A 72,089-nucleotide genomic window follows, 5' to 3' on the forward strand; every position below is an offset into this window, starting at 1 on the left:
GGTAAAGTTAGAAAGACATTCACAGATTTGAAGTTGACGGCTCAATAAATCTTAAGAGAAACGTAGAAAAACAAACAAACACTAGTTTCTAACCTCAGGAAGGTAACGTGTGATCATATCCGGTTGTTAAGTGTGACGTAACACATCATGTGATTTTCACCTTCCGGCTCCAAACAAAAAAGGCGCGCTGTCATTAACATTGAGAACTGCACTGAGACGATCTGATCAGGCTGCACTTACACCGTTGCACACGGACAAACAGCATTAACATCACAACATAAAACTCTTTGTATATTGTGCCTAAAACTCTCCTGGATATATTAACTGGGTTTTTAGACGTTGTCACTGTGTTTGTTTTATGTAAAAATGACAGACATTCAGGTTGTTTCTTATTTTCAGTGGGAGTTGCTGTGAGCTGCGATCACTTCCTGTTTATGTCGTTCAGGGAGAAAGTGAAGTTTGCACTTTAACGTCCTGTTTATTGTAATAAATAATTTTTTATTAACAAACAGACATGTATATTTTACCTGTGCATAATAAAATATGTAAACTAAAAGAAAAAAAAGTTTATTAAGTGTTCTGACCATAGAACCAGACGAATCCGGTTAACCGAGGTGGAGGCGGAGAAGGGAGGGACAGAGGTTTGCGCACAATGTAAACACAAACTAAACTTAAACTGTAAATCCTTAAAAGGATCAAACAGACGTAACTTTAATTATAAACTTGGAGGTCTTTGGACCTGGAAACAGATTTATCACGTGATGCGTTACGTCAGCGCTTAACAACCGGATACTGTTGCTGACGTCACCTAGGTCACACCTACTGGCGTGACTTTGTTGGTATAAGACTCGACCTCTGCGCATGCATGCATGGAATAATCCAGGTGCTAAAGCACCCACCCTCTGGCGGTCAGGAGGAATTAAATAGAACACTAGTTCCCTCCCCAGGAAGGTAAACAACAAGCTACAACCTGAATTTTTATCTATATGAGCTGTCCTCTGAGCTGGAAAAATAATATTGATCTGAAGGAGCGGAGAGCTGAGAAACGGAAGTTTAGGGACCACCTGCAAAGTGTAAAAATGAAAAGCGACACCAAAAAAATATCAATATATTCTGGTGTGATGTCACCAATTCATTGAACACATTAGTGGTCTCCTGTTAGATATACGACAGCACTCAGTTTGGAAAAATGTCATTGTGAAAAAACTTTGGAGAATTTTTCATTGATTAAATTTCAATAGCATCAATGTTATATGGTGTAGTGACACAAACTTTAGTGCACACACTAGTGTGGGCAGTGTTTAGATAAACATCATGGCAGAGTTTGTTTTGCTGACGGACGGTAATTTGAAGGAGCTAATTGACGTCATAAATCTTCTAACACACACAAAAAACAAATCCATGATGCTGTAAGCTGTCTGGAGGCATGAAGAGCTGTTAGGATGAAGAGGATGAAAAGCTGGACAAACTTCTGTGATTTTTTATTTATTTATTTTTTTTGCTGGAGTGATTTTCTGGAAAATCAATACAGGCTACACAGAAGCACTGCTGGTATCTGTGCTTGCGTTCAGTGAGTACTGGCAAAGTCAGAATGAAGCTGATCATTAACTTGGTGAGTGTAAGCAAAAACATAAAATTGAAATAAATAAATCAAAACAAACATCACAAGAAACAGCACCATTAATTCAACATCACTGACCACTTTATCACAAGTTTATTAAATATAAAACTCAAAATCCATTATCTCAGCAAGATCATTTAAACAATTTCCAACTCAGATATAATAATATATATTCACATTGAAATGAGGCAGTATTAATCTCGGGGTGTCTGGATCTTCCATTAATGATTAATCTGTTATTCTCATTCACCAATCAATCATTTAGGGCCAGATTTACTAAACCAAGCAAAATACCTTGAGGCTGCAAAATAACATGATGATAATAATAATAATAATAATAATAAATGTCTGCTCATTTTAATGACAATACAGTGTCCCCAAAAAAGCATCACATCAAAACTGTACAAGTCTCTGGAAGCAAAGTTCAGTGGTGGGTGTAGTACTGAAGATATACTCAAGTAAAAGTACAATTACTACCATAAAAAGTAACAAGTGAAAAAGTCCCCACTTGAGGGACCTATTCAAAAGTTTAAAAAAGTACTCAGAAAATTCCATAGTAAGCATTAGCTCATGTACGTATGTTGACTGACTCTGGTCAGTGATACATGTGCACCGTTTGCATTTTGTAAAATAATGCACTGCAATTTATACTTGTGCAGAATATTAATTATAACGGAAACAAGGGTTGTGGTTATTGGCTGAGCTGAAGTAACGGCTCTGCAGCTTTGTGCAACTACAGGGTCCTAGTCTGCATATTGGTTTCCTGTCTATGGGCCCTCCTTGTGCTCCAGGGCCAGACAGATTTTGTCGGAAGAGCGTTGCTGGGGTTTTTTTGAGGGAGGTGTGGGGCTGCTCCTACACTTGTGGGTTAGCCTTCCTCTAGTTGCTCCCACCAAATATCCCATGCCCTCTCTATACAATACAGGTTAGAAATATGCACATACGGTTTTGCAGAATGAATGCGTCCTGGCCTCCTGCATCACAGTTTTACAGGGTAAACCAAAAAACAGAACCCATAAAAAAATGTAATAAATTCCTAAATTGCTGGATTTAACTTCAGTCTGTGTACAATCATTCTCCAAAGTTTCAGTCATCTTGCATAAAAGTCACATTCTCCCAGAATTATGCTCCAATGCTATGATTTGTTGGCGAAATAAGCCTCCAGGCAATATGTCTTTTTCTTGGTTGACCAAGACATGTTGGGGAAGATAAATGAAACAACACTACTATCATTCTGACTTTGTTTGTTGGTCATAATCTGTAGTCTGCTTGTTGCTTTTTTGCCTCACCTCACTGTCCTTGTTGGCATCTGTTGTTGTTGTCATGGGCACCATCTTTATTGGTGCATTTTGCTGCCGCAGTTGTTGCTGTTTGATGGTGCCATTTTGTGTCGTGTATTAATTATATATTCTGTCGTGTATTAATTATATATTCTTGGTAATAGGCTAAGTGTGCACCTTATTTTACAGTCAAATCAAAAAGAAATTCTCTTCTGATTATTGATTGAACATTATCAGCAAATCTCAATTATTACATGACGGCTAATATACACTTTATAGAAAACATTTCACTCATAAATAACATCTTAGTGGGTGACCACACTCAATATGCCTCAAATCATTGATATGATTGTGTATTTAAATAATATAGCTGTCCATTTGGTTTTTAATTGAACATTATCATTAGGTACAGCCAACAGGCCTACGGATTGTTACGTGTACAGATATATGTTTTAGACAAAAAAAAAGTAAACCTGTAATTGTTGTAATTTATGTAATTGTTATTATTTATGTTATTATTATCATCATCACTATCATTTACTAACGGCCCCTTCACACATAGTGTGAATATGTACAACACAGGGCAACTCCCGGCGGAACAGCATGTATGAGCGCACCATGAAACATCGCACCGATGGGGAGGCATGCCCAATGCCGGGGCAATGGCTTGTGCACGCGGGAACACAGTGCCAGCAGCTGCGCGATGTGTGACTAAAATTACATTGAATCGGTGTGTAACTTTGCAAAAAACAATGTCGGACTCTGTTGTTTTTCTCTGGGCCCCTCCCCAATCAGACCGGGAGTGACATGTTTAGCCCGCATGTTCTCCTTGAATTGCTGGCTGTCTGAGTGGTGTCCAAAAAATGAGGTGGGCTTCATTGATAATTGGCAAAGCTTCTGGGGAAAACCTGGTCTTGTTAGGAGAGACGGCATCCATCCCACTTTAGAGGGCGCAGCTCTCATTTCTAGAAATCTGGCCAATTTTTTGGGATCCCCCAAACTGTGACTGTCTAGCGTTGGGACCAGGAGGCAGAGCTGTGGTCTTATACACCTCTCTGCAGCTTCTCTCCCCCTGCCATCCCCCTATTACCCTATCCCCGTAGAGACGGTGCCTGCTCCCAGACCACCAATAACTAGCAAAAATCTATTTAAGCATAAAAATTCAAAAAGAAAAAATAATATAGCACCTTCAATTGCACCACAGACTAAAACAGTTAAATGTGGTCTATTAAACATTAGGTCTCTTTCTTCTAAGTCCCTGTTGGTAAATGATATAATAATTGATCAACGTATTGATTTATTCTGCCTAACAGAAAACTTGGTTACAGCAGGATGAATATGTTAGTTTAAATGAGTCAACACCCCCGAGTCACACTAACTGTCAGAATGCTCGTAGCACGGGCCGGGGCGGAGGATTAGCAGCAATCTTCCATTCCAGCTTATTAATTAATCAAAAACCTAGACAGAGCTTTAATTCATTTGAAAGTTTGTCTCTTAGTCTTGTCCATCCAAATTGGAAGTCCCAAAAACCAGTTTTATTTGTTATTATCTATCGTCCACCTGGTCGTTACTGTGAGTTTCTCTGTGAATTTTCAGACCTTTTGTCTGACTTAGTGCTTAGCTCAGATAAGATAATTATAGTGGGCGATTTTAACATCACACAGATGCTGAGAATGACAGCCTCAACACTGCATTTAATCTATTATTAGACTCTATCGGCTTTGCTCAAAAAGTAAATGAGTCCACCCATCACTTTAATCATATTTTAGATCTTGTTCTGACTTATGGTATGGAAATAGAAGACTTAACAGTATTCCCTGAAAACTCCCTTTTGTCTGATCATTTTTTAAATAACATTTACATTACCCTGATGGACTACCCTGCAGTGGGGAATAAGTTTCATTACACTAGACGTCTTTCAGAAAGCGCTGTAACTAGGTTTAAGGATATGATTCCTTCTTTATGTTCTCTAATGTCATATACCAACACAGAGCAGAGTAGCTGCCTAGACTCTGTAAGGGAGTTAGAGTATCTTGTCAATAGTTTTACATCCTCATTGAAGACAACTTTGGATGCTGTAGCTCCTCTGAAAAAGAGAGCTTTAAATCAGAAGTGTCTGACTCCGTGGTATAACTCACAAACTCGTAGCTTAAAGCAGATAACCCGTAAGTTGGAGAGGAAATGGCGTCTCACTAATTTAGAAGATCTTCACTTAGCCTGGAAAAAGAGTTTGTTGCTCTATAAGAAAGCCCTTCGTGAAGCTAGGACATCTTTCTACTCATCACTAATTGAAGAAAATAAGAACAACCCCAGGTTTCTTTGTCAGCACTGTAGCCAGGCTGACAAAGAGTCAGAGCTCTATTGAGCTGAGTATTCCATTAACTTTAACTAGTAATGACTTCATGACTTTCTTGCTAACAAAATTTTGACTATTAGAGAAAAAATTACTTCATAACCATCCCAAAGATGTATCGTATCTTTGGCTGCTTTCAGTGATGCCGGTATTTGGTTAGACTCTTTCTCTCCGATTGTTCTGTCTGAGTTATTTTCATTAGTTACTTCATCCAAAACCATCAACATGCTTATTAGACCCCATTCCTGCCAGGCTGCTCAAGGAAGTCCTACCATTATTTAATGCTTCAATCTTAAATATGATCAATCTATCTTTGTTAGTTGGTTATGTACCACAGGCCTTTAAGGTGGCAGTAATTAAACCATTACTTAAAAAGCCATCACTTGACCCAGCTATCTTAGCTAATTATAGGCCAATCTCCAACCTTCCTTTTCTCTCAAGATTCTTGAGAGGGTAGTTGTAAAACAGCTAACTGATCACCTGCAGAGGAATGGTCTATTTGAAGAGTTTCAGTCAGGTTTTAGAATTCATCATAGTACAGAAACAGCATTAGTGAAGGTTACAAATGATCTTCTTATGGCTTCGGACAGTGGACTTATCTCTGTGCTTGTTCTGTTGGACCTCAGTGCTGCTTTTGATACTGTTGACCATAAAATTTTATTACAGAGATTAGAGCATGTCATAGGTATTAAAGGCATTGCGCTGCGGTGGTTTTGAATCATATTTGTCTAATAGATTACAGTTTGTTCATGTAAATGGGGAATCTTCTTCACAGACTAAAGTTAATTATGGAGTTCCACAAGGTTCTGTGCTAGGACCAATTTTATTCACTTATACATGCTTCCCTTGGGCAGTATTATTAGACGGTATTGCTTAAATTTTCATTGTTACGCAGATGATACCCAGCTTTATCTATCCATGAAGCCAGAGGATACGCATCAATTAGCTAAACTGCAGGATTGTCTTACAGACATAAAGACATGGATGACCTCTAATTTCCTGCTTTTAAACTCAGATAAAACTGAAGTTATTGTACTTGGCCCCACAAATCTTAGAAGCATGGTGTCTAACCAGATCGTTACTCTGGATGGCATTTCCCTGATCTCTAGTAATACTGTGAGAAATCTTGGAGTTATTTTTGATCAGGATATGTCATTCAAAGCGCATATTAAACAAATATGTAGGACTGCCTTTTTGCATTTACGCAATATCTCTAAAATCAGAAAGGTCTTGTCTCAGAGTGATGCTGAAAAACTAATTCATGCATTTATTTCCTCTAGGCTGGACTATTGTAATTCATTATTATCAGGTTGTCCTAAAAGTTCCCTAAAAAGCCTTCAGTTGGTTCAGAATGCTGCAGCTAGAGTACTGACGGGGACTAGCAGGAGAGAGCATATCTCACCCGTGTTGGCCTCCCTTCATTGGCTTCCGGTTAATGCTAGAATAGAATTTAAAATTCTTCTTCTTACTTATAAGGTTTTGAATAATCAGGTCCCATCTTATCTTAGGGACCTCGTAGTACCATATTACCCCATTAGAGCGCTTCGCTCTCAGACTGCGGGCTTACTTGTAGTTCCTAGGGTTTGTAAGAGTAGAATGGGAGGCAGAGCCTTCAGCTTTCAGGCTCCTCTCCTGTGGAACCAGCTCCCAATTCAGATCAGGGAGACAGATACCCTCTCTACTTTTAAGATTAGGCTTAAAACTTTCCTTTTCACTAAGGCTTATAGTTAGGGCTGGATCGGGTGACCCTGGACCATCCCTTGGTTATGTTGCTTTAGACGTAGACTGTGTTTCATAATTATTGTATGGCCTTGCCTTGCAATGTGGAGCGCCTTGGGGCAACTGTTTGTTGTGATTTGGCGCTATACAAGAAAAAAGTTGATTGATTGATTGATTGAAGAAAAAAAATACACATTGCAATGGTTTCGTGCATGTGGGAACACAGTGTGAGCAGCAATGCGAGTAAAAAAAAAATGTCACCCACAGGATTCGAACCCGCACCTTCCAAAAGCTATGATTGCCAGTCACAAAGTTTATCACGGAGCTACCATTGCTGGCCTGTGAAAGGTGCAGGAAACTGCCTGATATCAGGAAGGACATGGACATATTAAAAAACAATTACACGCAATATAAAAACACCACACTTTACTGAATCCCTCTTATCAAGCGGGCAATACAAATATGATCCCTCTGTTCCTCTGTAGATGACCCATGGTCACAGATGTACAGTCATGAAATGACATGAATGAGAAGCAGTGTGCTCATCTCAACATGTCCACATCTTCTGGCACGTCCAGCTGGCCCTGCGCATATGTCTTTCCCGAAACAAGTGTCTTGTGGATGGCGCGCCTCAGGACTGACACTGCGTCATGTGGAACAGAGCTCACGTGGTGACGTGATGTTCAGATCGCCCACTGCGTTATGATCCGACGGTCCGTTTCAAACCTGGGGGCAGCCTGTCAATGGACTGCAGTGCACGCACGTGCTCGCTGCAGCCGTCACCACAGCGAAATCTGTTTTTATTATGTCCACGTGATGACAGCAAGCAGACACACACGCGCGTCACAGTGGGCAGTTGTTGGTACATGTCCGTCCAAAGAAGTATGTGTTGTCCAGCTGGATGTCCAGAACGACAGATCTCCACAGCCGCTTTCTGCCGGCAGCCACACCTCCTGTCAGTTCAGTGCTCAGACCAAAGGCACATTCATGGGGCACTTAAACATACTTCACTGCCAGCTCGACAATGATCGTCTGCTGACTGTTTCGTGTTAATAGTGTGAATGGCCACACACTTTCTAAGTGCCATGGGAGCGGTGTTAGATGTGCATGCATGTCACCCTGGAATTTGGCCGACTCCTGCCGCGAGAGGGTTTGATGGGTTCACACAGCGCACACTCTGTCTTCAGCTGCTGATGTGTGCAAGTGTATGAGGCGTTAGAAGAAGCTACGATTCCTGCTTCATGCGCACTTTATGCGCAAATCGACCAAATTCGCACTATGTGTGAAGGGGCCCCTAAAGCATTGTATAGTGTATATAACATGATTCCTTTGTAGGTGTAGTCATTTATAAGCTCTGCTTCAGACTATTCATTTCAGGATTACCCTCCATTTATAGCCAATCTTCATTTTTTTGCGTGAATCTGAATAAAATGAGTGAATTGATTTGGAAAACTGAACTGAATTGTCTACTGAACAGAGGCCGCACGATATCATAATGTTTCATAGTTTAAAATTTTTCTGTGATATTACTTTGTAAACAATTATTTTGCCATTTTAGGGACAAACAGTTGACTCCTGATTTTTTTTCAGTGATATTCCCTAGATCTTTACAACTGGGCATTTGATAAATTTCTGATAAAATATATTAATTATAATATGTAAATATTTCTCCTGCTTTATCGTCAGTTCTGATTCTAAGTATTCCACACATTGCCAATAGGCATATATGCCTAACGTGCGTATGTTTACATGTATGTTTCTCTTACTCAGGTGTGGCTTTAGCATGGCAGAATAAATAGTATAATCAACAAAGAAGTGCGTGAGCTCTTGATTAGTTGAATATATTTTGGGAAATGTATGCATTTTCTACCTTTTTCTTGTGGTTTGCGCCATTAGTGATCAAAATTAATTTATAGTGACACGAAATATCCAGTCATGAAAAAATTCACATTTTGCGAGATGTGTGTTCACGTTTCATCAGATATTTTTTTACGTATTCATGTTTTGCAGTTCAGGGTTTGTGGATACTTCAAGGTCTGCAGCAGATTCACGTTTTGGGGGTTAACACTGTGGCTTCAGCATTTAGTGACAACTCATGTTAAAGCTAATATGACGACAATGATGTGCACATGTGCATGTCTTCTTTGGGTCCATTCAGGTGATTAAATGAAATAATCAGGGCAAAGTATAAATAAATCACGATACAGATGTCAGTAACTTCATGGTTATTTTAGTTACTGCTTTCTGTAAAGCACCCCCCCGCCCTACAAACACCACCCACAGGACACTGATTACCCCAAAGTTTATGCAATAAAGAAAAGTACACTGAGAGCAACCACACAAGTACACAAGTAGATAAATAATTACACAATTTGGCAAATGACAGAACACTGAATGTCATCTATTTTGTATTTACCCTCTCATGTCCCAGAAAAACTGACTCTGTGACAGTTCACAGTGTTGTCATCCATCTGGCATGCCCGTATATAGAGGGGGTTCAGGGGGGTTCAACCGACCACCCCCCCGAGAATTCTGATGATTTTTTTTCTGCTGATTTTTTTCTGATCTGGATATCAACGTTATGTATTTTCTTTTCATTGATAATAAGCAACAAGCACTAACTGTTACACAGCTATTATCACACACCCTCAAGTTTCAATTTCCTCTGCCAGAGTAATCCCTTAAGTGATGAAAGGGGAACTATTAGATAAACTTTTCCCATGGGGGTGAGAATTTTTGCTCCTGGTCCCTATCCTCCTCTGATATCAAACGATTAGTAGGCTTGTAAATACCCATGTAGACACACAATTAACTTGTCTGGTTTGTAAAAACATGTTTGTATGTATAAGCTGAGAAATAAAGGGAGCTTCTCCTTCCTGTTGCAAATACTGTAAAGGTGCAAATATTCGCGTGGGATTATTATGCGAATTGTCGTGAGTTAAACAAGGTCGCCAAATTAATACCTCTATTTTAATACATAACGTACATATACGTACATATTCATAATGTAAACGCGAATATTAATACCGCTAAATATGAGGTCTGTTAGAAAGCTATCCGACCTTTTTATTTTTTGCAAAAACTATATGGATTTGAATCATGTGCGCTTGCATCAGCCAAGCTTGAACCTTCGTGCGCATAGCGTGAGTTTTTTCACACCTGTCGGTTGCGTCATTCGCAACCGACAGGCAGGTGTAAAGTTTGCATTAATGTTATCTTGGTTCTTCCTGGGTGGTTCTTATGGCAACTGATCCAATCCCAAGCAAGGACTATTTGTATATAAAAATGTATTTCCTAAAATGATACATTTTGGGTTTCAAATGAAATTTATGTAGCTTTTTACCCCTCAAAATCCTCAAAAAGCTTCTGCTTCGGGGGGCCCCACCAGGGGCCCTGCGGCCCACTGGACCCCACAACTCAAGGATTTGAACCCCCCTTTCATATTCCTATATACGGCCCTGCCTGGTGCGGCTGGACTCTACATTCACCAACTGTGATGCATCCAAAAAGTGAAATGCTAAATACCAATATGATCGCTATGAGTTCGGACTCGCCCCAGAAGAGCACGATGGTGCTGCAGCTCTACGGAGGGGGTAAAAAAGTATGAGCAATTTTTTTTTTTTTGAGTAACATTTATTTTCGTCATATGGCCCCCCCCACCCCGTTCCAATTTTTTAAGCTTTATTCTCACAATAGCATTTTTATTTTCAAATCTTTTTTTCATAATAACTGTACTATTCTACTGCATGCATTTACTGACATTTTTCTGATTTAACACAAAACTAAATTTTGTCAAAGGAGTGACACCTGAATCAATGCAGCATTCCTGAAACAGTGCTTAACCCTGTGGGGTCCAAGGGGTAGTTTCTAGATTTTAGCATTCTTTCAATGATTCCCTTTTTAATGTACCTAAAGAAAAAAACAAAAAAAAACAACAAAAAAAAAACGCCCAATACCTTTTCTGACTTAATACTTTAAAACTTGGTTATCATGTGAATGCCAGGAAATGACAGCAGCAGAGAGATGATGTCTACAGTGAACGCTTGCCACAGTTCCGTACTCATGTGTTGAGCTTGAATTAAGCTTTTCCAGTAGTACATACCGTTTCTTTTGCGCTTCTCCAGGCTACTACGGAGACGGGTCTATTTTTTAACATCAGAGGAAACTCGACCAATGCAATGCGAGTCTGGCATTGTGGTGATAGAGAGAGATGTAGACAATGCATAAGATTCCACCGGACAATGGCGTCAGGTAAAAGTGATGCAGGGCGGCTCAAATATGGTAAATTTGATAACGTTTAGTAAAATCACTGAGTGCAAACAGGGAAGACACATCCTCACTTGAAAATTAGTATGACGGTTGCCCCACCATTGTTCCGCTGCTTGGGGAGAGTCCTGAATCATGAGCATTTGGCAGAGAAGGTGGCTGAAGACGTAAGAGGATAAAATTGAGCTGAGATGATTTGTGCGTGAATTCAGTTCTTAAAATATCTTTTTGCATCATCTCACTTGGTAAGATCAACTACAGGTGACTGTAAAAGAGAGGAGGAGGAGGAGGAGGCTCAGTGCAGCTTGTTGCTGTGCAGACGACTTTAGTTCCACTTCCACAGGATAATGGTCACTGACATCCCTCGCCTGAACAAAAACCAAAAGAAGAAAACAAACCAATCATCAAAATGGAACTAAAAGTGATTTTCTGTCAGCATGTTTTACTCTCTTTTCATTTAGTCTTTTAAAACATATTCAGCTTTAAAAGTAAAGTCCTTCGGTTGCTCTCTTGTTTTCACTCAGGGTCACCACAGCAGATCCAAGGTGCATCTGCAGGTTGATCTGGCACAAGTTTCACACCGGATACCTTTCCTGATGCAACTCCACATTACATGTTCTGATCCAATTCAGAAGAATGGTATCAGAGCCAATGAAGAAATTTATCAGGTTCATAAATCCAGATACTTTTGCAATTCCAGTTGTTGTAAAAAACAAATGTAAAAATTAATGCACCAACTGAAACAAGAGGAGCCTTGTGGCCACCAGACCTACAGTAAGTTAAGGAAATGAACCCCCCCCCAAAAAAACAAAAAAATCACACACACAGACACATAAAAAGAGACCGACAGAGAAGGAAGATGTACGAGGTCTATTAGAAAAGTATCCGACCTTATTATTTTTTCAAAAACCATATGGATTTGAATCACATGTGATTGTGTCAGACAAGCTGAACACTCATGCGCATGCGTGAGTTTTTCCACGCCTGTCGGTTGCGTCATTCGCCTGTGAGCAGGCTTTGAGTGAGGAGTGGTCCAGCCCCCTCGTCGAATTTTCATTGTCAGGAAATGGCGGAATGATTTGGGCTTTTTTTCCATCAGAATTTTTTCAGAAACTGTTGGAGACTGGCAGCTGGAAACCATTAGAAAAATTTATCTGGCTTTCGGTGAAAATGTTACGGGCTTGGTAGAGAATAAGGAGTGTTACTGTCGCTTTAAGGACGGCCCCCAGTGGCTGTGGGGCGCGCAGGGCTCCGAAGCCGCCATCGACAGGCTGAACGACCATTTCATTTCTAAACCGATGGCTGTCTGGATCCGTGACCATCGTGTGCCATTTCTCTGGTTATCACAAGAGCTGGACATCAACCTTTTTTCCGGCAGATTTCACTTTTAACAAGAGATTTTGTCATGGAAAGCCGAGCGGAGGCTTCGCGTGTCACGATGGATTCGCTACTGGAGCGAGACAAAACCACCTCCGTTTTGGTCTCACAGGACGGCTTTGAGATGGCGTTCAGACAGCTGTCGGAGGTTTTTCCATCGAGTGATTATCCAAGAAATTGTGGATGTGCCTGGACATGCCAGAACATGTCCCGTGAGGCTTCATCACGGCGTTGCTGTGCGCCATGCAGCACCGCCGCGACGCGCGAAGCCTCCGCTCCTCTTTCCATGACAAAACTCCTGTAACAGTGGAATGTGCCGTTCATTTCCAAACTGGACGCTGTGTTTTATCCGGGACGTCGTCTGACTAGCACAGGAATTGTGAAAAGACGTGGACATCAGCATTTTTTCGGCACATTGAGACAGACGTGCGGAGGAATTGTGTGGACGTTGTGTGGACGTGTGACTATTTGACTTTTAGAAGATAACTGCTGATAATCCTTCAGAAAATAATCAATTTCTCTGATGTGGTGCATTTCTGAACTGACCTGGTGTCTCTCTCATGGATCAAATTCACTGCATACCTCACCTGACCATTGTACCCCGCTCTCTTTTTGTTTCATGATGAAATTCATGGAAAATCCTTTCAGCAGCTTTGTGTGGTGGTAGGACTGTGTTATACAAGTTTAGAGCATGTATCATGGTCATGTGCGTACACACACACACACACACACACACACACACACACACACACAAAATATATTACCTGTTCCTCTGTGAGTTTATATTCCTTTTGGAAGTTAAAAGGGTTTGGCTGAAAAGGCCACAGTTGCTCTGAGTAACCTTTGTCCATTTACAACAATCCTAAAAACAAAGAAAACAAAAGATTTTTAGAAAAATTGTTATGCTGCGTTTACACATAACGATGATGTCACAAATGCCACGAAGTACACATTCTTGGCTGCTGATCACGAATGTGATAATTTCGGGCAGAGGTGTCAGGTGTCCTCAGGAACTGCTGCAACCTGTTACCACGCGTTACAATTAATGGCACGTGTTGGTGGCGAATTGTCTGGAACCATTACAAACGGTCAAGAATAATGTTCTGCGCTGTTGCACACTATTCCGCGCTATTGTGTGGAACAGCGCATCGTTACATTCTGTCATGTTGTGAATGAGGCGAATTGTCTCCACACACACACATACGAGGGCTGTCAATAAAGTAACGGTCCTTTTTATTTTTTTCAAAAACTATATGGATTTCATTCATATGTTTTTACGTCAGACATGCTTGAACCCTCGTGCGCATGCGTGAGTTTTTCCAAGCCTGTCGGTGACGTCATTCGCCTGTGAGCACTCCTTGTGGGAGGAGTCGTCCAGCCCCTCGTCGGAATTCCTTTGTCTGAGAAGTTGCTGAGAGACTGGCGCGTTGTTTGATCAAAATTTTTCTAAACCTGTGAGACACATCGAAGTGGACACGGTTCGAAAAATTAAGATGGTTTTCAGTGAAAATTTTAACGGCTGATGAGAGATTTTGAGGTGATTCTGTCGCTTTAAGGACTTCCCACGGTGCGAGACGTCGCTCAGCGCTCTCAGCCGCCGTCGTCAGCCTGTTTAAGCTGAAAACCTCCACATTTCAGGCTCTATTGATCCAGGACGTCGTGAGAGAACAGAGAAGTTTCAGAAGAAGTCGGTTTCAGCATTTTATCCGGATATTCCACTGTTAAAGGAAAAACACCTCCGTGTTGATAACCATTTGTAAAATCCAGGCGGCTTTTGATGGCTTTCAGTGGAGTGAGTATATGAGAAATTGTTTAACAGGCAGGACATGTTCCAACTTGTCCTTAAGGCTTTCAACAGAGGTGTTTTTCCTGTGGCGGAGCGTCGCGGCGGCTGCGTCTTTCATTAAAAAAATCTCCTTTAACAGTGGAATATCCGGATAAAATGCTGAAACCAACTTCTTCTGAAACTTCTCTGTTCTCTCACGACGTCCTGGATCAATAGAGCCTGAAATGTGGAGGTTTTCAGCTTGAACAGGCTGACGACGGCGGCTGAGAGCGCTGAGCGACATCTCGCACCGTGGGAAGTCCTTAAAGTGACAGTATCACCTCAAAATCTCTCATCAGCCGTTAAAATTTTCACTGAAAACCAGCTTAATTTTTCGAACCGTGTCCACTTCGATGTGTCTCACAGGTTTAGAAAAAATTTTGATCAAACAACGCGCCAGTCTCTCAGCAACTTCTCAGACAAAGGAATTCCGACGAGGGGCTGGACGACTCCTCCCACAAGGAGTGCTCACAGGCGAATGACGTCACCGACAGGCGTGGAAAAAACTCACGCATGCGCACGAGGGTTCAAGCATGTCTGACGTAAAAACATATGAATGAAATCCATATAGTTTTTGAAAAAAAATAAAAAGGACCGTTACTTTATTGACAGCCCTCGTATATTCATCCTACCGTCAGCTGTTGAGCAATTCAGATCGCTCCAGTTTCTTCTCAAATCTAGATTAATCCACAGCAGAAGAACTTTGTGACTGCATGCTTGTTGGGCTCTGTGCCATAGAGTGGTGCAGAGAGGAGGAGGAGACAGAGAGAGGCAAATGTGTGGCTCCATGTGGCTCTCGCCTCGCTCGTTTTCCCAAACATCAGGCACAGCAGCAGCAGCGCACTGAGAAGCATTGGAACAAGACTTTTAGCTGACTTGGCGTCGCTGTCCTTCTTCATCATACTGCAGCAATGAAACTGAATGCAGTTCAACAGGGTTTAATTGTGCGCATGTCAGAGAAGAACGCTGTCACCGCTCTATTAGGGATCACCACTAATCAAGACAGATCAATATGCTCAGTTGTGACGTCCACAACATGAGGCAAAATAAGGGTGGTGCGTGACATTCGTGGAAGATTTTTTGACATCCAACACATGTTCCACGAAAATCACACACCAACACACACTATTAAGAAACCTATTCAGATGTGTTAAGTCACATTAAGAATGTCAGGAATGTGCCAAGAATGACACAAATATGACATTCGTAAGGCGTCCTGCCTATGTGTAAATGCAGCATTAGGACTGGCAATGTAGTATTTTTCAACTATATACGCTGAAAGTTGTTGCACTGATTGCACAGACATTTGGGTAATGTTGTGTTTCACCATTTTGGCGTGGTCACAGAGGCATACTTTTCCCAGTAAAGTGTACTTCAAGTGGTCATGACACCAGATGCATTCAGCTTCCACTTGTCCGAGAAATATTCTCTGAGCACATCCTTTTCCTCCAGCCATGACATTTAAATTTGTGTTTGATGCTATCAGTCAGCGCAATGTTACCATGCTGTTACCGTATGGACAAGGTCGAAATCTCACTTTTGTTTAAAAAGCCGGTGTCGTAACATTTCATCCTACCTATGAAAACACAGCAACACTTCAAAATATGAGTCCAAACACTAAAACCATGTGAAAACGCAGTAGTATTTGACGCTGTAACGCTTACACAAAAAAACAAATGAAAAAACGGAGAAGACGTGTAGCATGTGCAGAACTGGTGTTGTGCCAAATCTGTCTCACTGTGATATTTGTCCCACTGGTCTAAAGTGCTCCCAAGTGTAGGACCAACCTACCGCGTGCTGGGTAATCGGGAGAGTCGGGAGATTTCCCGGTGGGCTGGTCCAACCTGGGGCCGTTGTGAGGGGGTGTTAATATATGCATACATATATATGACCATCACTAACTGTTAGGCTACACAGCAGACATTTGGGCTGCTGTATCTTAAAGAGAAGACATTAAGTGTTATAAATGTTTTACAATCACGAAAATAACTTAAGACTGCTTCTTTGCAACGCTGTTATCTTTTCCAAAGCCTAAGGCAGGGACATACCATTACACGTTTAACACCCCTATGCATTCATTACAGTTAGTTCAGTCCAATCAAGCCCTGTGTGCCCAGATGGGACTTGCGCTGCTAGCAAGTATAGGAGAAGTGGCCCGTGAGTGAAAAGGTGGACAGAAAAAAATCCGGGTGGAGCTGAAAAAAGCTAGATTAAGAAAAAGAAAAGCTTTGGAGGAAGATGCTGCCAAGTGTGCAAAGCTCACAGATTTGTTCAAGAAGACAGAGCGAGAGGGAAATGGTAAAATAGGGCCAGCTGTTTCAACATTTGTAGTACAGTACCATCTCTTCCAGCTACTTACAGACTTCACTGACTTAAGCTGGGCAGACCCTGTACGATATTTTCAATCGTTGTACTTGGCTTCCAGCTCAAACTGTGCAACAAAACCGCAGGGTTTAAAAGTTCAGAGCGCACGATTCATGTTCTCACACTGTACGGCCCGATGCTCTGATGCGATCTGACTGCTCGGACTGGTGTTTCCAAAAGCAAAACGTAACAGAAGCTTTTTTTTTCTTTCTTTTTTTATTTATTTCATGCCTATCAGCGTGCACAGTGAGTGAAATCAGGTGGGGGAGACTGCAACATACGAGGTCCTGTGAGAAAGTATCGGACCATTTTATTTTTTTCAAAAACTAATATGGATTTGAATCACGTGCGATTACAACAGACAAGCTTGAACCCTCGTGGGCATGCAAGAGTTGTTTCACGCCTGTCGGTTACGTCATTCGCCTGTGGGCAGGCTTTGAGTGAGGAGTGGTCCACCCCTCCCGTCGGAATTCCTTTGTCTAACAACTTGCTGAGAGACTGGCGCTTTGCTTTAGCAAACTTTTTTCAGAACCTGTGAGGCAGATCGAAGTGGACACCATTCGAGAAATTCAGCTGGTTTTCGGTGAAAGTTTTAACAGCTGATGAGAGATTATGGAGTGTTTCTGTTGCTTTAAGGGACTTCCCATGGAGCGGGACGTTGTGCCGTGCTCTGAGGCGCTGTCGTCAGCCTGTTTCGAGCTGAAAACCTCCAAATTTAAGCCTCTGTTGACCCAGGACATCGTGAGAGAACAGAGAAGTTTCAGAAGAGCTCGGGATCAGCAGTTTATCCGGACATTCCACTGTTAAAGGAGATTTTGTAATGAAAGACGTGCGGACGGATTGGCGCGTCGGCAAGCAACCGGCACGGTGTGCCGCCACAGAAAAACACCTCCATTGGAGCCTTAAGGACAAGTTGGAACATGTCCTGCCTGTTAAAACAATTTCTCAGATACTCACTCTACTGAAAGCCATCAAAAGCCGCCTGGTTTTTACAAATGGTTATCAACACGGAGGTGTTTTTCCTGAGTCCACATTTCAAATTGTTTTGGGAAAATCATGGACGACATGTCCTCCGGACCAAAAGAGGAAAAAAAACATCCAGATTCTTACCAGCACAAAGTTCAAAAGCCAGCATCTGTGATGGTTGGGGGTGTGTTAGTGCCCATGGCATCTGTGATGGCACCATCAATGCAAATAGGTATATCCAGGTTTTGGAGCAACACATGCTGCCATCCAAGCAACATCTTTTTCAGTGATGTCCTGCTTATTTCAGCAAGGACAGCGCCAAGCCACATTCTGCACGTTACAATACCGTGGCTTCGCAGTAAAAGAGTGCGGGTACTAGACTGGTCTGCCTGCAGTCCAGACCTGTCACCCATTGAAAATGTGTGGCGCATTATGAAATGCAAAATACAACAACGGAGACCCCGGACTGTTGAACAACTGAAGTCGTACATCAAGCAAGAATGGGAAGAATTCCACCTACAAAGCTTCAACAATTTGTGTCCTCAGTTCCCAAATGCTTCTTGAGTGTTGTTAGAAGGAAAGGTGATGTAACACAGTGGTAACATACCACTGTCCAGCTTTTTTGAAATGTGTGCAGGCATCCATTTCAAATGAGCAAATATTTGCACAAAAACAATAAAGTTTATCATTTGAACATTAAATATCTTGTCTTTGTGGTGTATTCAACTGAATATAGGTGAGAGGATTTGCAAATCATTGTTTTCTGTTTTCATTTACATTTTACACAATGTCCCAACTTCATTGGAATTGGGGTTGTATTAAAGAATCAAAACAAGGAACTCGTGGCTTGAATGAGGTGTCCGATATTTAAATGTTGCTGATGAATACCCTGTATGCTCTACACACCATGATATAAATGTACAAGTAAATATACATATATTTAATGGTGTTTTTCACTATTTATGACTATATTCTTTCATCTGAGAACTATTTGATCAGATGTTTTGGACTCACAAATCTTTCCAGCCTGACTATTGTGTACGTCCAACTTGTGTCAGTTCACCTGTCGTAGGCACAGTTGGTTGATGACAGCACAGTGGTGTCTGCATTTTCTAGAATAAGCCAAGTAAGGCTTGAATCAGTGATCAGGCGCACGTGCTTCCTGTTCTTCTAGGGAGGTAGCCACAGTCAGCATTGAAGTCCCCGAGAAGCATCACATCCTGGAGGAAAAGACTTGTGAGATGATGCTCAGAAAACTCTGACTTCACTTTTAATCCACTGTGGACATTTGTGCAAATTCATTTTCTACCTCCGTTTTCCACATCTTCTTGACATCTTGCAAAACGTCATAAAGTGAATCGAGCTCCTTCGTGGTGTTGGTTGGAGTGGTGTGCTGAGCTATCAGGACAAACTCCTTTATAGCTGAAGACAGGCAGATGCAGAAAAAAGAGACATGGATACACGCATCCAGATTTTTAAATATCACTTCAGTAAGTTTTTCCGTTATCACAAAGGTTATTCTGACTGTCAGTGAACGTACCCGTCGCTGGAGCTTTGATGCGGACAATAAACGGCTCTCTGGAGAAAGCATCGACGTCTCCAGGACGAATATCAGGGTACTGATATGTCCCAGTGATTTTACTGATTTAGTTCTACAAGTTACAGAAAATAAAAGTAAAATCAGAGTGAAACAGAGCACACTCTGGTATACACAGTGGCACCAAATTAAATGACCTGGCTGAAAAAAAAAATGACAAACATAACAGATGCAGATACTTCAAAACAGCTGTACAACATGAGAAAATCAAATCGTTAACATTCCTTTGTAGAGAGCAGATGAGTGTGACCGTTAATGTCCATCACTACAAAACTTCACAAAAAAAAAGAGCTTATGAAAACTGGTGTTTCAGGACTGTAAGAGAAAATAAATTAATTAAATGTCGGTGAACACAACATTAGTGAGAGATAGAAATGTCACCAAGGAGGTGACCAAGTGATTTCTGTCAGTGGAAACTGGCCACCAGGGGGCGGTAAGAACATATCTTGAAATTAATACCTTTCTCTTTCTTTACTTCCTGTATGTGTGTGTGTGTGTGTGGTGTGTGTAAGTGACCAGAACGATTTTCCGTAATGCACCTCTTCACATGGTGATTCCTTATTACTATGTTTCCTCTGTGTAGGTTGGGTTTTTTTCATCCCAAACTAAATGCATCCCCCCCCCCCATTTAACCAAATGCTGAGTGCTGACATACTAAGCAACAAATTTAGCCAATCACTGCTGTACACCTACATTGGACTGATGATGCCTTCGAGGCACGCTGAAATGTTCAGTTTGTCTTATTGAGCTTTCTGTGTTCACTTTTCTAATAGAAAGGAGAGATGCAGCATGAACATTTACAGAAATTAGGGATAGTAACACATTTGTGTACTTTTCACTGTGTCATCACAGAGAAATGATCTACAGCTGACGTTTGTATGCATCTGTGGTGGAGAATGTATTTGGAATCCTGTCTCAAAGGTAATTAATATTTATATTGTAATACAACCCCAATTCCAATGAAGTTGGGACGTTGTGTAAAATGTAAATAAAAACAGTTCACGCAGTTGCTGATAAAGTTGTGATCCTTGCCCCATCTTTGCTTGTACACGGGTGAGCCTTTGGGGATGCTCCTTTTATACCAAATCATGACACTCACCTGTTTCCAATTAGGTGTTCTTTGAGCATTCATGAACTTTCCCAGTCTTTTGTTGCCCCTGTCCCAACTTTTTTGAAATGTGTTGGAGGCATCCATTTCAAAATGAGCAAATATTTGCACAAAAACAATAAAGTTTATCAGTTTGAACATTAATATCTTGTCTTTGTGGTGTATTCAACTGAATATAGGTTGAAGAAATTTGCAAATCATTGTATTCTGTTTTTAATTTACATTTTACACAACGTCCCAACTTCATGAGAATTGGGGTTGTAGATTCATAAAACAGGTCCACTGTCATTCCTATGAGTTAGATAATGTATTCGCCCTATTGACGTATCCCATAATCCCTTGCGTGCCAGAGAGTCACTGCAGTCAAACAACATATAGAGAATCAACACGATGACAGTTGTAAATGAATATTATACTACAAAATGACATTTTTTTCTGCTTTCATCACATTAATAAGAGACTGCTGCATGATACCCTGAAAACTTGCTAAAACAATTATAACAAATAATCCGTGTATGTTACGTTTAATCTGCGTGGAATTTAATAAACGAAAACCGAATTCAGACATACGAGGTCTATCAGTAAAATATCCTTTTATTTTTTTAAAAAAACTATATGGATTTGAATGACGTGCGATTACACCAATCATGCTTGAACCCTCGTGCGCATGCGTGAGTTTTTTCACGCGTGTCGGTGACATCATTTCCCTGTGGGCAGGCCTTGAGTGAGATGTGGTCCAGCCCTCTCGGCTGAATTCCTTTGTTTCACACGCTGCTCGAGACGGCGCGCGTTGCTTTATCAAAATTTTTTCTGGACCTGTGAGGAATATCCGAGTGGACACTATTCGAGAAATTAAGCTGGTTTTCGGTGAAAAGTTTAACGGCTGATGAGAGATTATGGGGTGTTTCTGTCGGTGTAAGGACTTCCCACGGAGCGCGACATCGCGCAGTGCTTCCAGGCGCTGTCGTCGGCCTGTTTCGACCTGAAAACATCCTAATTTAAGGCTTAATTCACCCAGGACGTCGTGAGAGAACAGAGAAGATTCAGAAGAGGCCGGCATGAGGACTTATGCGGACATTCCACTGTTTAAGGACATTTTTAATGAAAGACGTGCGCGCAAATTCGCCGAGTCGTCACGGAAACGACTCGGCGAATTTGCGAATCTGTGTGCGCCGCGACAGGAAAAACACCTCCGTGTTGAAAAACCATTTGTAAAATTCAGGCGGCTTTTGATGGCTTTCAACAAGTGAGTAACTGAGAAATTGTTTAACAGCTTGGGCATGTTCCAACTTGCCGTTAAGGTTTCCAACGGAGGTGTTTTCCTGGAGGCTCATCCAGGAATCATAGACGGTCATCCCACTCCCCCCTAGGGGTACTTGGCAGTATTGCAAGGTGGTATGTGAGCATTCTGACATTTGAGTATAATTAATAAAAAGGCAAAGTAATGAATAGGCTGTTGGAGTTGTGAAATTAGGTAGTGCATCTCCTCTTGACACTTAAAAAAAAAAAAAAAAAAAAAAAAAAAAAAAAAAAAAATCTGTGATTTTATCAAGAATAAAGGAATGTGGATGCAGATAGTTTTCCTCAGTTTGATGCCTTCCTCACCAGTGAAGCTATGGAGAGAAAACACTGAAAAACTGTCCTGAATGGACACATAACAAATATGATTTCACATCATAGTTCCTTGAAGAAGGAAGCCTGAGCTACTGAACAGGATCCCCAGAAAAACTGTGGCATATTACCGTGGGAGGAGCGATTGTATTTGTCAATTAGTTTTGAAAACTGTTCTGGGACAGAGTTTTGGGGGTGAGAGGACACCACCCGGAGCTCGAAGAACAAGGCTGTGGAATGTCTGCTTCCATGTGACTTTCCGTGCTTCTGTTACACTTCATTTTCCAGCAATGACCTAAATCAAAAAGAAACTAAGAAGCAGACTTGCTTTGAAAAAAAGTTTGATAACAGCAGTAGCTTCTCTGACACCAGGAATGCCAAAGACCTTGAAAACAACAGGATCATATCTCCAATTGAAAGGAATAGACAAAGCGACACAAATGCACTACATCTGAATATTGATTGTTTATAGTTGAAACACACTGAAACAAAAGTGGAGTAGCAGCATAGTTACTGAGAGGACTGCTGTGGAGAGGGATTATTATTGTAGCTGATTATTAGGAACTTTTAGAAGCATCGTGGTTCTGCTTTTACCAAAATGACAAAAAGTGGACTTTCATGAAGCTAAAGTACTGACTGTTTATAGTTGAAACGCAAAAAATGGGACTATCAAAAAAAAAAAAAAAACCTTTTTTAATGCTTATGACCTTAAAATCCTAACATCATGTGTACTCATGTGACTATGTTGGTTGTAAAATAAAGCATGGTCAGGCTCAGAGCTGACCACGAAAAATTCAGTATATCACTGTTAAAGAGAGTTGCGCTCAGACGCGCCTTACATAAGCGGGTTCACATCACACATTCATTCTTCTTGCCTGCACATATGTTACCAGTCACCTATATAGTATATTAGCAAGGCCACATATTATGGCTAAAGCAGAGGGGAAAATAGCAGGAGGAAGGAATTTTTTAATTCTTTATTTTTTTTTACGAGTCAATTCTCTTTCTTTTTCTCTCATGAGCCTGTCACACCTTGATGATTTAGCCGGCGTATGCCGACTTATGAAAAACGTGGTGAATACACTGGCTACGTTGAATAATTTATGCAGCTGGCACACCATGACAATTTAGACAGCATATGCCGGTGTATCAAATATGCTGCCAATTTGCCATTATGCAATAGCTGACATGTTCAGTAAATTCTGTGGTCGTACAGAACACATCAAATACATCTACATGCGTCAATACGCATTGGAGACAGTTTGATATAAGTTACACATAGTTCAAAAAAGTTACTCACAGGTTAGAAATAAGTTTAGCATACACTAGACATTATCTTAACGTATTCAACTTATGAGTAACGTGTCAACAATTGCATAACTTAGCTACGAGTTATGGCCCGCATATGCAAGACGTATGAGCCATATGCTGATGTACGTTGAAATATTGTGCATGCACAAAATTTTACGTTTTATTCATTGACAGACAGACTACCATGCGCATGCTGAATGAACACAGTAAATCCAATGTCTATAGACCCAGCGCCCGGTGTTGCACTTATTTCCTGCTGTTTAAATAGCAATGTGCATTTAGACATGCCCACAGAGATTTGCAACATCTGCACAGCCCGTTATAGCATCCACAATCAAGATCAGACTCATACTGTGACTCACACCAGCAGCTGACTGTGTGTGTGTTTCCAAATAGAAAATGTGCTGTTCTTGTTAATCAGAAGCTTGCTGTGGTTCACTGACCTCTGCTGAATTGTATCAACACCAATAGATGTCAAAATGTCAAAAAGAAACCTCACCTATAGACAAACACGTATTGTTCCTGGTAGACCTCAGACCTTCCCAGTCTGTCACTGGACACAGCTTCATACTGATGCTGAGTATCATACCTGAAAAAACACAATAATTCAACATATAATATGACCCTTACTGCAGTCGCATGTGTAATTTGAAGTTACTACTTTAGGGAAAAAAACACAAAAGGTTCAAAGTACATAATGTAAAGTGTTAACACCATTTCCAGCCATGTGTAAAGTTTAACCATTCCTTAATGTTTAATAATGCATTAAGGAACCAACAGGCCTTGTTTTTAGTCACCAAGAAAGCCAGGGATCCTGCACATGATTAGTTTCACATGGGGAGGTGAGGTAACGCAATTGCTACTGCAGTATTTCAATGATTTTAGTCCTGTCCAGTCATCTTTATGGAGTGCACATTCGCATGCATGACAACAAAGATTAAGACTTTTACCTTCTGTAAAATGATCTGTAAAAATTACTTTATTTTATGCTGATCTTGTGTAAATACGCACTGCAGTAAATATTCTGTCATGTCTTGTGTGAAAAGAGTTTTCTGGAAGACAGTCACACCTGACAATAGCAGAGATTTGACATTCACACTTAGGTTTATTTCTCTATAAATCTGGACACACACACACACACACACACACACACACACACACACACACATTATGGCGACAGTCTCTGGAATCATGTGATCATGTTCGTGTCAGTACCTCTGTGCGTTCCCTAACTGTGCATTTTCTGTAGCATGTACAATAAAGCGGTACATTAAATGAACAGTCAGGGGGTTGAGACACATTTGTTTCGTGCATGAGAGGTGTTCAGAGCACCTCCACACACACACACAGCACAGACCACTTAAGGAGGGAGGATTGTAGTGTATCTGGTAATTGTGTGTTGATGGCAAATGGTTTACATCAAGAGTCAGGTAGTAGGGCCTCTTAGAGGAATTTTGCTTAGGGTCCGAGAGATGCTTACTATTCATGCGACTCATTAATAGTACCATGTTTATGTTCTTGTTGTATCTTTTATCTTCTAAGAGGGGCACAGAGAATACGGGATGATCCATCCTATGTCCTTTACTTTGAGTACAAGCTTTTACCTTCTGGTAAGAGATAAAGAGCATCAAAATGCAGACTAAGCCATTTTAAAACTCATTTGTACCCTCCTCTATCAGCATACCGACTAAACAACAGTTACAGACATATAAAGTTTTTATGTCTTGTTTTTTTAATGTGGAATATACTGTTAATTTCCCCATTACAATCTGGTTACATAGTGCAACCTACCTTATGGAAGTGTGAAATGTGAGAACCTGTGTAATAGTGTCTGGAGTGCAATAGGAGGGTCTGTGCAATACAGTGGTAAGTGCAATATGTGGCCACATGCAATACTGACAGTTGTGCAATATGTCTTTGCTTTTCTCTTCTTTCTTCTATTTATCTATTTATTAACTGTGATACATATATGTAGTTCTTTTTATTGATTGTGATGTATGCAGCAACACTGAGTCCAAAACAAATTTCAAATTACAAATTGTTGTAGTTTTGGACACCAGGGTGTTTTGAGTGAAGCAGAGCCAAAATGCGGGGGCCTTATCGTACACCGTGTGCAAAGCCCAACACGAGTGTCATCACTAACTTCCTGCCCACACAGTTGATATTTTCATATGTAGAGCACCTGGTTCTCTTGATATCAAAATACCACTGGTCTTGTGGGTGTGTTAATTTTTAAATAGGGTGTGGCTGGGTGCACACGTGGCATGTTCTTATCATCCATCAGCAGAAAGGGTTTGCACTTAAACCAGCATATATAAGGGTGAACATCCAGTGCTCACTGAGTTGGGGTGACTGTGGTGGGTTTGTTTGGGTTTGTGTGTCACAGGTTTGTCACCTGTTAAGCCGTTCAAGCAGCCGTGGTAAAGCTGTTTGTCTTTTGTCTCGCACTTCCTGAAGTAGACACACATCATAGCGGGCAATAATCTGGAACGAACAACAAAACATGAAATTAATTGCAGAGTCCAACGTCCAAAGTCCAACCACTGAAGTCATCAGATTTTACCTTACCATGACCAGAATGCTCATAACCATTGGCTTGTCAGCTTTGGAGTCTCCAAAACTATGGAGATTGAAAGCGCAGATTTTAAAACTTGAAGCTGCCTGGACAAGGCACACCCCCACGAGGAGGAGGAGGAAGGAGGAATTTCTCATGGTTCAGGACTGTAACAGACAACAAAACAACTGTGATGTGGCATGGCTAACAACAATGATCCAAGTCCTACAGGGAGCAGTTCATCTCATCAATTTGCTACAATTCCACTTGCTACCTTAAAACCAATTAAGTGTCCCTGTGAGCACAAACCACAACTGTGAGAGACGGGTCTGCCTGCAATACAACCACACTGCATCACTTGTACGCTCTGACACGGAGGCTTTGCAATGAGTTATCTTTAACTAACCCTAACCTTATCCCTACTCTGCAAAAAGGAAGTGATTCCACAGTTTCATTCCCATTGTGGAGAACATCTTGCCGCCTCCTGCAGCAGGGACAGATAGCAAGAGGGGGATGAAGGCAGGGGAGGAAAGAGGGACCAAGCCCACTGAAAAAACTGGGTACTGTAGTCTTGTTTGAGGGTGGGCGATAAAGGTGTTAAATGAAAGAGCATAGGACACAAAAACTGTACTTCACGGGACAGCCCCATTATCACTGTTCACATTAAATCTCGATAAAACTTACTGACATGACCTCCCCCATTTGTCTCTTCTGCGAACCAAAAAAAAAAAAAAAAAAAAAACCTGCACTTTTCGCGACTGCTTCAGTGATTTCAGCCAAAAAAAAAACAGTAAACCATCTTTCCATGTGAAATGATGCTGTATTTGTGTTGCACACTGGCAGGCTGTCCCCGGAAGTGGTAAAATCCCACGATATCACGCAAGGGTTCAAATGAGACTGCCTTACCCCATTTATAGTCTTGTGGGGACACAGTAAAACATGCTGCACATTGGAGCCATTTCTAAACTACTGAAGATTCCAAAATCATCAGTTCAAACAAGTGCACATAAATACAAGTTAGTTAGTTAGATAGATGTGTCACGATTTTGCCACGGTCTGGAAGAAGACCCAAACTATCACCCTCGGATGAGAGGAAATTGGTTACGATATTCAGGAACAACCCAGGAACTACCAAGGCTGAACTGTAAACTGCTGGAACACCAGCGTCACTGTCCACGGCGACGTTTTATGTCACGATGGAACGAGAGGGTGCCGACCAAGAAAGAAGACCCTGCACCAAAATCAGCACCTTCAGGCTATATTGATATTTGCAGCTGACCACATGGACAAGCCGTATGCTCTCTGGAGAAAGGTTGTATGGTCAGAGAAGACAAAGATTGAGCTATTGGCCACAATGACAAGAGGTATGGTGGAGGAGTAAAGGTGAGGCTTTCAAACCTAAGAACAACTGTACCAACTGTCAAGCATGGTTGTGGTACCATCATCCTCTGGGGCTGTTTGCTGCCAGTGGTACTGGTGATGGCACAAAGTGTGTGAAATAATGAGAAGGAGGACTACCTCAAAAATTTTCAATGTCACCTCAAATGATTGGGTGTTCCAACAGGACAATGAACCCAAACATACATATCAAAACTGGTTGTGAGTTAGACAAAGCAGGCTAACATTAAGCTTCTGGAATGGCCTTCTCAAAGCCCTAACCTCAACCCCAAAATTTGTGGACTTATGCTGTGTTTACACATAGGCGGGACGTGTTACAAATGTCATATTTGCGTCATTCTTGTCACATTCCTGAGATTGTTAACGTGATTTAACGCATCTGAATAGGTTTCTTAATAGTGTGTTTTGGTGTGTGATATTTGTGATTTTCACGAAGCATGTTTTTGCTGTCAAAAAATCTTCCACGAATGTCACACACCACCCTCATTTCGCCTCATGCCATGGAGGTTGCAACTAAGCGTGTGATCCACCTTGATAAGTGGTGCTCCTTAATAAAGTGTGACAGCGTTCTTCTCTGATGTGTGCACAATTACACCCTGCAGCACCACATTCAGTTTTCATTGCTGCAGTATGCTGAAGAAGGACAGTGATGCCATGTTGGCTAAAAGTCTTATTCCAATGCTCACCAGCACACTCCTGCAGGTGTTCAACCTGCTGCTGCTGTGCCTGATGTTGGGGAAAACGAGCAAAGACGAGAGCTGGCGTGAAGCCACACATCTGGCTCTCTCCATCTCCTCCTCCTCTCTGCGCCACTCCATGGCACAGAGGCCAACTAAGCATGTAGTCACAAAGTTCTTCTGCTGTGGATTTTGAGGAACAAACTGGAGCAATCCGAACTGTTCAGCAGCTGATGGATGAATATAGGTGTGTGTGTGTGTGGAGACAATTCACCTCATTCACAACGTGACAATGCACTGTCTGTGCAATATTCTTGACTGTGCATAATGCTTCCTGATAATTCACCAGCAACACGTGCTATTAATCGTAACGCGTGGTAACAGATTGCAGCAGTTTCCTGAGGACATCTGATGCCTCTGCCAAATCATCACATTTGTGATCAGCAGCCAAGAATGTATACTTTGTAGTGACTTGTCGGTGAATGTGTAAACGCAAGCATTAACTTAAAAGCTGGACCCGTGCCAGGAAATCAACCAATTTAAGGGTGATTCTTAGACTACGGGCACTTATTATGTCCTTTGATCATATTGTATGAAAAACAGAAAAAAGGGGACGTTTCACACTTTATAGTTATCTTACAATGAAAGTGTGTTAAGAAATTTGTTCTAGTAGTCTATGATGACTTTTTCACCTTTTTTCAGCATCATTATATGCAAATATTGCCGTTTTGTGCTTGTCCCCACACCCAGACTTTTGATCTTCAATGATAAAAAATGAATGGTAAAGAAACATTTTTTCTAATGTTTTAAAACATCTCTGAATAAAATATCAGTAAAATAATCCAAAACATAATTGGGGTATTCAATGTCATACAACTGTTGTGATTTTTTTAAACAAAATGTAGTTGTCCCACACTATTGCCGTAATTTCCACCACAACACTGTAATGTCCCTAAACAGTTTGTATGAAAGATTGTTTGGGTAGTTTCTATGGAGATAAATAGTGACATCAGAGCACATGTATATAGCGCCAAATCACAACAAATAGTTGCCCCAAGGCGCTTTATATGTAAGGCAATGGTGTGTGGAAATTACATTTACAAGGCCAATAGTGCCCGTAGTTAAAGAATCACTCTTAAATGAACTTTACTCACTCTGCCAAGAAAAGTGGTCAAATATCCAGCCTGAATTATGCCAAAAGCTTGTGGATGGCTACCAGAAGTGTCTGGTCAAGCCGCAGCTTGCTAAGGGACATTTAGCCAAATATTAGTGGGGCTATATGTATACATTTGAGCCTGTATGTATAATTTTGACCCTGTGTTGATTCAAGGAGATCTATGGATTCATGCTTTCATGTTGTTCAGGTGAATTCTGACCCTATTTTCTAAGTGTTTCTTCTTTTTCAGACCATTCTCTGTAGACCCTATGAATAAACTGTGTATGAAAATATCACCATAACAGTTTATTTGGAACCACCCCTTCTGGCACTGGGCCATTCTCAAATTCAGTTAAATTAGCGTTTCTTGTTCAATCTGGTGCTTAGTTTAAACTTCACCAAATTCTTCTGTCCATGTCTACATGCTGAAGACACTGAGTTTCTGCCACATGATTGGCTGTTTAGACATTTACTTTTGAACAGGTATATGAAAAAAGTGGCCAGTAATTCTAGGGTAGAGAAACTTGAATCTTCGACTGGACCGGGTTGCTTGACGCGAGGACATTTCGCTTCAAATCGCAGAAGCTTCCTCAGCTAAATTCTTGCTCTGGTAGTCTGACTTATGTCTGACCCCTGTAGAGAAGATTGTTCTTCCAGTCCAGTCGAAGATTCAAGCTTCTCTACTATGGAAACCACCTGGACAACTGAGAGCCTACACAGAAATAATTCTATGGTGCAAAAGTCAGTTATTTCGGCTTCTCCCTTTTACTTGGGGTCCTCTACCAGATCTGCATGTTGATTTGGTCAGTTTTACACTCTGACCAAATCAGAGGGTGTCTGGGTGTCTTTCTCACTCTCTCCTTCTTGCACAGTCACTCAGTTTTTGAGAACTATCTACTCCATGCAGATTTACCACAGAGTGCAATATTGTTTGTATTTCTTTGTAACTGATGTAAATAAAGTCTAAGACATATTCAGTGGCAGCTTTACCATCAGAGAGCCTCGTCCACAACTACCACAAAAGACTCCAAGCTGTCACTGATGTTAAAGGGGCAATACACAGTATTAAGAACAGGGGTATGTAAACTTTTGATCAGGGTCATTTGGGTAGTTTCGTTGTCATTATGATTTAAAAAGAGTAAACACAGTTGTCTGACAATAAATGGCTTCACTCAACCACTAACCAAGAGTAAAAAAAAAAGGTTTTTGTGTGATCATTCATATTCTTTGAAAAATGGCCAAAAAAAACAAAACAAAACTCTGCCAGAGTATGTAAACATTTGAGCACAACTGTAGATGCGACAGACTGGCGCCCCGCCTCACACCCTCTGACTGCTGGGATAGGCTCCAGCCCCTCGCAACGCGAGCTTAGATAAGCGATTGAATATGAGTGTGAGTGTGTGTGTGTGTGTGTGCAGTCGGTATGGTAGTGAGCCTTCTCTCCCTATACACCCGGAGTTCAACAAACATGAGTCCTTGTTGGTTGTCAGAGAATTTTGAAATAAATTTTGAGAAATTTTCATGTCTTTTTCTTGTGAAGTCCATCACCCTCATATTTTGGTTTTCATTAAAAAACAAACAAACAAACAAACAAAAAAACAGAAGCATGAACTTGATATCTTGTCTTTCCTGCCTAAATACCTCAAGACCTTAAACTATCCCCATACTCAAGATTTGGGAATTATAGCATCAAGTTTTAGTGTGAGACTGACTGAAATGCCTCAGACCAGACGTCCTCAGAGGGAGTTTTTCCTCACCACTGGTCGCCTGTGTGCTTGCTCTGGGGTTGGTTAGGTTAGTTAGACCTACTTGTGTAAAGCACCATGAGGCAACTTTGTTGTGATTTGGTGCTATATAAATGAAAACAAATTGAAAATTGAAATCAACTCCTTCCAAATGTAACGTCCATCACGATGGAATGTGCACATTCTTTTAAGGGTGATTCTTTAACTATGGGCACTATTGGCCTTGTAAATGTAATTTCCACCACACCATTGCCTTACAATATAAAGCGCCTTGGGGCAACTGTTTGTTGTGATTTGGCGCTATATACATGTGCTCTGATGTCACTGTTTATCTCCATAGAAACTACCCAAACAATCTTTCATAAAAAACTGTTTTAAAGGGACATTACAGTGTTGTGGTGGAAATTACGGCAATAGTGTGGGACAACTATATTTGTTTAAAAAAATCACAACAGTTGTATGACACTGAATACCCCAATTATGTTTTGATTATTTTACTGATATTTTATTCAGAGATATTTTAAAACATTAGAAAAAAACGTTTCTTTACCATTCATTTTTAATCATTGAAGATCAAAAGTCTGGGTGTGGGACAAGCACAAAACGGCAATATTTGCATATATGATGCTGAAAAAAGGTGAAAAAGTCATCATAGACTACTAGAACAAATTTCTTAACACACTTTCATTGTAAAGATAACTATAAAAGTGTGAAATTTCCCCTTTTTTCTGTTTTTCATACAATATGATCAAAGGACATAATAAGTGCCCGTAGTCTAAGAATCACCCTTAAATGCTGTTCCACTTCTCTTTGACATTACACATGAATATGCTTCCTTAGTGTTTCCTTTGCAGGGTCATCACCACGGCCACCGTGTTCTTTGTGTGAATCTGTTTTAGAGGACTTATGAGTAGCTACGTTGACATGGACAGTATATTCTTTTCTTAATCTGATTAAAACACTGCCATGTAAACACCATGTTTTGATTACCTTAACCCAAATAAAGCATAATCATATTAAGCAATCATCTCATGTATTCTGAGTTTAGTCTGGTTGCTACTAGAATGTGTTGTAGACATGTAAACATTTTGCAACACATAAGAAGACATAATGCAGCAGCGTTCTGTACCGTAAACAAAAGAAATACTTTTTAAACAACTCATAATCTAAACATGGTCTCATTCAGAATACAGTCAATAATCTGATTACTGCAGTCCATGTAAACAGAACTAAAACTTTCACAGACTTGTCATGTTGGGTTTGAAAACACTTCCAGTCCGCTTTGAGAGCCGTTTCTGTTTCTGTTTCTGTCTCTGTCTCGCACGCTGACATGTCGAGTAACATTCCTCTCACCGGCACAATAAGAGCAAACTAAACTCTTACCTGTTTGTTGTGAGTCGTTTGCTTCTTTGAAGTTCCCCTCTCGTCATAATGTCATAAACTGTCATAAACTGAAAGCAATTAGCCCCGCCCACCGACTTCCGGTGGGAGGAGCCTTTTAGCAGCGGTACACATTTCACATTCTTTACATGTGTTGATTGTAGATAAATGTCAGCTTTGAATGTCAACACTCAGGGGTGAGAATAACGAGGAAAATAAATAAAATATATAGTTTGTATGAAAATTATTTTCAAAAAAATATTTCAATCTTATGTGGACCTTCCAGTCTTTCATATACATACATACATACATACCCACACATACTCAGTGTACTTTTCTTTGTAGCTTTTCTTAAATAGTTATGCGCTAATGGATTAAATCTATGCAAAAATGAAATGATGAAAGTCCATTTATTCACAACAAACCTTTGGGGGGTTTGTACCACTTAAAGTGAAGGCTTCTACCGATTAAAAGGGACAATCAGTATTAAATAACAGTGACTGAGCCAAATCCAGTCACTCCAGTCAGGTTATATGATTGAATCTGATGAACACTGTCATTGTAGAAACTCTACATGGTGTATGTAAGATTTGTATTTTATGCACACTGCATCATTTTTGTTAATTATACCGTGATTGGAAAAGTCATGAATATTATGCTTTTAATGTGTACAATATCTCAGATGGAGGAATTTATAAAACCAATTTATCTGAAGTGACCTATTAACTTCAGCTTGCACCAAAAATTTATGTAAGTAGGTGATGCTGAACAAAACCTCCAACACAACCACCATTATGAACATATTCTAAAAAGCAAGGTTCATACTTTCAAATGTGTGATTCTGGATACACAAAAACCAAACACTGATTGAGTGGCGTACTTTGGGCTGCAGTCACAGCACACAGGTATCCAAGAGTAGTTTGGTGAGGACATTCATGTTACTTGTCATTTTTTTTTTTAAAATCACATCAACTCAACTCAGGAACACTGACATGGAGTGCTCCTGACAATCCAACAAAATGACCGCACTTTCCGTACACAATTATACCATTGTAGTGGACATAATTCACCATACCGAGTGTGTTCCCTGCTTAGTATGAGGTAACACGCCCAGACGTGGAGTGCAGACAGTGTGTCCTGTGTTCTCAGAGTGTTTCGGCCCAACCAGCAATGCTCATTTCGGTCTCGTCAATGTGTATTCTATGCATATAAAGCCTCTCGCCCCCTTTGATGTTTAATACTGTCTTGACTCCTGCCTGGGCAGACTGCAATGCTCATTTCCTGCTATGTGTGCATATGACAAAGCTGTTTCACCATATTCTCTCGAGCACCACTAGCTTAGCTTATAGCAAGCTAAAAGTGGGCACTCTCGTTTTGGCCGAACAACTAACCAGTTTCTGGGTATTCTGTGTTAGTATGTGCCCGTGGCCAACGTGCTTGATGAATTCCTGTGCAAAAAGTAGTTCCCAGACCTGTGATGACAGTGCGTTTTCTTGGGTAACAAACACATCAGGAGTATATTTGGCACAAGAACTTGTGTATCTCGTGTGTTTTTACGCCTAAATGATCACAAGATAATACTCACACTCATCCAACAGCATCTTCTCCCATCGGCAAATTCAGCACTGGGTCACTGGGTAGTCCGGCGAGCTATCCCACAATGCCAAAATAGCAGAGATGTTGCTCCAACGAGAGTGGCACGCTGAGCAGGGTGCTGTTTCACACACTTGCATTTCCAAAATATGGAAATTGTATCTCCATCCATCACATTTTCTACACCATCATCTGTGACAAGACAGTTGTTCATTTTCTATACCCGCTTACTCCAATCAAGGGATGGGGCCTATCCCTGTAGTCATAAGATATGAGGCAGGGTCCACCCTGGACAGGATACTAGTCTAGTGCAGGGCCATACAGACAGACAAGCACATTCACACTCGCACGCCAATTTAGTCACAATTCATCTCACCTGCATCCCCACAGTATAGTGCTCCCACCACATTACACCGAGGGGACGGTGTTCTTTGGGTTATACACACATGGACAAAATTATTGGTACCCTTACGTTGAAGAAAGAAAAACCCACAATGGTCACTGAAATAACTTGGAACTGGACAAAAATGATGGTACCCCTAGAAATGTTTGAAAATAATTTGACCCTATGGACATGTTAAACTGCGGTGTGTCCTGTAAATAGCATCACAGGTGTCTTCAAACATGTAATTGGACTGCCTATTTACGGGGTGAAAAGTAGTCACTGTGCTGTTTGGTATCATGGTGTGGACCACACTGAACACTGACCACAGAGAGCTAAGAAGTTGTCTCAGGAGATTAGAAAGTTTTGACAAGCATGTTAAAGGTAAAGGCTACAAGACCATCACCAAGCAGCTTGATGTTCCTGTGACTCTAGTTGCACATTATTCAGATGTTTAAGGTCCACTGGACTGTAGCCAACCTCCTTGGACATGGTCGCAAGAGGAAAATTGATGACAAATTGAAGACACGGATCATACGAATGGTAACCAAAGAGCCCAGAACAACTTTCAGAGAGCTTCAAGTTGAACTCCAAGGTCAAGGTACATTAGTGTCAGACTGCACCATCCATCGCTATTTGAGCCAAAGTGGACGGCCGAAGAGGGCACCACTGTTGAAAGCAAATCATAAATGAGAGTGGAATTTGCCAAAATGCACATTGATGAGCCACAAAGCTTCTGGGAGAATGTCCTTTAGACAAAATTGGAGCTTTTTGGCAGGTCAGCTCATGTTCACAGATGTAAAAATGAAGCATACAAAGAAAAGAACACTGAACGTACTGTGGAACATGGAGGAGGCTCACTTACAGTAGTGTTCAGAATAATAGTAGTGCTATGTGACTAAAAAGATTAATCCAGGTTTTGAGTATATTTCTTATTGTTACATAGGAAACAAGGTACCAGTAGATTCAGTAGATTCTCACAAATCCAACAAGACCAAGCATTCATGATATGCACACTCTTAAGGCTATGAAATTGGGCTATTAGTAAAAAAAGTAGAAAAGGGCGTGTTCACAATAATAGTAGTGTGGCATTCAGTCAGTGAGTTCGTTTGTGGAACAAACAGGTGTGAATCAGGTGTCCCCTATTTAAGGATGAAGCCAGCACCTGTTGAACATGCTTTTCTCTTTGAAAGCCTGAGGAAAATGGGACGTTCAAGACATTGTTCAGAAGAACAGCGTAATTTGATTAAAAAGTTGATTGGAGAGGGGAAAACTTATACGCAGGTGCAAAACATTATAGGCTGTTCATCTACAATGATCTCCAATGCTTTAAACGGAAAAGGGGGGGAAAAAAAAAAGAGACGCGTGGAAGAAAACGGAAACAACCATCAAAATGGAGAGAATAATAACCAGAATGGCAAAGGCTCACCCACTGATCAGCTCCAGGATGATCAAAGACAGTCTGGAGTTACCTGTAAGTGCTGTGACAGTTAGAAGACGCCTGTGTGAAGCTAATTTATTTGCAAGAATCCCCCGCAAAGTCCCTCTGTTAAATAAAAGACGTGTGCAGCAGAGGTTACAATTTGCCAAAGAACACATCAACTGGCCTAAAGAGAAATGGAGGAATATTCTGTGGACTGATGAGAGTAAAATTGTTCTTTTTGGGTCCAAGGGCCGCAGACAGTTTGTGAGACGACCCCCAAACTCTGAATTCAAGCCACAGTTCACAGTGAAGACAGTGAAGCATGGTGGTGCAAGCATCATGATATGGACATGTTTCTCCAACTATGGTGTTGGGCCTATATATCGCATACCAGGTATCATGGATCAGTTTGGATATGTCAAAATACTTGAAGAGGTCATGTTGCCTTATGCTGAAGAGGACATGCCCTTGAAATGGGTGTTTCAACAAGACAATGACCCCAAGCACACTAGTAAATGAGCAAAATCTTGGTTCCAAACCAACAAAATTAATGCCTCGCAGATGTGAAGAAATCATGAAAAACTGTGGTTATACAACTAAATACTAGTTTAGTGATTCACAGGATTGTTAAAAAAGCAGTTTGAACATAGTTTTGAGTTTGTAGCGTCAACAGCAGATGCTACTATTATTGTGAACACCCCCTTTACTTTTTTTTTACTAATAGCCCAATTTCATAGCCTTAAGAGTGTGCATATCATGAATGCTTGGTCTTGTTGGATTTGTGAGAATCTACTGAATCTACTGGTACCTTGTTTCCCATGTAACAATAAGAAATATACTCAAAACCTGGATTAATCTTTTTAGTCACATAGCACTACTATTATTCTGAACACTATGTTCTGGGGCTGCTTTGCTGCATTTGGCACAGGGTGTCAGCGTACAATGAAACTTCAAGACTATCGAGGCACTCTGGAGTTAAACGTCCTGCCCACAGTCAAAGCTTGGTCTGTTGCAGATCACGGATTCTCCAACATGATGACGATCTAAAACAGCTATAAACACCCAAGAATGGCTAAGAACACCACAATGGACTATTCTGAAGTGTTCTATGAGCCATGATCTAAATCCTATTGTTGAACATCTGTGGAAGGACCTCAAACATGCAGTCTAGAGAAGGCACTCTTCAAACCTGAGACAGCCGGAGCAGTGGGCAAAAATAGCTGTTGACAGCCACACAAGTCTTGTCGAGAGTTACAAGACTCGCTTGAGTGCAGCGATTGCTTCAAAAGGTTGTGTAGCAAACCATTAAGGGTGCTATCATTGTCCAGGACAGTTTAATTATTGTCAAACTACAACTCAAAGCAACGTCTAAATTTCATGAGTTAATTGTCAATGTTTTTAATATTTTTGTCAGTTTCAAATTATTACAGTGATCATTTTGCGTTTTTCTTTTTACAGAAATGTAGGAACAATTTGTGCACCTCTTCTCCAAACATAAGCAATGTCTCTATGGACAAAGAGTTGCAGCTTTTTCCTCATCTGACCAAAGGACACACTTCTTGCATACATCTTTTTCCAGGTTGTCCTTAGCATTCTCTGGATTGGTGTCCCTTCTGCATATGTGGAGCATTTCTTGTGTGGCTCATTTTCTTGCCATTTCTCACTCGTTTGTGACAGATGGAAATGCTTTGACGACGACGACTCCTGCTTTGTCAGCAGCAGCAATTCTTTTCTCAAGTATAAACATCTTTTGTTTTTGGCAGGATGCCTTCTCAAGTGACAGCTCAAACCCTTACTGTCAGGGTCAAAACACAATATAATAATACACAAAAAACAATATAAGTTGCGCTGGTGATAATACAATGATATTATGATTATATTGTGATGTTATACAGTCAGGTGCATAATTTCTCTAACACTTACTGATGTTTTTATCTGGTGGGTACATTGGAAAATAACCCTGGTTGATTTAGTTTAGAAATGCTGTGTTGAAAGGTCCTAACATGGTAAAAAAAAAGCACAGGAAAATTGTGAATGTAAAATTTCATGGGGAGCAGGAGCACTAATGCATTTGCTCTCATTTGTATTTGTGTGTGTATACACACACACATACACACACAGTGTACATTCATCAGCAATAGGGTCCCAGTCTTTTTTGAACCCTACCATACCAGCTTAATTTATAAAGCACCTTAAGACGGCCAGCACTGACACAAAGTGCTGTACACTAAAAACAAAAAAGTTAAAATACAATAAAATGAAGTACCACTAAAACGCAACCTAAAACATTATCAAACTAAGCCTCATTTGTGTCAGAAGCCAAGGAATAAAATAGGTTTTTAAACAAACTAAAAATGGCCAATGAGGGTGTCTCCCTAACACCCAGAGACAAGATGTTCCACAGTTTGGGAGAAATGACAGAGAAAGCCCTGTCCCCTCTGAGCTTTCTCTTCGACCTAGCAGGAACAGCTGGTCAGCCAACCTGAGAGACCGACTAGGTGCGTAAGGCTGAAGAAGCCCAGAGACGTACAACGGAGCTAGACCATGTAGAGACTTAAAAATGAGCATAAGAATCTTAAAATGGACCCTAAAATGAACCAGCAACCAATGAAGTGCGGCCAAGACGTATGATCCCCCCTCCACGCCTGTCAGAAGCCGCACCGCAGCATTCTGGACCAACTGCAGACGGGAGAGAAGTGTCTGATTTACTCCCACATAAAACAAATTGCAGTAATCCAGACAAGATGATACAAAAGCGTGAATGACCATCTCAAAATGTTGCCTGGAAATAAAAGGTTTCAATGTTGTCAAATGCCGCAAGTGATAAAAACCAGATTTCACCACTGCTGCAATTTGACTGTCCAATTTAAGATCACGATCCATCTTAAAACCAAGATTAAGAATAACTGATTTAAAATATACCACCAGGGGTCCCAAAACGACAGAGGACTATAACATGACTGAAATTCTTCCAAAATTCCATTATCATTCAAAAAAAATTGCTTAGTTGACATTGAGCAATTTTTTCTAAAACTTTAGACAAAGCAGTTTAGAAATGGGCCTGTAATTGGCCAAAAAAAGAGTGATCAAGACTGGGTTTTTTCAGCAAAGGCTGGACCACTGCATGTTTGAATTTTGCTGGAACCACCCCAGAAGACAAACTACGATTTACAATTGCCAGCACTGGCTGCCCAATGCACCACAAAATTTCTTTAAAAGGCGTGGGGAGACAGGATCGTAAAAAACAGATTTGATGTGCCCTACTACACCTTCTAAAAATGAAAAGGTCAAAGGTTCAAAGTGAGTAAAAGTGACAGGACAAGAAACCAAGGCTGGAGGGTCAGATGTAGGAACTAAGAAGCCCTAATACTTGTATTATCCACTTTTTCCATAAAAAAGATGATATTGTGATATCTTTTTTTTTTAATGGAAAAAAATTATATTGTGGCATTTGATCACTTATGTGGACAGCTGCTCTGGTGTACTATTTTTGGCTGCAAACACCGAAGCAGCTGCAAAAAGTGCAGGGTTTTTTTTCGGTTCCCAGTGGAGAAGGGAAACGAGGCCCGCAGTAACATATTTGCTCTTTGACTTTACAAGGAAAGCAAGTTATTAGTTTACTGCCCAGAGCAAACAATGTCTCAGATGAGTGCATTTCTATTTTTACTTAACCAATGTCAATTATTGCAGATGTCTGCAAAAATGACACTAGCAACTTAAGTATAAATAATGTAAATGTGTGACACAAAAACTAAATATTGTGTTAATACAGTAGTAAATAAACAGCATTTGTAATATTACTGTCTTATCAGTAAGTTATTGTACAAGCCTCTAAGCAAAAGAATCCCACCGACCTTGCATGTAAGTAAATCATTTTGTTCGATTTATAGCTCATAATTTTCTAATATGTCCTGAATGCAGCATCATCTAATGAAAAAGCAGGTGTTGTGAGATTTGCACGAAGCACTGATGAAACATGCAATGAGCAGAAAGAGACCCGTCAACACCCTTTTGTAATCAAACCCACTTTATTGGCGCTGTACTGTGGTCACAGAAACCCTGCAGCAATTCTAGTTAGCATGAAGAGCCTTCCAGCGGGCCAGAGGGCCTCTGCTTGGGATGTACTTCACCCCACAGCCGTCTGGAATCAGACGCTTCTCAGCCATCATCTGATCAAAATCACAGGCATTGAACTTGGTGAAGCCATATTTCTTAGAGATGTGGATCTAAAGGGAAACAGAAACAGGTCAAGTTTAGACTGAGGACAGCTGACAAACCAAAAAATAAAACCACAATTTATACACTCAAACATGCCAACACACACAAAAAAGGTGCTTGAAACAATCAATGACAATTACGCAGTACAATGACCAATGGCTGTGAGATGGTATCCCTGAGACGGTTACTGAAGAATCCAGGGACACATCACGTAATCCCTGGGATTCTGAGCCTTTTGTTTATTTTCTGGGCGTGCGTTTATCCGCAGCAGACACACATTTCCCACAATCCACTGAGTGACCAAAATCCAATATGGCGGGTATGCAATCCCGCTATTGCATCACTACTTTTTTTTTGGTAACAATATAACCACTTTAATAATTGTCTTATTTGTACAAGAACTGAATCTGGACTGATTTCATTGTAAAGGATAAAACCTGGATGAAAATCTTTCCGAATCATCGTTTTTCACACTTTCCTGTTTCACTAAGTGCGGCTGTGCGCTGGAGACTGATTGTTCATGATTATTAAATAGCTGCTTTAGCAACTACGGAGCACAAAAGTCCACTGTTCACACAAATGATCATGTGATCGACTGTGAAAGAGTAAACAGTTGCAATGAAAACTATTTGCTTTTGTTTTCATATTAGAATGAGTGAACCCTCCTCTATCTCCCACTCATGCTCTCACCCCCATCTCTCTCTCTCTACCTCCCTCCCTCCATACCACACATGTCTTTGCTGTGCTCTTCTCCACTGAGCAAACTTGGGGCTTTTCAGAAACATGAAGCCTTTAAACTGTAAAATAAGCAATTAATTTCTGAATGTACCAGCAGCTATGGACACAGGAGGAGCTCTGATTATTTAACAAAGGAGTTATTGGAGTTTTTCTTCTTTCACTCAGGCAAACAGAGATGCTGTTATCAGCTGTGCTCTGTTCTGCCGTTACAAAGTGTTGTGGCCTCGTGGAACACTGAAGTCACTGACTGGGTATCTATTTTTTAAAAATGTACGTGAGAATGAGGAACTTGCCGACCAGCGGGACGCTATATGCAGTGCTGCAAAAATAAAATGTCATAGTGGCCGGATATGGCAAAATGACAGATATGATATCTATATCTACAAGATGCTGATAATTGGCCTGACCAGTAATCTGTCAACCCCTAATTTATACAGCACATTATTACGACTGTTTGCTTTGTCAGTCTTCTGGCACACCTCCCTGTCCAGTTGGACACGTTTAACGCACCAAGATTTGCCAACCTTCAAACTTACAAGAGGCAGCAGCAAACACTATGCTAACCTGGCCAGGAATATATTAGCATCAATGGTAACTCAAGTAATGTTATCACTTTGCTGTCATATAGTAGAAATACTGGGTGTATACAGCACCTCCCAGTTGAGAACATACACAACCAAAGAGTCACTGTCTGCAGGTTTTGCACACCAGAACCGCACTGTAGCGAGACCAGTCAGCTTAATAACCTGCAGAGATGTACTAGGACAGTACTGAATAATGGACTCAACCAACTGATGACAATTACACATGCACAGGAAACAAAGAAGAAACTTTAAAATTTTCATCTAGGACTGAATGTTTAATCAACTTTAGCAATTTCCAAAGCCTCCATAATAAACAGCAAACGTTCACCTCTTAAACCTTATGCTTGTTTCCAGATCCCTACTCAAAAATGACATGTCCCCCCCCAAAAAAAGAAGAAAAAAGTGAGTACAGAAACAACAAGGATTATTTGTAATGCTTGTTAGAGTACTGCAGAGGTGTAAGAACCAGTAAATGTGTTTCCAGGTCCGAGTAAATGAAGATGGCACAAAAATAAAATTTCATTTGTGCCCCCCCCCCCCCCCAAAAAAAGTACACTTTTATAGTGATTTGGTCTTTGGAATGATGCAGCTACAAAACGAAACCTCTATAAAATCTTAGTACAACTTCTGACCACTACATGCATACCAAAACCGATGCCAAAAACAGAAGCACAGAAGTTCTGGAAAGGATTGTGTAGAGTAATATTTAAGTGGGCTCTCCAAATTGGCCATTTTGGCCACATTTGGCACAATGTGTGGCATTTGAGATTTCTCAGCTACCAAATTACAACCCCAATTCCAATGAAGTTGGGCCGTTGTGTAAAATGTAAATATAAACAGAATATAATGGTTTGCAAATCCTCTTCAACCTATATTCAATTGAATACACCACAAAGACAAGATATTTAATGTTCAAACTGATAAACTTAATTGTTTTATGCAAATATTTGCTCATCTTGAATTTTTTTGCGCTTCATAATGTGCCACACATTTTCAATGGGCGACATGTCTGGACTGCAGGTAGGCCAGTCTAGTACCCGCACTCTTTTATTATGAAGCCACGCCGTTGTAACACATGCAGAATGTGGCTTGGAACTGTCTTGCTGAAATAAGCAGGGACATCCCTGAAAAAGATGTTGCTTGGATGGCAGCATGCGTTGCTCCAAAACCTGGATGTACCTTTCAGCATTGATGATGCCATCACAGATGTGTAAGTTGTCTATGCCATGGGCACTAACACACCCCCATACCATCACAGATGCTGGCTTTTAAACTTTGGCTGGTAACAATCTGGATGATCATTTTCCTCTTTTGTCCGGAGGACACGATGTCCATGATTTCCAAAAACAATTTGAAATGTGGACTCATCAGACCACAGCACACTTTTCCACTTTGCGTCTGTCCATTTCAAATGAGCCCAGGCCCAGAGAAGGCAATGGCGTTTCTGGATGTTGTTGATGTATGTCTTTCACTTTGCATGGTAGAGTTTTAACTTGTGCTTGTAAATGTAGTGACGAACTGTGTTAACTGACAATGGTTTTCTGAAGTGTCCCTGAGCTCACGCGGTAAGATCCTTTACACAATGATGTCGGTTTTTAATGCAGTGTCGCCTGAGGGATCGAAGGTCACGGCCATTCAATGTTAGTTTTTGGCCTTGCCGCTTACATGTAGAAAGTTCTCCAGATTCTCTGAATCTTCTGATTATATTATGGACTGTAGATGATGGAATCCCTAAATTCCTTGCAATTGAACATTGAAAAAACATTCTTCTTAAACTGCTGGACTATTTTTTCCACACAGTTGTTCACAAAGTGGTGATCCTCGCCCCATCTTTGCTTGTGAACAGCTGAGGCTTTTGAGCTGGCGTGCCCAACCAGTCGATCGCATGAAGAAGAAAAAAAAAAACCTGTCACTGGACTCGAGAGGATTTAGTGCTGCTCTAACAGACTGATGCAGCAGGTGGCAGCAATGCACCAACAAGGATGCCGGCTGCCCGTTAAACGCCATGGTGGATAAGAACAATTATAATTTTCATCCTGTATTATTTTTTCATTTATTCGAATGGTAAATCCATCTGTCTTATCTGCACTGTAAATGTGGCTTTACTGAAGAAAGGGAATTTGGAGCGGCATTTCAGACGATTCACAAGAAATACGATGCTAATGTCTAATGCTAACCCGACTAAATCCCCTCTGCCCGCTCGAAAAGTCCAGGAACTGAAAAGTTGGTGAGCAGCACAATGATTCATGGTACATAAACATGAAGAGTGATGAATGTGGCCAACAAAACTGCAGTGTTGTTTTCGGGCCAGGAGTCTGAGGACACATTTATTCTGTTCTGCTGCTGCTGTGTTCAATTACCGTTGGAAATTACACTCTGTTTGCTTGGATTTTATCTGGGTGGGGGGGTCTGTTTCACTGGGCTCAGGCACCTTATTTAGGCCAGAATTAATCTTTTGTGTGGATACAGTGAATTATTTGAACAAAAATAAAACAAAAACCCCACTCCTGCCACAAGCAACTGCTGAGTCTTCTGCCTGAAATTAAAGAATTTCTGAAACATTCAAACCATGCTGAATATGCACAGCTTTTGGATTTGAAAGCAAATTTAAAAGCAAATTACATGTGCTATCAAGCAGGTTACAACAATGAGACCTGCAAACTTTCCACACACAGACGCAGAACTTAAGCACCAGGACACAGACTGGGCAGAGCCTGAGATTGCACGTTATGATGAACATGTGCAGAGCCTGTTGTCAGTTTTGTCTGTTGTCCATTTAGGGAAAATACAGATGTGGACTGTATATCGTCCAAAGTGGCATCACTCTTCAACCTGGATTCTCACATTGAAAAATGACACTGAGCTCAAATCCATAGCAACACCTGACACGAATGTCCAAATCTGGAATCTAATACAGACAGAGAGTGTCTTGAGTGCTTTCTTACGGCCGCACTCAGCTCCTACTGTCCGGACCATCAGAGACGAGCTTCCTCCTCTCGGGGCCAGAAGTCCCACTAAAGTAGGGAACAACTACTTTTCCAATTTGAGGACAGTCCTAGGCTTACTTGTGCCAGAAAATTGAGTTATTATATTGGTGCACAATATATTGCGGCTACACTGTAGCGTTTGATATGGCTTGGTAGACCTCGATACACTGTCAACTTTAAAAGTAGATCTCAGTTCAAAAAAGATTGGGCACCCCTGCGTTTGACGATGCTCCTTTTATACCCAATCATGATACTCACCTGTTTCCAATTAGGTGTTCTTTGAGCATTCATCAACTTTCCCAGTCTTTTGTTGCCCCGTCCCAACTTTTTGAAATATAACCTAGGGCTCTGGCTTCGTGGCGAGAGAATCTGTTTAGCTGTTGGAGAGGGAGGTTTACTTGCTACTAAAGCACAGCGACTGCTGCTGGCCTGTCACACAAGCAAGGTCAGACTGAAGACTATAGTATTTGCAGCTGGACACTTAGAGATTACACAGTTTATTGTACATCGATAAATGTACAGTTTGCGCAGCCAGCATGTTATTTTACAAGAAAAGAGTTTGTTCAATTTGCAGAAAATATGGAATGTAGGTTTCAGATCACAAACATTTACCTTCTGGCGTCCAGGGAACTTGAACTTGGCTCTGCGCAGAGCTTCAACCACATGCTCCTTGTTCTGGGTCTTGGTACGCACAGACATGATTACCTGAACCAATGTGCACACGGGCACAGTACCCTGCGGCTTACCAAAAGCACCACGCATTCCAGTCTGGAGCCTAAAAACCACAAAGCAGCAAACCATTACACAACAGCAGCCAACATGACATTTTGGATCAAAATTAATCAATTTTGCCAAAACTAATTTATGGGAGATGCTGATAATCAACAGCGTACCAGGCACTCAGATTAAAAAGTATCCTTGTCACATTTGATTTACTTTGAAATTCATCATACACCAAAGACAAGTGCACTCACCTATCAGCTCCAGCACACGATAACATTTTGTTGATGCGGATGACATGGAAGGGGTGCAGACGCATTCGGATGTGGAAACCATCCTTACCACAGGCTTCACATGTACTTGTTACACAGATACGGGCCGCCTCCAGGGCTGCATGAAGGCAAAGAAATCAACATGACACCTAAGAATTCAGAACGGTTATAGATTCCAGCAACGGAAGTAACAGAAAACATTAGGGATGGGTATTGATAAGATTTTATCGATCGATACCATTATTGATGCCGCTTATCGATCTGATTCCTTATGAATACCTCTTGTGAATTTTCTGTGTACTAAAAGTAGGCTTTACAGGTTTTCCATGTCAACATTTTATTGAGTCTTAAAGTAAATAAATATGAAACTGGTCACGGCATCCTTGATCTCTGGACATAAATAGAAATAAACAAAATCTGTAGTTTTTGTCAAAAGCATTTCCTTTCAGACATTATTAGCATGAATGTCACTCCATACATCTGAGCTGAGCTCTTGCAACTGGCTGTGCTGCACGTCTCATTTTGAGAGGAAAAAACATTTTAGTTGATTGTAGTTTATTGTCTGTTAGAACATTTGGAAAGAGGTGTCATTTTATTTAAAGCGGCGATTCGCTTTGAAGTTATTAATTCCGGCCGGACTGTAATATGACTCAGCAGAGAGCGGCGCATCATTTGAAGCTGTGTGAACGGAACGGAGGACTATTCTCGTTTCTTGACTGCAACAAGAGTCCCAGTTAGTGCCTTTAATCTGCACAAAAGTGATTCACGATTGACATATTTTAATGGCTTTGAGAGGGGTTAAGAAGCGGATTTGCCACTTCTGAAGAGCAGCGAATCGAAACACTTCTTCATTGGTTCAAGCTTCGAAACGGTGTCACGCTGCAAAAGCGGTTGATTACAGAGCCGCTGCAGGGTCTGCAATCAACATAGAGAAATGATCATTTTCCCGACAAACACCCTCAAAAACAACGGCCGCTCTGAAGGACCGATAAGGGAATCATTAAGCAAAAAGGCTATTGATATCAGTGGATCAAATCATTTCTTAACAATACCAGAAAAAAAAAAACGGTTCTCGATCCCCAATCCTAGGAAACATGTAACACCTCAACGAGGCACTATGTAAGTCTGGTCAATTTTTTTTGCTTTTTTGGGTCACATTCTTCTCTAAGTAGCTCCCACTATAGCTTGGAAGTATGTGGTTTATAAAACTGTTGTAAAAACTCACTGCTGCCCTCCACCATGCCCCGCTATTCACGTGCATTTGTTTTCAACAGAGCCAGCGAACGCAATCCTTGGAGCTAAGTCAAGTGATATTCAAAACAGCGAGATTCTCCCCAATACAAGTTATTTAGCAATTAGAATTATTCTGAAACTGTAACATTAAGGGGTCAATCCATATGAACTCAAACAGAGGTCCCATGGTGACCGACTCAGATTTGGCAAAAATAATGAATAATTAAAAAAATGCCAGTATGGTTCATCTGTAAAGTATTCATTCACCAGCGCTTCACTTTTAACCACATTTTGTTATGTTACAGCCTTATTCCAAAATGGAGTAAATACATTTTTCCCCCTCAAATTCTACTCATACACCCCCTAATGACAACATGAAAAGGTTTTTTTTTTTTTTTTTTTTTTGGCAATTTATTAAAAATAAAACACTAAGAAATCACATGTATGTAAAGTATTCACACCCTTTGCTCAATACTTTGTTGATGCACCATTGCCCATTACTCTGCAGCACCTCTCAAGCTCCATCAGGTTGGATGGGGAGCGTCGGGTGCACAGCCATTTTCAGATCTCTCTAGAGATGCTTGATCGGATTCAAGTCTGGCCTCTGGCTGGGTCACTCAAAGACATTCATAGAGTGGTACTGAAGCCAGTCCTTTGATATCTTAGCTGTGTGTTTACGGTCATTGTCCTGTTGAAAGATGAACCATTGCCCCAGTCTGAGGTCAAGAGGACTTTGGAGCAGGTTTTCATCCAGGATGTCTCTGTACATTGGTGCATCATCTTTCCCTCAATCCTGACTAGTCTCCCAGTTGTGGCTGCTGAAATACAACCCCTGGCAAAAAGTACGAATCACCGGCCTCGGAGGATGTTCATTCAGGTGTTTAATTTTGTAGAAAAAAGACAGATCACAGACATACACAAAAACTAAAGTCATTTCAAATGACAACTTTCTGGCTTTAAAGAACACTATAAGAAATCAAGAAAAAGATTGTGGCAGTCAGTAACGGTTACTTTTTTAGGACCAAGCAGAGGAAAAAAAAAATATGGAATCACTCATCTGAGGGAAAGAATTATGGAATCACCCTGTAAATTTTCATCCCCCAAACTAACACCTGCATCAAATCATATCTACTCGTTGACATTGACCCTATGCCATGACATTGACCCTATGTGTCTTTTTACAAGGAATGTTTTTCGCAGTTTTTGCTCTATGGCAAGATGCATTATCATCTTGAAACATCCCAAACATCCTTTCAATTGTCCAAATATCAACGTAACTTGTGCATTTATTGATGATGTAATGACAGCCATCTCCCCAGTGCCTTTACCTTACATGCAGCCCCATATCATCAATGACTGTGGAAATTACATGTTCTCTTCAGGCAGTCATCATTATAATCTCACTGGAACGGCACCAAACAAAAGTTCCAGCATCATCACCTTGCCCAATGCAGATTCGAGATTCATCAATGAATATGACCTTCATCCAGTCATCCACAGTCCACGAATGCTTTTCCTTAGCCCATTGTAACCTTGTTTGTTTTTTCTGTTTAGGTGTTAATAATGGCTTTCGTTTAGCTTTTCTGGATGTAAATCCCATTTCCTTTAGGCGGTTTCTTACAGTTCGGTCACAGACGTTGACTCCAGTTTCCTCCCATTCGTTTCCTCATTTGTTTTGTTGTGCATTTTTCGATTTTTGAGACATATTGTTTTAAGTTTTCTGTCTTGACGCTTTGATGTCTTCCTTGGGCTACCAGTATGTTTGCCTTTAACAACCTTCCCATGGTGTTTTGTATTTGGTCCAGAGTTTAGACACAGCTGACTGTGAATAACCAACATCTTTTGCAACATTGCATGATTTACCCTCTTAAGAGTTTGATAATCCTCTCCTTTGTTTCAATTGACATCTCATCGTGTTGGAGCCATGATTCATGTCAGTCTACTTGGTGCAAACAGCTCTCCAAGGTGTGTTCACTCCTTTTTAGATGCAGACTAACGAGCAGAATCTGATATGATGCAGGTGTTAGTTTTGGGGATGAAAATTTACAGGGTGATTCCATAATTTTTTCCTCAGAATTGAGTGATTCATATTTTTTTCCTCTGCTTGGTCTAAAAAAGTAACCGTTACTGACTGCCACAATCTTTTTTTCTTGATTTCTTATAGTGTTTCTTAAAGCCAGAAAGTTGCCATTTGAAATGACTTTAGTTTTGTGTCATGTCTGTGATCTGCTTTTTTTCTACAAAATTAAACAATTGAATGAACATCCTCAGAGGCTGGTGATTCCATAATTTTTGCCAGGGGTTGTACATCCCTACAGCATGATGCTGCCACCACCATGCTTCACTGTCGGGATGGTGCCTGGTTTCCTCCAAACATGACACCGGGCATTCACACCAAAGAGCTCAATCTTTGTTGCATCAGACCAGAGAATTTTGGTTCTCATGTTCTGAGAGTCCTTCAATGCCTTCAGCAAACTCCAGGTGGGCTGCCATGTGCCTTTTACCAAAGAGTGGTTCAGTCTAGCCACTCAGGCATGACTGGTGGACTGCTGCAGAAACTGCTGTCCTTCTGGAAAGTTCTCTGTCCACAGAGGAATGCTGGAGCTCTGAGAGTGACCACTGGGTTCTTGGTCACCTCCCCACCTAAGGCACTTGAAGCTCTATACACAGTTTTTTTCTTTTTAAATTCTCTTAATAGGCCTACTATAACGCGAATTACGATTAATAATTTCTGCAATGTTTTTTGGTGAATTTTATGGTCATATTTGGTGCGCATATTTGCAGAAAACTGCAGTAAGAAGTCATTCCTTCCTCATTCAGCTCGATTTCAGGGCAGGATAAGCAGAGTAAAAAAACCACACCTTCTTGTTTATCATTGGCGGAAAAGCATGACCTAAGCCAATCAGATCAGCAACCCACGTAGGGTGGTCTCTCAGACTTTCTGGACAAAACTCCAAAGGCAGACAAAAGTACTAATACTGCCTCCAGCTGGACAGAAGCAGGAATGACAAAGCATGAGGTCATTCCAATGTTGAAAATTACATGTCAGACAAGTCAGAGAGGTCTTGTTTTGGACAAGAATTGTTCTTCTGAGTGGCACAAATATAATTTGTGCTGCATCTCATATGCAATGACAATAGTTGCACCAAAAAGGCCAGAAGAATTTCCTGCATTTTAATGTAAATTGTTGTATATATCTTTTTTTTTTTTTCTTCATTTGTTCATCTTTGATCTTTGGAATTTATATTTGAGTTCTAACTTGTAAAAATGGTGCCTGTGTTCATTTGCACTATTTTGCACCATACAGTGCTGAGTTTTAATTTTGAGTTTTGAGAGCTGCACAATAAATGTTCTTAAAATTACATTAGATTTGTTTGTAGTTTTTTGCCCCACCGAGGGGCTTGCTTTAAGATGCTCCATTTCAGCCATTACAAGCAAGTATTTTCAGACATTGTTTACCAAAATCAGAATGCTTTAAGTGGATACGTTTTTGTCAGGATGTGATGATAAATCCAACTGAAATGAACAGGTAAATTAAGACTTTATATTTACTTCGTGTGAATGGTTAATATTTGGAACACACTGTTTGCATGAGGACTGCAGCTTTCAGCCAATAGACAGCATTAATGGGCCTATTTCGACTTATGAGCAAATTACAAGAAACATGCCTCAACAATTGTATAACTTACCTACCAACTTATGTCCTGCATTTGCAGGACATGACGAGGAAAAACGGGCGTTACTGAGAAGGAGCCTTATATTACATGATCAGCAAGGGAGCACGTCAGGAAAAAAAGATGCCTGCAGTGCAAAATATATCCCAGGAAAGAGGTGGTGGGGGAAATGTCTGAATTTTGCCATGTCAATATGTGTCAAAATCTGTCAAGAAGATGCCAGATTCTGACACCTGACATTTTATTGAAAGCAGTGCCTGGTAATTTATGCTGGACACCACCACAGTATTAGTCCTGCAGTGCTGATGCACGTACTGTGGATGTGCTAAAATGACTGATTTCCAAATGAATGGATATTTGTGTTATTTTCCTGATTATGTTGAAACGATCTGGCTACCCAGGGAGTTGCAGTCACCAGGCTTGTACCATTACATGGGAAACACTGATAATTAAATTGATTTTGTGCTATTTGTCACTTGCATGTGTTTTGAGAATTTTATGACATTGTGTCTGAAGTTTTTGTTGGCGTTGCACAGGTTAGCAGTGGCTAATGTTTCAGTCAGATTTTACATTAAATGGGAAAGGAGACATTGGACATAGCTTGGTAATACCTCACCTTCTGAAGACAGCTGCTCATATTCATCAGAGACCATATGACCACACAGGGGGAACTCATCCACCTTGGCCTTCTTCCTGCCCAAGTCAAAGATCCTGATTTTAGGATCTACCAACAGAGATTAGCACAAAATAAATGAGAGCACACCACTGCTGTATGTATTTGTTACACTTCAAAATAGGGCCAATATAACCACATCAAGGTCAGTGCTGAAATTAATAAAACTGGAAACACTGTTCAACAGGCAGCTCTGACTAGGGATGGGTACTGTTAAGATTTGATCGATATTGATGCTATTATCAACTCCGGCTATCGATCAGATTCTTTATCAATACCTCTTGTGAATTTTCTGTGCACGAAAAGTAGGCTTTATAGGTTTTCTATGTCGACAACATTTTATTGCGTCTTAGTAAATAAGTAAATAAATATTAAACTGGTCACTGGATCCTTGATCTCTGGACATAAATAAAATGGTGAATGCTAAATATCTGTACATAAATAAAAACAAATAAAATCTGTACATAGTGGATCCTAGATCTCTCTGGACATAAATCTGTACATGGTCACTGGATCCTAGATCTCTGGACATAAATAAAAATAAATACAATCTGTACATGGTGGATCCTATGTTCTCTGCATATAAATAGAAATAAACCAAATCTGTAGTTTTTGCCAAAGCATTTCCTTTCAGGTAATGAGACAAATTTAACTCCATAGCCTCTGAGCTGAGCTCTTGAAGCAGGCTATGCTGCATTTCAAGATCAATGTATTCATCAAGAAAGGAGGACGGTCTCATTTTGGGAGAAAAACAAAGTTTTGGTCTGTTGTAGTTTATTGTTTGTATTACAATGTTTGGAAAGAGGTGTCATTTAATTTAAAACAGCAATTCGCTTTGAGGTTATTAATTCTGACCGGAATCTATCTTTCCAACTTTACTCAGCAGAGAGCTGCACAGTGTTTGGAGCTGTGCAATTAGTGTCACAAAAACAGAGGATATCCTTATTATTATTTCCTTTATCTGAGCTTCAGTTTATCAACCAGCAAAGCGGGTCCAGCTCACGCCAGACAAGCATTGAACTCTAGTGTGGACAATTCTCTTTTCTTGCCCGCAACAAGAGTCCCAGTTAGTGACTTTAATCAGCACAAAGATGAGTCACGATTACCATCTTTAAAAGGCTTTGAGGTTAATGAAGTAATTTCAGACCCGCTGCTTCGCTTTCAGATACAGTGGGCCCGCAATCAACATAGAGAAATCATCATTTCCCGATACACACCCTCGAAAACGGCCGCTCTGGCGTAATGTGAACTTAAGAACCGACAAGGGAATCATTAAGCAAAAAGGCTATTGATGTTGGTGGATCGAGTCATTTCTTACCAATTCTTACAAGAACCTTTTTCAATACCCATCCCTAGCTCTGACCGTGATTAATATCAGCTGTTAAGAGCTAGAAAATTAGATGATAAATGAAACGCCCATTTGAACAGCAATGCAATAAAAGGTACCAAAATAACATTTTGTCTCAGTGGTCCCTTAAAGAACTCAGCACCTCCCAGCTGAGGACATACACAACCAAAGAGTCACTGTCTGCAGCCTTTGCACACCAGAACCGCACTACAGCGAGACCAGTCGGCTTAATAAGCTGCAAATCACGCCAATCAAAACCAGAATCTCTCAAATGTTTAGAAGCCAGAACTGGCCAAAGAAGCTTGCCTTGGCATTTATGGCAAATTTAAACCAATTGCTGAGTTCAAATTAAGAAGTGATTCATAGATTTGCATGATTTATACACATCCTGTCTGTCATGTCTGTACCAAGCTGAAAGGGAATTTTATCATAAAGACCACACGTGAAAACAACTCACCAGGCACACCCCTACAAAAGCGGGACTTGGGGTAGGGCTTGTTCTTGCAGTATCGGTAGCTGTTGAAGACAATAAAACAATTCACATTCATGCGCAGGACTGTGTGACTTTATACTTGTTCATAAAGCTTTAGGGGAAAAAAGCAACCACAACAGGGCTTAAATCTACTTTCGCATTACCTTGTATAACAAAGTGCAAACTCTACAATGACAACTGGGGGTCTGTATGTAAACTTATAGAGGACAACCAATTATCAGTCTGGCTGATAATTGGTCAATTGGATAATCCATTATACGTATAAAATAGACAAAATCCGTGATATGTATGTAATGGATTAGGTACAGCCAGGAGGCGCCGAACAACCTACAGGGAATCCCCAGCACCAATGAGTCTTATGTATTTCCTTGATTAAAAGTCTGACGTGCCTCATTTAACGACCGGGACAAACCTTCATCTGAAACACATAAGCGCCTGCCTTATATAAGTGCCGGACATTATGTGCATTAAAAGATTACATTTGGTCGAGTCACTTTTTTTTTTTTTTTTTTAAGTCCGGTGCGGAGTGGTACTTCAAAATCCTAAAGCCCGATTCATGCTTCTGCAACTCTGTAACTCCATGGCCACACAATGACGTCAACATGCGCATTACCTTTTTAAAGTTTTTGTCGCGTCTTTATACAATTTGCAGCAAGAAACAGCGGCTTTTTCTGGATTCATTTGGTCCTTCAACGAGCTCCACTTTATACAACCATAAACCTCAAACCAACGATACAGTACGTACAATTTCGTCTATCAGTTGCGGGTCATTTGAGCGTCTTTTCGCCGACTTTGTGTTGTGAAGTTGGTTATATTTGCGGCTATTTCTGCCAAATGTAACTGATCCATGACTGAAATGTAATCTGTGTGCGCAATGCAAAAACTATTAAAATATGATGGGAGAGGAAGTAGGGAAACCATAAAAGTGACGTATCGCAGTGCTTTGTGGCCTGCTTCATTTAGCAGGTGCACGATAGGCTCCCGAGAGCCTGTCAGAGGGCTGTGATCTAAAGCGGTTTTGGGTTCGTCACACCCAGAGATGTGTGTGAAATTTAACACCATATTACATTGCAGGCAACAAGCAGCATTTTGTTAATAATCACCGGCCTCGAGTTACAACCTGCCTCGTTTAGGTCCCGTGTCTGAGCACGGTTTGAAAAAAATAAATAAAACAAACAAACAAACAGCTTGTCTTTTAATCAAGGAAATACAGTGCCCACTTTCCTTGAATTGGCATGTGTCAGTGCTAAACTTCATTTCATACCTCTGTTACTGGGCATGTTCAGACTGTCCAGTATATGCAAGGGGATTTTTAATGGAACAAATTACGAAGAGGCGCGATGATTTGTCCAATATGAGTGAAAATCTGTTATACAAAATCTATTATATAGTGTTTATTACATGGAAAACCATACAAAAGCATTGGGACTTTTGCTTTTGTTCGATGAAACAAATCTCCGGTTTATATGATGACTGTTTTGGCGAGTTTTACTGTGTCACATACAATGACAATAAAAAAGGCCCTTCTTTTCCTCATGATAGAGGTCAGAATCTCAGAACTTCCATGGGTCCTGAACGCAGCATAAAACTCAAAACCCTATCATGAGCTAACCAGCTACCTAAACTAATGACAGTTCAAGGTAAAAACACTTAAGTACACCAATTCTTATTGCCACTGAAGAAGCGAAAGTGGAAGTGGCTGGCAGCATATAGATGATCCCCTATGGAGGCAAACATGGACATGTTTGTCTCATTAAATGTAACAAAACGTACTGCTCGGATGGGGCACTGCATTCCTCTCCAAGTTGACTGCCAATGGAGGGGCCTATTGTACAAGTCGGCCTTGTATCTACAACTGGCTTATAAGCCAGTGGAAAGCAGTGACACATGATGCTAAGGTAAGCAACTAACAATCTAACTGGTCACCAAAAAATAAAGATTCTGGACAATGAGTGAGGTACATGTGCATGTTTACATCAACAGGATCCTCTCCATGCTGTGAGACACTTCTAATGGCATTTTCACCTCATTCAGTGTTTTAGCTTGCCTCATACAATTCCACATGCTCCCCTCCACAGCATGTCTTTTCTGGTTCTCTCCCTCAGCCCCAACCAGTCCCAGCAGAAGACTGCCCCTCCCTGAGCCTGGTTCTGCTGGAGGTTTCTTCCTGTTAAAAGGAGTTTTTCCTTCCCACTGTAGCCAAGTGCTTGCTCACAGGGGGTCGTTTTGACCGTTGGGGTTTTACATAATTATTGTATGGCCTTGCCTTACAATATAAAGCGCCTTGGAGCAACTGTTTGTTGTGATTTGGCGCTATATAAAAAAATTGATTGATTGACTATTTAGCCAGTTAACCCGTGATGATGTTTGCATTCCAAATAAATATTGTATCAATTTAATTTGTTTCTGACCCTTGTGATAAGATGAACCTTAAAACATCTAAAAACAGAACCCTGGTTGAAAACGGTTCATAGTGAAGTCACCCCACTGGTGTAACACAGTATTTCAATTCTGATATGTTCATGTAATAGATTATTTATATACACCAGTAGCATAATACACTATTCTTAGTTTTTTAGTGAGATGTTTTAAGGTAGGAGAATATAACTGTCAGAAAAGCCCACTGATGGGAGAAGCAGGGAGTGATGCCCAGTTCTATACATCAACGGATAGCTGGAGTGGGATGACTTCTCTCGCTACCGCTGAAAACTGTCAGTTCATATTTAAGCAACAACTAAAGCCAAGGAGTTATAATGTACCAAAGACTTTCTCAAACTAATCAGCGTTTTATGAGGTCTGACGTGCACATAAAGTGGGTTTATGAGGAAACACTGTAGTCATTTCAAATCCCGTGTGCTGTTAGCATTAAGACAGCCGAGGTTATATTAGCTCCGAGTACTTTTAATAAGTTTAGCGTTTTCAGCGACGTAACCAAGTGCTGAGTGCAGTAAAGCAGCGGTGTGTAGCTGTTGGTTTGTCAGAGTGGCAGCAGTCTGACCCACACACAGTGAACACATGGTGCCGAGTCTGTAGCCGCCGCTGCCATTTTACTCTGACGGCTAATTCTTCTTAAACTACCAACTCAACTCACCAGCGGGCTGGACGACGGCCCATGTTTGCGAGCTGTAAGGAGAAAAATGTATTAATAACTGCAAAAAATAATAACTACGTGAAAAAGATGGTTAAATCGACGTATTTTCAAAACAACCGCAGAAAAAGCGTCTGACCACGACTCACCTAATGGAGGAAAGGAAGGGGAGGAGACTTCCGCCACGTCACGTGGACAAAAGAACTCTGGGAAAATGTTATTTTCAATAACGCGTTTTTATTATTATTATTATTTAATTTTTTGCGTTACTGTGCATGTCACGAGATAATTCGGTATATATATATATATATATATATATATATATATATATATATATATATATATATATATATATATATATATATATATATATATATATATATATATATATATATTTAATTTTAGGAATCCAAGAAAAAGGCAGAGGCAGTTTCAGTGAATGCTGGGAAGTGAAGTTTTTATGACGACAGTTTGACGAGAACCCGCAGATTTTCAGTCAACTGATGGTGTTATAATAAGCACCATAATTCATTTTTAAAATATTAACATATGGTGAGAAGGCTATTGCATAAACAACCAACTCTACTGCTAAAACAAAACTTTGTAACTTGCCGTTTGGATCCTCAACAGACTCTAATCCACATTTCCTACAAGTCCTTCATTTCTCAATAGTGCAGCAGATAAGAAAATATTTAGGGTGGAATCGTGCAAATGGTGAGAGAAGCACCAAATTCGGCGCAAGTACTCCTTAGAAATTCCTCTTTTGATTGCTTGGCCACTTGAATTTTCAATTGGCGGTCAGGTAGCTGTCAATTGAAGAATTATACAGGGGTCAAAATTAAAGGATGCTCCAGTCATATTGAAAACTAACCCACATTATTTGCCTGATCATAAAGATTCCAAAAAGGTATAGTTTGGAGCATCTATGACTGAATTCTATGGAGTTATGAATAAAACCAGCAAGAATGGTGACAAAGGTCAGTTTCAGTTTGTACAGGGGTTAAAAATTAAAGCTGCTCCAATTTTGGTAAAAGTGATGCAAATTATTAGTTGAATTAACAGGGTTTTAAAAATGAATAGCTTGCACCATGTGTCATGCTTAGTTGTCATGTTACAGGGTAACATATGTCACATGTCATAGAATCCAATGGATGCTGACCTTGTTTGACCTTTTCTTTGGAGACCAAGCATTCAACACTGTCAAAACGATTCCATTTATTAATCATATTAGCTCAACCAATAATTTGCACCACTTTGCACCAAAAATGTGAGCAGGACTCAACACTTTTCTCAAGCTCCATTTCAATCAGAAGATGAGAAAAATGTTGACTCCTGGTGGACGTGCTAGGCTTTCCTGCTTCTGATTACAAAATTCAGCAAGTGTATCCTTCTGGGCATCTCGCTGTTAACAACCAAAGGTTAATCTTCAAATTAAGGATGTCATGAGAACTGATGCTTCTGCACGAAGTCAAAACCAAATTCTGAAAATGTGACAATACTAGTTTCAAGACTGTGTCATTACTGCCATCGGTACAGAGGACACAATTTCTACAAAACTGTTGTTTCATTCCACATGTGTAGCCACATGACATTTCTTTGTGGCTCGCGGGGGGAGTTTGAACACCAGTGTTTACAAACTACCACATCAGCAGAAGGAGAATCTCCACTAGCAAATATAGTAGGAATATATTTTGAAACTGGACTTTATCTTGTTAAAACAACTATCACTGCACTGGAAAAAGATTTACAGCCCAGCATCTATACAGTGTTTGAAGTGAGCATTACCTGAGCCCGACTGTCATTTTTTTTAGCACATCGCTTAAAGAGGAGTCAAGAGCTGCAACAACCAATCAATGATTAATCAACTATTAAATTAACCCAGAACTTTTTTACAATCAGTTGTTTTGTGACTTTCAAGTCCAGACATAAGATGGATTTATTCTTCCTTTCGTACAGCTACAATACTGGCATAGTATGGTACTATGCTTCCTACCCTTTTAAATTCATTTTATTAGTAAACAGAGCGGGCTTCTGCCTCAACTTTATCTTAAGTCTGGGTCTGTTAGTGAAGTTTCGGGCTAGTGGCCGGTGATCACCTTAGTATTTCTTCTGCTTTCCTGTTGCTTAATGCTGATGAATTATACCTTAAGTGTAGTTTTTCTGGCCAGCTGATTCTGTTTTCTTTTTCTCTCTGTCCAAGATGCGGCTGGATCCACGTGATGGATTAGATAATTTCTGTGGCAGACATGGGACAGACTCCGCTGTAGGAACAGATCCAACGAGTGATGCGATGAACCCCCCCGATGGCGGACTGGACACCTGCATGGACTCTCATCAATTGTTGTTGTGTTGTGTTCTGTATTGTAAACCTTTTTGGAAGAATGCCCTAAGCAGTGGGACACCCCTTTGAGTGTGGTCTGCTTGAGGTTTCTTCCTCAGTATCATCAGAGGGAGTTTTTCCTTACTAATGTCACCTGTGTGCTTGCTCTAGGGGTTGGTAATGTTAGACCTTACTTGTGTGAAGTGCCTTGAGGCAGCTTTGTTGTGATTTGGCGTTATATAAATGAAATAAATTGATAATGAATTGTTTTGAGTCTTTTTTTAAATACCCAAATTCGTTGATTTCAGTTTCTTAACGGTAAATATTTTCTATCTTATTTCATACTTTTCTCCTGGTGGCAATAAATTGAATGTCTTTGGGCTGTGGATAAAACAAGACATTTGAAGCCACGACATACTTTATTACTTGAATGTCTGCTGAGCAGTGGGCATGCGGAGGCCACTTTAATGCATCATAATGTGCATTATGATACACAATATGATAGTATAATAGAACATGCATTTCAACTAATTGGTTTTCAGACACAATATTTTTCACATGCCAACATCTATGTCTCCCTATATGATTGTTAAAAACTGAAGTCAGTCTTTTGAGGAACTGAAGTTGGAAAGTGACATATGCTCTGTTACAATACAATGTGGCAAATGGGAAATTAAATTAGGTGGCTCGTCACATGACCAGGCTGAATGTCAAATGATACCATGTGTTGCATCATATGATATCTTTTCTCACTTCACGTTATGCTGTTTTAACATACTACCATCTTGGCAGTAAGCTACACAGCTCAAAATATCCATTTTGTTCCTGCTTCTGGCAATAACCTGGTTCACTGTAAAACTCAATGAGTTAGTTGAACTCAAACCATTTGAGGAAACCGACTGCCTTAAACCATTTGAGTTTGCCAACTTAAATAAAATAATTTTCAAAAATTTAATTGTTAAAGTTTTAGTAATTTAATTTATATTTAATTAAACTTATGTAAATTTAGTTTATGTTTTTCAATAAAAAAGTGAGAAATAAATTTATGCCTGAAAAATTTGCATTACATTTTGGATTAGATTTTTTGATGCATTCTTTGGTTTACTTGTTGACTCTGCCCATTCGCTCCCCTCGGGATGCAAACTCACAATCTCCGGCATGGAAGTCGGACTCTCTAACCAGAAGGCTTAAACCCAAGGCTCTTGCCTTGTGACCAGAGAACCCTTTTGAGCTGTTGGGAGTGAGGTTTACTAACTACATATGCACAGTGACACCTGCTGGCCTCCATTACATAAACTCAATTAAAATGAGTGAATGGAATGCACTGGCAATACATTACCAACACTTAAATGTCCCAAAACTTTAAATGCACTTAAAGGAACTGAGTTGTAATGACAACAATTCATTCTTGAGTTAGTTTAATGAATGGAAATGAGTAACTATCACTTTTTTTCAAATTTTGAGTTAATTATTGTATTAAAATTGAGTGTTCAGTTTAACAGTGCATCAAAGACAATTTCCGGAGTTTAGCCAGAGAATTTTAAGAATCTGTGCTTTGAACATTGATCACCTGTGAATGAACGTGGACTGAAATCGGCACTGATTAAAAACACTTGGACCCTCCCAGGAGTGTGTTCACTCTGGGTCCAGAACAGATATTTTGTATGGTAAGATTTTTGTGGCTCACTTTGTCCAAAAATGTTCATAAATACGTAAATACCTATTCAGTCTTTGTGCAAAATAAATGCTCCAAATGCCTCCAGCCAGTCTCCTCCAACCTCTCCCAGTTCCCATTCACCGCTAGTCCCACCTCTTGGTTGACGTCATTATTGGTTTACCTACCTCTAAAGGGAATACTGTCATCCTTACAGTCATTGATAGTTTTTCCAAAATGGCTCATTTCATTCAGTTGTTGAAACTACCTTCAGCTACAGAAACGACTGAGATAATGGTTCACCATGTATTCTGTCTGCACTCTGCACAGACTCCCCACAGACATTGCTTCAGACTGTAGTCCCCAGTTTATCTCAAGGTTTTGGCAGGAGTTCAGCAGGTGGATTGGTGATATGGTTAGTTTTTATCTGGTTACCAGCCCCAGTTTAATGGTCAAACAGAATGAGGCAATCAAGAGTTGGATGGATGGGTGATGGATGGAGATTTATTGTCATCGTCATTACAAGTGCAATAACAACGTGATTACGTCCACACTCAAATTGCCACAGACAAGATACAGCAATTAATCCACAATTATTACTTGTTTACCATAATAATGGCACACATCAGAATTAAGACAACACATATACATTTGACATTGTTTATGTGCACTAAACCTGAAACAGTCGGTTTTCCAAATTAAGGCGAAGTGAGTGTGTGGTAGCTGCAGCAACATGAGTCACGCCACCTCCAGCTTGGGGGGAACGGGGACTTGCCGCAGCTAAAACTGCGCAGCCCCCAGAGAGGAAAAGGGGTGGTGTGAGCAGTGGCCGGGATGGGGTGTGTGATGGGGCAGGAGGGGAGGTAGGGGAGGGGTGGTGGAGCATGCTTTCAGTCTTTATCCATGTGTAAGTCAGTTTCTGTCCTTGTGTACTGGAGTTAGAGAAGATAAGGAGGCAGCCGAATATTCACCAAGGCCATAGAGATTCTTCTGGAGGTAAACAACGGTGCATTTCATCCTTCAGAGGCTGATAAGCCTGCCATGTGTGTGGCTGAGCAATGAAAAACACTTTTACAGTCTCACATGAACAATCCAGATCCCAGTTATGAATATTTCCCAGTATCTGAAGTCTTCCACTGCAAGGTGCGCATTTGCTCTGAGATGTTATCCAATTTGCGTCTGAGTTCAAGGGTTAACGCAGTCTGAGAATGCATCGCCTTGCCCAACTCATTAATTCACGACAGACAAGTGAGGAGTCGTGGTTTTGGTGGCAGCCGTCTTGCCAATCTTCTGGTAGGTCAGGCCAGCACATAAGCCAATAAGTACCACCCGTCCGACTATGAAACCAAATATAAATAAATTCTCGACGTCCTCCACAGAGAATGGCGCAAAGCATGTGACTTGCCACGTCTCCCAGGCGTCGAGAACATAGACCACAGGGTAGGTTCCATCTGGGCATGCAGGGTTCCCCTAGCCCTGATCTTCTTGTAGAAATAATGGTGTCAGTAGCGTTCAGAGACCAGCTGATCAATTCCATGGTTAATCCAATATAGTTTGAAAAATTCACAGTCTGGTGAAGTAGGGACTTTGAAGGTTGTAGCAGAGATAGAGGAGAGAGAAGGAGATACGACTGCCCTCGTCGGAGTCCCAAGCAGATTTGGAGTTGGTCTTGCATTCTCTCATATCCCAGCAGCACTCTATATGGGCTAACAGTGTGGTTTGGGATGAGTATACTCACAATTCCCTTTCCGTGCCATCCACTGAGGTTGCTAGCCTTTTTTTCCTGCTCAGAAAAAAGATGTAGTTCCACTGGCTTCTGCATATGTCTGTTGTTGCCATCACCTGTTGGAGGGCCCAGATGGTCTTGATGCATTTATATTTGTATATATTTATATATTCATATGTATTAGCGTGTGGCTTTAAACATGGGATCTGCCACTGTGGGCCCCGTGCCAAAAGCTGGTACCATGTTTTATGGGCCCCTTTCCTGAGGTTCTCAGTCCACTGTCTCTATTTGGTTGCACCCCACTGCATCACATTTCACAGGTGAAGCATGTTGACTATTGTCCTTCGTGTCCTCATGTCTCAGATCCCCTCCTGCCCAGGTTGCTGACAGTGTGCAGGCTTTTATGGTTAAGCATCTCCTGGGCTGTTCATTTGTGATAGAGGTCAACAGAAATTGCTGTGGAATAGTAGTCAGTAAAACTCACTCCCCAACAGTTAAAAAGACTCTCTGGCCACAGGGCCAGAGCCTTGGCAAATTACGTGCAAACAAAGTGAAAATGCAAAGAAATGTCGAGGCAGTTTTGCAGGTGACAGAATGTAGCGACAAGACCTCTCCCACTCGCCTCATCTTTCTGTCTCCACTGGGAATGGTAAAAACTGCACTTTTCGCAACTGCTTCTGTGAATGCAAACAGACGCCCGTGTTACGGAGCTTGCAGCGCAAGCCGTTCCGCTTCCTGCTGCTCCAGCTGCGGCATCATCAATACCGGTACAGATAACTCCGTCACCCAGAGATTCGGCGTCCGAACCGATTATTTGTCATCCGGAGCCTTATGCGGGAGACGTCGAAGCCTGTGCTTCGTTTTTGATGCAATGTTCTCTGGTTTTTGCTCAGCGACCGGCTTACTTCTCTTCTGATGGGAGTCGTGTGTCATATGTGACAAATTTGCTCCGAAGTGACGCCTTAGCTTGGGTCATAGAGTTGTGGAGTAACAACTCGCCATTGTTAGGATCCTTTAAGGCTTTCTCCCGGGAGTTCCGACTGGTTTTTGACCATCCGGTGAAAACGAATACCGTTGCTCAACGGTTGCTGAATCTCAGGCAGGGGAGGCGGAGTGCGGCGGAGTATTCCGTGGACTTCCGGATTTTTTCTGCTCAGTCAGGTTGGAATGCCGCAGCTTTACGAGGCGTGTTTGTAGATGGGTTAAATGAGTCATTAAAAGACGAGCTGGCAGTCCGTGACGAGCCAAACGATTTAGATGAGCTAATATCGTTGGTAATTTGTCTAGATGATCGGATGAAGGAGCATGGATGCGAGAGAGGACGCCCATCAGAGCGGGTTTTTTCATCTCGGGGCTTTCCCCGACACAGATCTGGGCCGCCTCTTCTTCGCCCCACTGAGGCTCCTCCGACGGGACCTCTGGCTCCTCTTGCTGACGAGCCCATGCAGCTCGGACAAACGGAGATCACTGTATTGCCCCGACATATAAGCGTCAAGAAAAATAATGGTGACGTATCTCCAGGTGTTCTGGGACAGGCAAAATAACACACATAAGAAAAAAAAAAAAATCTAGTACGGGTTAATGTTTTGTTTTCTTTAAATAGGGGTTATAATTTGTTTGGGGAGTCAGTGGCGTGTCTGGTGGAGTGAATGTTAGGCGGATAGACGCCCGTCTGGGCTCACTTAATCGTTAATTTTTTATGTGTTTTTAGGTATTTTCTGTTTGGGTTGTTGGGTCGTTTTATTTTGTTGTTTTTTTATTTCCCTACATCCCTAACCCCAACCTCACTTGCCCCAAGACCGTTTGTCTTGTGGGTTGTGGGGTGGTGCAGGTTGGTCACGCTGAGCGTTCTCAGAAGACCTCTGCACCTGGGGGGGGTGTTAGGGGCGTTTTTCTTGGTTTGGTTAGGGCCCGGTTCCACTCCAGCCTCGGTGAGCCTTTGTACCGTTCGTCATTGGTGTTGCCGGGGTGTGGTGCAGCGGAGACATACCTCAGTCGGAGGGATGGGCCGATCTGTTGCCGTTCACCATTTCGGTAGTTCCACTCCTCCCGAGAGGCTGGGGTATGGTCGAGTTGGGGCACCGGACGTATTTCCGGTTCTCCGCTGCGCCTTGGAGTTGGGGCTGGGTTAGTTTTTCCTGTTCCCTTCCCCGGCTTAATGTTTTGAGCCGTTTGCCAAAATTGAGCCGCCGAGGGGCTCTGGGAGGGACCTGGGGTCTTTTGGGGTGCCGGGGAGGGTAACAGGGTTTACGGTCGTTTTATATCCCCCCGGGGTTGTTTTTATAGTCCTCCGGGGGTTGAGTTTTGATTTTGTTCTGTTTCCTTCCGGGTTCCACCTCCAGGGTTGATGGGACGGTCCTCTGGGGGGGGAATTGGCTTGGGGCCAACTAGCCAAGTGTGGCCGAGTCTGGGGTTCCGGGGTTGTGGGGAGGGTACCTCCTGGGGTTGATGGTACGGTCCTCTGGGGGGCGCCGTTTGCTCCATGTATACCTGGGGACCTGTGTGGGATTCTGGTTCTGGCTGTTCCTCCTGGAACTGGCGGTAAAGGCCTTCTGGGGGGGGGGGGGGGGGGGGGGGGGGGGGGGGGGGGGGGGGGTTGGGCTCTGCAGGTCATTCTGGGGGGGTTGTTTGTTATTTTCTTTTATGCATTTATGTTTGTATTGTGTTTGTGGGGCTGTGTTGGGTTTTTGCATTTGGGTGTTTTTCTTTTCTTCCCGGGATTTGATGGGACGGTCCCCTGGGGAGGTTTTGGGTGGGTTTTGTGTTTTTCCTGTGTGTTGGATTGTACTGGGGAATGTTTTGGGGCTTTTGTTGATGCCAGCCGGCCTTCCAGCTGCGGTGCCCTGTCCTGCTGTCTGTGGTGGACCTTGGGAGCGTGGTGCTGTCTGCTTCCTGACGAGGACCCCGGAGGGAGGTGCTGTTCTCGGGCCTGGTCTGTTCGGTCGCCGGGAGGCTTCCCGTTAAAGGGGGGGTACTGTTGTGTGTTGGGGGGTGTGGCTGGATATTTTGGTGTTCTTTTCTTTTCTTTGCTCTCCAGGTGGCATGAGAACTGATTTGTCTGTGGAGAAGGTGCTGGCTGAAGAATCCTTCACCCTCATCAACATCATGTGCAGCACCTGTGAATGGTGCTCACATGCAACCTTAAAGACTTTCACCTGAAGCAGATAATTGGATGGCGTTCTGCATTTAAGTCATGTGTGATTCAAGCAGAACTGCCGGGAACTCGACCTTGTGATGTTCGTTTGTGAGACGCTGAGGACTGCACCTGGGTTTGACACATCGAGCCCATGAAGCAAGGAAGGGTGAGGGACACATGCTGTCAGCACACATCAGAGGTGATTAAGTGTTTGACTAATTGTTGATAGTAACTTGGTATTTTGTTACGCAGTATACTTGAATTGTGATGAGAATTGTGCAGCTTGCTTCTCACTGCTGTGGCGTGCGGACAAGTGATCCTCCACTTGTTGTGAGAGGCCCGCTCATTTGCATAAAGCTTAAAGTACAGACCTGAATGTGTTGCTGATAGTGTGTGTCTTTTGAAGGATATTAGTTGTAACTGCTAACTTACCTCACCTCTTCTATGCTTCGCAGAGAGTCGGTTTGTCGTGTCCACCTGGGGGGTGTTTGGCGGTGGTAGTGGGTCCAGGAGCGCCGGGCTTCGATCCTTTTGGGCGCTGGAGAGCGTGCCAGCCTTCACTCCACCAGAAGGACGCTATTTCTGTTTTTACACTTTTTATGCACCAGCGGTGAAATAAATATATTGTTTTTGGAACCGCTTTTCTGGTTATTTGTAGCGCTGGGTTCCATCTGACGCAGGTCCGCTCCTCAACCCGCGTCGACACATAACAAGCTCTCTATGTTAAAGAGAGTAAGTGGACATCACTAAATGCAGCAGCATGTTTTAGAGCGTAACTACATATCATGAAATGAATTATGCTGATTTCATTATGACAATGAAGGAACAATAATTCTTAATCTGATTACCATTGACAACTCCTCCGTATCCCCATCTCCTCAGATCAAGAGTCTGGGTGTCGTCCTCGACGGCACTTTGTCATTTCAAACCCACATCAATAACGTCACCTGGTCTGTGTATTTCCATCTTTGAAACATTAATCGTCTATGCCTGTCACTCACTTCTGTCAGCACTGCCATCCTGGTCCACTCTGTTCACCTCACGCCCGAATTATTGCAACTCTCTTTTCTTTGGTTTCCCCCAAAAGCTTCTTCATAAGCTTCAACTGGTTCAGAATGCAGCAGCTCGGGTCATCAGAGGAACACCATTCATTCACCACATCACCCCCGTTCTTCAACAACTTCACTGGCTTCCAAACACTCACCGCATTGACTATAAAATCATCCTTCTAACCTTAAGGCCCTCCACAACCTCACTCCTCCGTACCGCATCAAACGTCTTCACACACAACCAGCCGTACCCTCAGATCATCATCATCTTCTGTCAGCCTCACCATTCCTCCTGCTCACTTGACCACTATGGGATTTAGAGCTTTCAGTCGCTCTGCCCCCCCCACCTTTGGAACTTTTTTCCACTGGATATCTGTAACATTGACTCTGGTTATTTTCAAATCATCTCTCAAAACCCACCTGTTCAAGAAAGCCTTTTCACCATGAGTCCCACTCATTCACTGCATAATGTTTGTCTTGTTTTAAATTGTTATATAATTTCTTTTTAACTGGTAAATGTCCTTTTAAGTTTTTAATTTGAATCTGTTTATTGTTATGCTTTTAAATCTGCTTATTGCTGCATTGTAATGGCGTCCTTGGGTTTTTTGAATGACTGAATTATAATTATTAGGGCCCGAGTAGGCAACGTCCTACAAGGACCCTATTGTAATTGCGCTGTTTATTATTATTATTATTATTTATTATTATTATTATTAGGGCCTGAGTAGGCAACGTCCTGCGAGGACCCTATGGTAATTGCGCTGTTTATTATTATTATTATTATTATTCTTGCCACTTTTGAAATCAAAATTTCGGCCTCTTCCCATGCTCAAAAACTCACCAAACTTTCCAAAGTCATCCGGCCGGATCCGAAATTCGATATTTTAGGGGCGTCGCACATGTTCACAGAAAAATCGCGAAATAGCGCCCCCTAGAAAGTTTCAAAAACCCCTCCTCATTGGGTTTTTTTCATCGTAGCCTCACGAAATTCGGTACACATCTTTACCATGCCAGGACGCACGAAAAAGTCTCTTACTGTTATGGTGAAATATTGACAGGAAGTCGGCCATTTTGATTTTAAGTTTCGATTTTGAGCAAATTTTTGCCATATTTGGCCATTTCCACTACTTACATTTGAACGAACTCGTCCTAGGGATTTCATCCGATTGTCTTCAAATTTGGTCAAAATCATCACAACACAATGGTGATCAAAAGTTATCAAAAGATTCTAATTAAGTCAAAAGGCGTGGCTGCTAGGGGTCGTCAAACTTTGGCGAGCTTTTCGGAGCACGCCATTTCACTTCGAACGGCTGTCACGCCCACATACTTCATGTAGATGTTTCAAACTTGCTGGACATGATGAGGGCTCCACCCTGAACGTCTACATATCTTAAGTTCCCACCTGCGCCATAGCGCCCCCCGGTGGTGGCGTGAAATGTCCTATTTTTACTTTAAGAGGTCCTGATGTCACATACTTAACCCAATCAACTTCATTCCACTTCTAAAACATGCAGAACAAATTGGTGAACGTAGGCGATAAACGCCGTGAAGTTACGAGTAACGGCGTCCGTGTGGCGGCGTGACGAATATTGCCCATTCGACATGAAATTACGTTCTTCCTTTTGACGGCTTTAATTTTGTCACATCATCATGAAAATTGATACACAGGTCGAGCACGACAACCTCTTACAATTCATAGGGGCGTCGCCCATGGCCGGGGCAAAATGCCTCAATATCGCCCCTTGAAACTTTCAAAAACCCCTCCCCATGGGGTTTTTTTGGAGTAGGGAGATGAAAATTGGTACACGTGTGACTTGCATAGATGTACAAAAAAGTCTCTTGCACCATGGGTCTACTCCAAACAGGAAGTCGGCCATTTTGAAATTTCTTCTCATTTTGGCGTGATTTCCACATGTTGTATTTGAACGAACTCCTCCTAGGGATTTTGTCCAATGCACTTCAAATTTCTTCCACATCACCCAGAGATGATACTGACCAAAAGTTATCGAAAGCTTTTCTTTATCTCAAAGGGTGTGGCCGCTATGGCGCCGCCATTTTGACCCTTCGCCATGGAACATTATACTTAAACAGGTATTGATTTCACATACTTAACACCATCAACTTCCTTCCACTTCTAAAACATGCAGAACAACTTGGTGAACATAGGCGATGATCGCCGTGAACTTACGAGTAACGGCTTCTGTGTGGTGGCGTACCGAATATCGCCCCTTCGCCATGAAATTACGTTCTTCCTTTTGACGGCTTTAATTTTGTCATATCATCATGAAAATTGATACACAGGTCAAGCATGACAACCTCCTACAATTCATAGGGGCCTCGCCCATGGGCGGGTCAAAGTGCCTCAATAGTGCCCCCTTGAAAATTTCAAAAAACCCTCCACATAGGGGTTTTTTTGGAGTAGGGAGATGAAAATTGGTACACGTGTGACTTGCATAGACGTACTAAAAAGTCTCTTGCACTATGAGTCTACTCCAAAGAAGTCGGCCATTTTGAATTTTCTTCTCATTTTGAAATGATTTCCACATGTTGTATTGAACGAACTCCTCCTAGGGATTTTGTCCAATGCACTTCAAATTTCTTTGACAACATCCAAAGATGATACTGACCAAAAGTTATCCAAAGCTTTTCTCTATGTTGAAGGGTGTGGCCGCTATGGTGCCGCCATTTTGACCCCTTTGCCATGGAACATCAAATCATGATAACTCCTTCATGCTTTGCCTGATTGACTTGAAACTTCACATGTATGATGACGGTTGGCCCCTGAACACACCCGGCCCCTCTGTTTGTACACTGAGCGCCCCCCAGTGGATGAACAATCAACATGTCATAATTCCTTGATGCACTGTGTGATTTATTTAAAATTTTAACTGTGATGAGTGGTTGCCCCTGCATGCACATGCCCACCTGTGGTCACAAGGGCACCCACTGGCCTGGTAGGCGGTTGCGTGGAACGAGGGCCCGTATATGACTGCTTGCAGTCCTAGTTATTATTACTTCTACTACAACACCATGACCTGGGCCCAGATATTAAATTAAATTATCTGTGTCTGGGTCATGGTGTCCACAGACTAAGCAGCTCATCCCAAACTTCACTTTCCTCAGCTAAGTACTTACTCTTCCAGGGACATTACAAGGCATTCCTAACCCAGCTGTGAGATGTAATCCTGATTATTTTCATCATAATGATTTCTTAACTTCTCATCGTGGAAGAAGCAGGTGTAAAGAATGAATGAATGAAGGAATAATTTCATCATAACTTCTCCAACTTGATGAAAATTTGTGGGAGGAGACAACATGTTTGAAACTTTTATGAATCACAAAATCAAACCTTTTTGTGAATTGAAGAGGAAAAACAACAGGAGATATATTTAATTTTATTATAATCATTTTTTAACAGACAGAAACATAAACAAATTTGTGACAAACTCGACCAGCGAGCGAGAGTTGACGGTGATCAGCTCAGACTTGAGCTGATCACCATCATCATCAGCTGTCTGATCACTCAGACACCAACCCATGTCACACGACCCTGTGGATGACAGACAAAAAGTTACTCAGACATTTATCAAGTTGTCTGATTGATTCTTTACGAGACAAATGTGACAACTGTCTGTCAGTTATTTCATAATGATTACATAATGACAGACCACAGCAGGCTGGAACAAGATCCACATCAGATTTTGCAGGAAATTGTCAAAGATTTAAAAGGTGCACAGTGTGGAAAACTGCAGTTACACTGTGTTTTGTGGGTAATAAATATGGGTTAGAGAACACGTTTCCTCCAAACCAAAGACAATTTGAGTTGGTTTTCTGGAAAATGACTGAAACAGTGAGTAATTCAGAGAACTAACGAACAAACAGTTGCCAATAAGCTCCTTGTTTTTTGTTTTTTTTTTGGAGAGAACACTTACCTTGCTTGGTTGGTGATGCTCAGCCACTATTGAAAATTCAAGTGGCCAATCAGTTTTTTTTAAAGCGTTAATGTCTATGGATTATTTGTTCCAAATTTGATGTTTGTATCACCATTGGTAGGATTCTACTCTAAATATTCTCTTATCTGCTGCACTATATATGAGATGTAAGATGCTGCTCCTCAGTGTTTCTCAATTGCCCTCAAAAGTATTGGAACACTTGGTATTTCACACATTTTAATTTGTTTATTCCATTTCAAATACGTTTTTTTTTTTCTAAAATTATCTTCCTTAACTCAACCTGAAAGCAAATCTCTACAACTTGATATAAATTAATTAAAATATAAAATGTCGTTTCCTGATGAAGTGGTGTAGAGGAGGATTTTCTTAAAAAAGAAGACCTGAAAGTTCAGCTACAATTTGACAGAAAGTAGATTTGAGATGAAAGCCTAGATTTGATGTTTTGGTCAAAGAAACTTTTGTATTTCTTCATAACTGATGTAAATAAAGTCCAAGACATATTCAGTGACTTGGAAATGTTCATGTTTCCATCACCTGACTTGTCTAAAGAAAACTGGCAATAAAACTGATTATTATTTGTTGTGTGTTGGGGGGGTGTGGCTGGATATTTTGGTGTTCTGTTCTTTTCTTTGCTCTCCAGGTGGCATGAGAACTGATTTGTCTGTGGAGAAGGTGCTGGCTGAAGATTCCTTCACCCTCATCAACATCATGTGCAGCACCTGTGAATGGTGCTCACATGCAATCTTAAAGACTTTCAGCTGAAGCAGATAATTGGATGGCGTTCTGCATTTAAGGCATGTGTGATTCAAGCAGAACTGCCGGGAACTCAACCTTGTGATGTTCGTTTGTGAGACGCTGAGGACCGCGCCTGGGTTTGACACATCAAGCCCATGAAGCAAGGAAGGGTGAGGGACACATGCTGTCAGCACACATCAAAGGTGATTAAGTGTTTGACTAATTGTTGATAGTAACTTGGTATTTTGTTACGCAGTATACTTGAATTTGAGATGAGAGTTGTGCAGCTTGCTTCTCACTGCTGTGGCGTGCAGACGAGTGATCCTCCACCTGTTGTGAGAAGCTGCTCATTTGCATAAAGTTAAAAATACAGACCTGAATGTGTTGCTGATAGCGTGTGTCTTTTGAAGGATATTAGTTGTAACTGCTGACTTACCTCACCTGTTCTATGCTTCACAGAGAGTCGGTTTGTCGTGTCCACCTGGGGGGTGTTTGGCGGTGGTAGTGGGTCCAGGAGCGCCGGGCTTCGATCCTTTCGGGCGCTGGAGAGCGTGCCAGCCTTCACTCCACCAGAAGGACGCTATTTTGTTTTTTTTACACTTTGTTGTGCACCGGCGGGTGAAATAAATCAATTGTTTTTGTTATTGGAACCGCCTTCTGGTTATTTTTAGCTCTGGGCTCTGTCTGACGCAGGTCCGCTCCTCAACCCGCGTCGACACATAACAATTATTTACAGGTTTTATCAACTTTTAGAGATTTGCTTTCAGTTTGAGTTTGAGGAAGATCGTTTTTATTATTGTTTTTTGTATTTCTTGTATTTAAAATGACATAAACAAATTAAAATGTGTAAAATTCCAAGTGTTCCAATACTTTTGGAGGGCACAGTATCCTAACCTTATGAGTGCAAAATGAGTGTGGTATTATTTATTTATTTATTTAATATTTATTTCATTCATTTAAGAGAAAAAAAAAAAACAGAAAAGCAGAAATAACAAAACATTACAAACCATTGAATCAAAAGGAGCAGATTGGAAGAACATTACTGTTTTGTTTAAGAATGTTTAATTTTCACTGCACTTTGTGTCAAATCATAGTCATATCATATTGATATGAAAATTCAGTAAGGTATATCTTCTATTATACATTCCAAATCTAAGGTGAACTCTACTAGTGTTTACTAAGGTACACCTAAATATCTTTAAAAAAAAAAAAAGAGAGAGAGGTGCCTGGTCTTGAGAACCAGGGATGGTAGGTTGAAAAGCTTTTTTTATCCCATGGGAACTCTCCCTACCCACCTAAGCGGCTCAGGAATATGGACAGCATGTACATAAGTGACATTTACATGACAATTTATGACAGTATTGAGATACGATAATTTGGCCATATTGTGCAGCCCTACTGTCAACTAGCTGAAAACTTTGAATATTAATTTACATCTACATTAGAAAAAATTCTTAAAGTGGCAGGGGGTTAAGAGGGCTGTAATTGGAGGGGTCAGCTGAAAAGCAAAAAAAAAAAAAAAAAAAAAAAAGCTTAAAAAGGTGGGGAGTATGGGGCGCAGAACCCCTCCAGAAACTGAAAGGCTAAATAATATAAATGCTTAAAAAGGTGGGGGGTGGAGCTCCCCCAGAAGTTGAAAGGTTTTAGTCATGCTCATGATCCCAAGAACCATTTTACTGAAAAAAATCTGAAGGACCTAAAGGACATGGTTAGATGGCGAGGAGCTTTTCCAGGCATGTGAGAGGCAAATAAAGAAAAATGCTTAAAAAGGTGGGGGGTCTG

The 72,089-nt window shown here is 41.1% G+C and overlaps 2 protein-coding genes and 2 non-coding genes across 4 annotated transcripts; all 4 read right to left on the minus strand.

The window, feature by feature from the left end:
* Positions 1 to 11,434: 11,434 nt before the first annotated feature.
* On the minus strand, positions 11,435 to 32,396 carry dnase1l1 (deoxyribonuclease I-like 1). Its single transcript, XM_034172053.1, is given in 11 exon segments — positions 11,435 to 11,607; positions 13,381 to 13,422; positions 13,424 to 13,478; positions 18,835 to 18,943; positions 18,946 to 18,991; positions 19,081 to 19,193; positions 19,312 to 19,412; positions 23,862 to 23,987; positions 25,794 to 25,882; positions 25,967 to 26,119; positions 32,312 to 32,396. Coding segments are annotated over 10 exon segments (942 nt in total). The 5' UTR covers positions 26,111 to 26,119; positions 32,312 to 32,396; the 3' UTR covers positions 11,435 to 11,490.
* A 7,318-nt stretch (positions 32,397 to 39,714) lies between these two features.
* On the minus strand, positions 39,715 to 55,901 carry rpl10 (ribosomal protein L10). Its single transcript, XM_034172054.1, has 7 exons — positions 55,884 to 55,901; positions 55,738 to 55,769; positions 52,611 to 52,669; positions 50,749 to 50,856; positions 45,208 to 45,343; positions 44,846 to 45,008; positions 39,715 to 39,932 (listed from the first exon to the last, which is right to left on the minus strand). Exons 2-7 carry the CDS (start codon positions 55,758 to 55,760, stop codon positions 39,777 to 39,779), a joined length of 645 nt encoding a protein of 214 aa, XP_034027945.1. The 5' UTR covers positions 55,761 to 55,769; positions 55,884 to 55,901; the 3' UTR covers positions 39,715 to 39,776.
* LOC117513153 lies at positions 41,301 to 41,414 on the minus strand. The gene has a single exon (XR_004561472.1). It is a non-coding gene; the product is annotated as a small nucleolar RNA SNORA70 (small nucleolar RNA).
* On the minus strand, positions 52,262 to 52,394 carry LOC117513152. The gene has a single exon (XR_004561471.1). It is a non-coding gene; the product is annotated as a small nucleolar RNA SNORA70 (small nucleolar RNA).
* Positions 55,902 to 72,089: the final 16,188 nt, after the last annotated feature.

This window comes from Thalassophryne amazonica, chromosome 6 (assembly GCF_902500255.1).
Source record: "Thalassophryne amazonica chromosome 6, fThaAma1.1, whole genome shotgun sequence".
In the NCBI taxonomy this organism is placed as follows: domain Eukaryota; kingdom Metazoa; phylum Chordata; class Actinopteri; order Batrachoidiformes; family Batrachoididae; genus Thalassophryne; species Thalassophryne amazonica.

Bases quoted from the DNA above. Each gene is read 5' to 3' on its own strand.
- rpl10 (XM_034172054.1), bottom strand. From the start codon at position 55,760: ATGGGCCGTCGTCCAGCCCGCTG. The intron at 52,670-55,737 runs GTGAGTTGAGTT...TGTCTTCAACAG, and splicing joins GGCCGTCGTCCAGCCCGCTG to CTACCGATACTGCAAGAACA. The intron at 45,344-50,748 runs GTGAGGTATTAC...GCCTTCATGCAG, and splicing joins TGAGCAGCTGTCTTCAGAAG to CCCTGGAGGCGGCCCGTATC.